This window comes from Coenobita brevimanus, chromosome 3 (assembly GCF_032717465.1).
Source record: "Coenobita brevimanus isolate Jiangsu-jjx chromosome 3, ASM3271746v2, whole genome shotgun sequence".
In the NCBI taxonomy this organism is placed as follows: Eukaryota; Metazoa; Arthropoda; class Malacostraca; order Decapoda; family Coenobitidae; genus Coenobita; species Coenobita brevimanus.
The window spans coordinates 8977570-9049658 of record NC_136956.1 but is presented as its reverse complement, the minus strand read 5'-3'; the positions used below and the strand labels follow the sequence as shown (position 1 = coordinate 9049658).

Genomic DNA, 72089 nt, shown 5'->3' with positions numbered 1-72089 from the left:
CCAAAGATAAGTCAATGGCCGAAAAGTTACCAGTACGATCATCTACACGAGTCGCTCTACCATCGTTCAGAAGACAGAGGTTGGACAGTAGTATTAGGTCGGCTACTTGCTCCCCACGACCATCAATCCTCAAGCTACCCCATTGATAGTGATGGGCGTTAAAGTCGTCCAGCACTAACTTATTTCCAGGTAGATGTTCAACTAGTGAATTTAAAGTATCACTATCAATGGGGCCGTGTGGAGGACAGTACAGAGAGCAAATAGACAGATACGTGTTATTAAATTTTACTCTGCACGCGACAGCTTCCAGAGTAGAATTTAGAATCACTTCCGTTTGTGGGTGTGATTTGTGTGTGTATATGGCAACTCTGTGACCTTCATATTTTCTATACGAGTGATAGTGTTTGAACTGTGGAGGATCAGGATGATCCTCCAGGCGCGTCTCCTGTAAACAAACAATGTCTGGCCTGTGTATTGACAGCAAGATTGCTATATTGTGTAACTTATTCCCCGACACCTCTAAAATTCCACTGTAATAGAGTGAATGCGGCAGTTTAAGATTTTCGAGGGTGGCCAGTGTGCTTAGTTTTTTTATGCTCCCAAGGCCCAGGCGAGTGGCTACCAGGGACCTTTCCAGTTCTACTCATGGAAACCTCCATATTCTCATCAATTACAAGGCTCCCAGACTCCACCAAGGAAGAGTGATTCTTTCTCTCCTCGCCGGACCAGAAGAGGAAGGACATGAGGACGTGACTGTTTAGTGAGGGTGGGAAAGGTCAAATTAATTTTGTCAGACTTGTCAGGCCTTCGTTTTAGGTTCTCACGATGGAAGTGGCAGGACAGCCTGAGAGTAAGTTGATGCCTTAGGGAATGTACAGAGGGCAGGAGGTGGGTGGACTTGGTAGGAGAGGTAGAGGGGCCAAGCACATCAGTCTGGGTCTGAGGACATCTGGGAGACAGGAAGCTGGACAGTGGTGTTGGGGAGCAACTCCTTCACGGGAGTTAGCTTCGTAATAGGAAATGCCCTCAGGTGGTGTGAGTTCATCGAGACTTCCTTCTCCTCCTTCCACTTGGGACAATCCCTAGAGGAAGTGGAGTGATTACAGTGAAAGCAACAGACCGTCTCAGAGTGCTGTGAAGAGTATCCGCATCGACGGAGCTATGGCTTGCACACTTGCCACACTGGATGGTGAAGCAGACAAGTTCTTCGAACCATGCCCATACTAAACTGTGCATTTCAAACAACAGGGATGTGGTGAATCTCCATGGATTTATAACCAACTTTGACTTGACTAGGAAGAAATTGTGGCAAATGTCAAGATAATAGTTGCAGTGGATGTCCTTATGGCCTTCCGAATGAATGAGTTATGAATTTAGCTTCAATTACATCTGTTGCTGTTTGTACGATTTCGTCTCGCTCATCACCATGAGATCCTGCAAGATGACATACACCCTTGCAAGAATTCATTGGTGAATGGGATTTGGCTTCGACAGTGTGTAACAGTGGAATCTGCAAAGTGAATTAACAGTTTTTACCAGGAGATCTCCGTTAGCAAGTTTTTTCACTTGTTCGACTTCTCCTGCACAGTGGTCAAGTCACCTTCTTGATGCACAGTGAGGGATTGAGATTGTGACAGGATATGGAGACATGTGAGTGCATTCAAGTACTTGAACGTGGTAGTTGATGAACAGGACGTCAAGTGGGGCAATGAAGTTCTTGAAAGAGTAGTCTGGGAAGTGGTTGTCGGTCGTTACATTGAAAGCAGTGATAAGACCACCTCCCCTGAAGGAGGGATGGAGGTTAAGAAATCACTGCATGATAGCATTGTGACCTACTTCCCCTCACGGGGGACAGTGGGAAGAGAGGGAAAAACAAGTCAAAGGGAGAACTAGTGGACACACCTAGTCTGAGGAGGATGTCCTCTCAAACCACATCTGGAGGGACGCGCCCGTTGTAACTCACACCTGAGCGATCAGTGGGGGGAACTCCAGTGGGGTAGGAAAGTGGAATCTCAGGAAAAATATAGACACTTACTATATCTCTAAGGGACATGTGGGAGGAAAATGAGGTCTAGCTAACCTGAGAGGATGTGTGTATTGAAAACGCCCTAGTGGAGGGAGAGGAGGGGTAGACCGAGGATGAGGTGGAGGCAATGGAGTTGAGAGGTATATGAGGGCTGGGGGGAGGGCAGTCAAATGGTGGGTGACAGAGACTTGGAGGCGTTTGTCTGCGGCCACCCTTTGCGGGATGGAGAGCCTCGGGCTTATATAGACGTAGACTTAGTGAGGCAAGAAGTGAAACTCAGTGAAGTACATACAGAGGCCGAATTATGACTTGATGCTAACAGGTTTCAAATCTTCGAAACAACACCAGACACCAAACTCTTAGGATACAGCACAACGAGCAGACTCGACTTGCTACCCTGGTGTACCGTAGACTTCATGATGATTGGTTACCTCCTCCATGCCACCGCTCTCTAAATTTATCATAGTTTATCTCTGGTTAAAGGCAGAGGACGTAGAGACTGTTGGAATTTATTAACAGTTTTAATAAGCCGAAACTACGTTCTGCACATTAATAATTCTTGTTATTGATAAATGTAAATGCTGACTGCATTTAACCCCGTGGACAACTATGCATTGTAAATACATGTAATTATGTGGTATTTTCCACTGACCTAAGCTGCGTCTGCGCGATAGGTGACGTGGCAAAAGCAGGGAATGATTCCACTGTCATACATGCCGTTGTGATTGAGATATTTAGCCATAGTTAAAATACACTGCTTCATAACTCTCCATTTGTGGAACTAAGATTAATCTGGTTTGCCCTGTACATATCATGATGTAATTTGAATGTATTTAGTCCACCGTACCACACATTTGCCAGTATTAAAGTTGGCAACCTACCATTCTATGAGGGAGGTAGAATTAAGTCCACCGTACCACTCTGTTCCTAGTCACTCTCAGCTAGGTTGTACATCCACTGCCAACCTGACTCCATCTCACTACACTATTAAGCACCGTACCACACATCAGTATTACTCCACTGCCAACTGACTCCAGCTTACCACACTATTAAGTAACCTGGTACCACATTGCCAGTATTACTCCACTGCCAACCTGATCATCTTAAGACTATTAAGTCCACCGTACCACATTTACGTATTACTAACTCTGAGACTTGTTTGATTTACTTAGACAACTATTAAGTCCACCGTACCACGAGTTTGCCAGAAAATTACTCCACTCCCAACCTGACTCCGTCAGGGATACCAACTTAAGTCCATTACCAACATTTGCTCACATTTTGCCCAAGACTCCATCTCACCACAATTTTTTACTTCAGAACTAATTTGCAACATTAATTTCACATTTGTGGTGCCCCCACCACAACCTAATGATCACGATGTCCTCTGTAACTCAACTCCACCTCACTACACACTTCAATCCCTTGGGACATATAACAATCCCTTAAACCCACTCCACCTCACCACAATCCCTTGTAAATCCTCAGTAGCCACAAACCCTCCTCGAGCCAAGGAACCTGCCACATGGCTGTCCAGTTTGTTATGGAACACTCCACCTCAAATCCCTGTAACACCACTCCACCTCACCACAAGTAAGAGAAGGGATTCACCTACATTTCAATGCCAAGCCTTCCAAGCAATGTTGAAATCTGATGGTAATACATAACCTCACCACAATGGTAGGGAAGCGGTTCTGCAGAAATTTATAACCTCCATTATGTAGAACACTAAGAAAGGAGAGTTCTATGCTGTACAAGCTATGGGTGGGCCTATGGAGTATTGAGGCTCCAATAAATTCTGAGCTCAGGGAATATGGTGTTCTACATTGAGTGTGGGATGAAATAAAACCCTTGATTTAATAACCCTGGGGAATCTGTGTATCTGTTTGCAACACCTTAACCAACCACACATCCTCACCACGGCATTATACATTAGCTGAGCTAACACTGAAATTGGAGGTGTAATTTGCACAATCAGTGACTTAATACCCTCTATCAAAATATCTTGATATCCAAAAGGAATCTGAAAAAAGTAAAAATCATTATGGTAACTACTAACTAATCTGTGTATGAACGTTTTTTTGTTGAAAATAGTAAATAAGGAATCTAAGAATTCAACTGTTTGTTCATAGTCGTTCTCTCTCTCTCTCTCTCTCTCTCTCTAAATAGTCCCCTCCTAAATATTCTGAAAGATCGATGGAGTAAGAATGAAGAGAGTTACTTAACTTTAGAAGCGGCTATAGTAAAGGCTGAGAATAAGGAACTCTTAGAGTCAGAAACTACGAAGTCTGAAGACAAATTAGAAGAATACTTAACTGTAGTAAAGGACACTAGCGTCTTCCCCTCCAGACACTGCCGCGGAAACACCACAGTTGTGGCACACAGAGTAGAGCTGTGTTACCACAAATAACCTTCCGGAATTTGATGGAGAGCAAAACTGGAAATCTTTCTGGGATCAGTTCAAATATTTGGTACACGATAGAACAGATCTCCCTAAAGTCACTTACTTATTTGTTAGGACAGGTCAAGGGAACTACTCCATATCAACTGATAAAAAATTACCAGTAGAGAAATAAAAACTGGCTTTGACCATCCTTAGACAAAATTACGAAGACAGGGAACAAATTATAAATCAATTATTGCAGGCTCTAATAGAATTCCCCCTAGGCTTTTTAGTTTTTGCAAAAATTTAGAATTGACAATAAGTTGTAAATTACACTAGGTACTTACAAAGATATTAAAACATCAGATTGGATGCTTTCAGAATTTCATCGATATACTCCACCAGCTACTCCGAAAACCAAGGATGCTCTCAGTATGGTCCCAGGTAGCCAGATTCAGACAACGGATAATTCTCCTGTGAAGCCCAGATCAGAGGAAGGCTTGATGCAACTCTGTAAACATTTGCAAGGAACATTAAATACACCAGCAACCCTACCTGAATCCTGTCTAATAGGAAAAAGCCCACTAACCACACTGACTGGGAAAGTTAAGTCAGAAGACATATGTGCCTAAAGAAAATAGGTACTTTCCTTAGCTCCACAAAAGGCCGCCCCAGGATAAAGTATCCCCCTCCCCGATAAGGAATAGACATGCTGCCCCAGGATATTAAGGAAATAAAACCTTCCATGGTAAATCATTGCCCCGCCTCACCCACATCCTTGTGTCCTTTGTGAGCAACATTCCAGTGTATTTTGTCACCCACAGTACCCTGATTTGCTTCTAGAGTACCCAGCTTCAGGAACTGGGGTGTTGTATAATCTGTATGAACTCCAGAACATGCTGCCGCGGACTGTAAGACTAAATTAAATCTTTGCTTTAAATGCAAAAGGATCATCATACACCTAGTGCTTTATGCCCTAGGATGAAAATTGAGTTCTAAACCTGCAAGCGTCAATATGACAATTGCAAAGGGAATGCTCCATTAGTAATGCAGCCATACCAGTACCAATAGCAAATGTGAAGTATTGTTTGAGAATAGAAACCAATTAGTATGTACCCTGTTTGTACGGGTGCTCAGAAAACTTTCATTTCTATGCCAGACATTGTGTCGAAAATTTAAGGTAACCAGTTATCGGCAACGTAAATCTAGCCAAATTCCAACAGGATTCTTAACAACTAGGAAGGCTCAGTCTTTTGATTTAGTTGCAGACCTGTAATACAATTAGGCAGATATAAAAGCCGTATAACAGCAACTTGTGCAGTGCTGATACTGTGGAGACAAGTATATACATAAAGTGATTGAAGGAAACCTCTGATCATCTACAAAGCTCAGGGATAAAGTTGGCTAAACAGAGTGTGGAATCAGATACTGTGGGTCCCATAAAAATGAAAATTGGTTCTGATTATTGTGGAAGATTCCTACATACGGACTTTCAAAAGGAATAAGGTACAGTTGTTCAGAGTCCAGGAGGTTACCCGTATCCCGCCAGAAAATATACTTATTTATAGCATGTCATGATTATGGTAAAGTTTTAAAAATTATATCATAAGTAGACTCAGTTATTATAAATTAAACGGATTTCATTGAGTGGTAGTTTTGAGTCACGAACCATGCAGAATTAGAACCTACTCAGATATAATGACTTGTTGGATGAAAACATTAATAGCTGTCCCACAAACTGTGGGACCTAGACAGTGAGGTATATCATTCTAGGAACCAGCCTACCTGAAGATAGATAACTTTGGATCTGTATAATCAGTCTGTGGAATTTAAGGATGGACAGTATTGGGTAGGATTACCATGGAAACTAAACCACTCAGAGGTGTTACCAACAAATTACCAAGCAGCTAAAGCTCAGTTAAATTCTCTTCTAAGAAAGTTGAGAGATAAACCGGTGGAACATCTGACCCTATATGATAATATTAGTAAAGGATCAATTGAAGAATAAATTTATAGAGGAGTAGAATACCCTGTTTAACCACAGAAGAAACGTTACTTACCACATCATGCTGTAAGCAAGGATTCAGTAACTACTCCCATAAGGATAGTATTCAACTGTAGTAGTAAAGCGTCCAAGGGATCATTTGTTAACGATTGCTATACTCTGGACCTACAGTTCGTAACAGAAGTTAGGGAATGTGTTACTAAGATTTAGAGAAACCTTACGCTTACACAGTATGACATCAGTAAGGCTAATTTCTCAGAATAGGACTGAGAGATGATAGAGTTTTCCGAAATTTACAAAATTCCTCTGGCCTCTATGATCCTCAAAATGAGGATAGTCCATTGAAAACTTACTGTTTCCGATCGGTGCTCTTTGGCTCTTACGTGCTAGTCCTTTCCTACTGTATGCAACACGTGTTTGGCATTTTGAAAATGCCAAATGTTTACGTAGCCTGTTATTTATTAGTTATAATTTAGTGTTGCTGATACATGAGCAAGCTGTCGAAGGCCCTAAGCCTTCCTTCACAAATCCTGGGAAGGCAAATCCTCGCGCTGTTACAAAATGGTGGAATACAAAGTTCACCTTTGAGGAATACAAATATCCAGTCTGACATGTGCATAGCATCAAATTTGCCATGAGTAACAGAAATCGCTTGTATTAAATGCAAAACACATTATATCTGAGTGTTTTTGGATGTAACAACCAAGTAGCGTTCACATTGTATGCAATTGACAGGTCTTAAAGATAAATACGAGGACTATTGCCCTGTTTGGAAAGCAACTATTTGAGCCACACATCTCAGCGGTGTTAGTCCAATATGGGGCTGCCGTCCTGGTTGAGTAACGGTGTATGTTGCAATTTTAAGGAGGACTGGTGAGAAATGTCGTTGATGACATGGAACACTGAATTAGGTGAGACATGTGTGGAACAATGGGAACTGATTAAGATTGAAACCAGTGAATGCACGCAGTGTCAGGGGAAGAGATGCTTCTCAAAGGGCCTATGGAGCAGTAGCTATGCGCAACAGGAGAGGAATAGTAAGATTACAATGTCCGCCATACCACAGTTTACTCTATTAGTATGAGGTTGCGCCAATTAAAGATCATGTAATACAGCTATAAGCACACACACCACAAAGCCAGCCAGGAGAAGTAGAGCATTGGCCAGGTATATAACCACTACTCTTGATACTATTTGAGGATCAGCCTATACCCCACTAACCTGGACTGACAGTGTATGGCCCGGCCTACTGATAGGTGCGGGAAGAACGAAGACGAGCTGATAAAATTCCTTTCGTCCGTAATAGAGTGAACCCATCTATTAAAGAGCTGTCTTCCAAATTTAAATTCATGCATGTGTCCTCCAAACTGAATCAGCTGATCTTGCTCTCGAGAGGTTCGACCGTTTGTGAGCATGATAAGATTCCTTTCCCCGCTTGCTTTAAAGGTCCTAAATGGTTACTCACTAAGGATTGGCCTGAACAGAAACAGTACAGTACTGACAATTAGGTGTGACTTGTTAGCTACCTGAGCCAGGTAGCATCAGCCAAGTTTTCATCAGAAGTACGCTCTCGTAATACCAAGCACGGTTGTTGAATTTGAATAAGAAGGTGGGGTTTCAGAAATTAGATCCCTAGAATACTGGCTGAAAAGAGTACAAGAAACATTACGGGGAAATATATAAACTATTGAGGGTTTGAGAATGAGCCACTGGGGAGTTGATAAAGAATCTTAGACTGTTCTTAGACGGAAAAAGGATGCTGGCAGATGTAACGTGCCAAAAGTACATAACGTTTAACTGCCCATCCAAACCAAACATCAACTTTATTACCTAAGAGTGGGTGCTTTGTCACAACGTATCATTTATAAAGGAAGCCCATGATTCCACTCTCCATGGACAGTGTACCACAGACCTTAGCCCAAATTCGGGAAAGGTACTGGAGTCCCCCTCCCTACCAGCCCCCTCCCACAGGTTATTAAAAATATCTCAAAAACTGCATCATCCTCCTGTAGGAGGTATGAGCAGCGACCTTATATCTACCTCCTGTGGACCACCAGCCCTACCGAAGGATAAGGGTGGATTACATAGAAGTCGGCCCTTCCATATAACAGGAGTGGACTACACAGGGGTCACGATAACTGTGAATACGGGTGCGGGAATACATAAGTTTACATTTGTTTGTTTACTTGTGCCTACACAAGGGCAGGCCATCTAGAAGTTTAGCGGAAGACCTAAGCTCAGAGACGTTAGTGTTTAATGTGATTAAAATGCAATATTTGCCGCTAGAAGGTCTTGTCTGGCAAGCTAATCACAAAACGATGTTACGTATAACTCTATCTATCTATCTATATATCTATATACTCTAGGCTGCTTCCCCAACAGAAAGGGAGGTAGCCGAGACAGGACGACTCACTCTTCATTTACTCATCCATTCAAACACATTCATTCGCATTCCTTTTAGGCTTCTCCCAAAGGGGAGAACGGACAGATCCTCACCGCGTGATCACACACCGCACAAGGGTCAACTGCGCAATGCAAGCAGTGACACCACAGCAGGGCCCGACAGCAGAACTGAGCCACCCCTCGCCACATCAGTGAACAGACCTATCCCCTTACTCGCACTCTGACCTGACTAGCTGATCAGACCAAAAGCGGGAGAATATCCCCTCAGGGCTGCGCTATCATCACTTATTCATTCACAATTTCTCTCCATTTATTTCTGTCACGCACAGCCACCTCTTCCTTGCTCAACAGACATCCCTCTCGCATCCAGCGCTCTCTTCACACTGTCCATCCATCCACTATTCGTGGTCTTCCTCTCAGTCTTACACCTCTCACATCAGATCTAGTTATCTTTTTCACCAATCGCTCATTATCCATTTCTCCTCCATATGCCCAAACCATTGCAACACCCTCTGAAGCTCAACTTTCCTACCAGCCATCTCCGAACAACTCCAGTTCTCCTTCGCACTTCACTTCATTTCTGCACTCGATCCATACGCGCTACCACACACATACTCTCTCAGACATCTCATCTCCATTACATTCAAACTTTTCCTCTCTCTTGCTACACCCATATTCCATGTTTCAGCCCCATATAACGCAGTCGGTACCACAACAACACCCTCATACAGCCTTCTCTTTACATCCATTCTAAGCAAACGACATTTACAACACTTTTTTTCTATTCCTCCCAGCACCTTTCCTACTTCATTTATCTCTAAACTTCACTTCTGCATCTATTCTTCCATCCACAGCAACATGTGACCCTAGATATTTAAAACAATCTACCTCCTCAAGCAACTCACCATTCAAAACTATATTCATTCCCCTACCATCTATCAACCTCGTACACTTCATCACTTTACTCTTATTCTCATTTACTTTCAATTTCCTCCTTTCACACACCCTTCCAAACTCCTCTACCAACTGTCTCAATCTCTCCTCTGAATCAGTCACCAGTGCAGTATCATCTGCAAACAGCAGCTGCTTCAGATTCCACTCTCCTCCATCAACATTTACCAGACTCAGACCACCTAAAACTCTTGCATTCACCTCCCTTACAACACCATCCATGTAAATATTAAACAACCAAGGCGACATCACACATCCCTGTCGCAGCCCCACTCTCACGGGAAACCAATCACTCACAGCATTTCCCACTCTTACACACGCTCTACTATTTACATAAAAACTTTTCACCCCTTTTAGTAACCTACCATCAAGTCCATACAATCTTAAAACAGTCCACAAAGCCTCCCTATCAATTCTATCATACGCTTTCTCTAAATCCATAAATGCCCAAAACACATCCTTGCCTTTCGCTAAATACTTTTCACACACTTGTCTCTCAGCAAACACCTGATCAACGCATCCCCTCCCTCTCCTAAAGCCACACTGCTCATCACTAATCACTCCTCTGTACCCTCTCTAACTCTCATAATTAACACTCTACCATACACTTTACCTACAACACTCAACAGACTTATACCCCTAAAGCTAGTACATTCATACTTATCACCCTTGCCTTTATACAATGGGACCACACAAGCATTTGCCCAGTCAATTGGCACCATACCTTTCTCAAAGCACACATTCAATAATCTTACTAACCAGTCAACAATAGTCACTCCAATTCACCCTTCAGGCATTCCACAGCACACCCATCCATACCTGCAGCTTTCCCTGTTTTCATCTCCTTTACTGCCTTCTCCACTTCCTCCTTCGTGATCAAAGAATCATTCAACTCTCCCAACACATTTATTCCTTGCACCCTTCTATCTGCCACAATCTCAGCCACCCTTTCCTCCTCTACATTTAACAATCTTTCAAAATACTCTGCCCATCTCTTCCTTACTGCATCCATCTCAATTAACATCCTTCCATCCTCTGCTTTTACTCGTTCTTCCTTCCCAGACTCTCCCTTTCGCACCCTTTTCACCTCCTTCCAAAACATTTTCTGATTCTGTTGAAAATTCTCTGTCAGCCGCCTACCCCACCTCTCATCTGCTGCCACTTTAGCATCACGCACAGCCCTTCTCGCTCTATTCCTTTTTTCCTTATACCTTTCATATGACATCTCATCCTTCCTCTGCAGCCACACTTCATATGCACGTCTCTTCTCAGCCACAGCCATACTTACTTCCTCGCACCACCGTTCACTTCCTTTTCTTACACCACCACCCACACGTCTCACACTACACACCTCTTCTGCATGCCCCACCACAGCACCCTTAAAGAACTGCCATTCCTCCTCCACACTGCCATTTTCCCGATCTTTCACTGCGTTCCACTCATCTTTCAATTTCTCCTGATACTCTATCTTTTTCTCTCTTTTATCCAACTCACTCACTTTCAAAACCTCCCTGCCACACCTAACCCTCCTAGCTCTCACCCATCTCTTACCTACTCTTAACTTTCCCTCCACCAGGTAGTGGTCAGACATACCTCCACCCTCCCCTCTCAGAACTCTCACATCCAACAATCTTCCTATTACATTCCTAGACACAACCACATAGTCCATCAAAGCTCTATCAACAACCCTTCCACCCTCCTGTCTCACCCATGTATACTTATAAATATCTTTCTTCTCAAACAGCGTATTCCCAATCACCATCTCTCGCTCAACACACATCGCTATCATTCGTTCCCCATTTTCATTTTCTTCCAGGCACACCATGCATACCAACTACGCCTTCAACTGCTACATTTCCCACTCTAGCATTCAGATCTCCCATCATTACCACATTCACATTCGCTCCAAAACTCTGCAGACACTCATCAACATCATTCCAGAAAGACTCCCTCTCTTGTTCATCCCTTTCACTACCAGGCCCATATGCACTCACAAACACCCACAACTCACGTTCAAATTTCACTTTCACCCACATCAGTCTCGATGACACCTCCTTCCATTCAATCACACACTGCTGTACTTCCGGACTCACTAACAAGGCCACACCTTCTCTTGCCCTTCCTCTATCAACACCTGACAATCTTCCATTCACACTTCCAAACATAGATTCCCCCGTCCCTTTCATCTTCGTTTCACTCAAAGCTAACACATCCAACTTTCTTCTCACAAACATTCTCCCAATCTCCTCCCTTTTAGCCTCAATTGTACTACATCCACGCACATTCATAGACCCAATCTTCAGGGTACGGGGATAACTCCATCCCCCGTCCCTTCCTCTGGCCTGTCTCTTTTTAGGAACTAAAAACAGAGGAGGGGGTCCCTAGTCCCCTCACCCCGCCCCTTTTAGTCGCCTTTTACGACACGCAGGGAATACGGTGGCAGTATTCTTCCTAACACAACCCGGCCGCAGAGTAGTAGCACCACCCCATAGTGCGGCCAGGTTGTGTCCCCCCCGCCACAGGGGAAAAAAAAAAATTTTGAGAGGGACTATGTGGAACATGCATGCCCACACATACTACCAGATATACAAACATCAGGAAAAGAAATACAGGAGGAGCTAAGTAAATTAGACAAGGGAAAAGCAAATGGTCCTGATTAAATTTCATGTAGGGTGCTACGTGAATGTGCAAAGGAGTTAAGTAAACCATTATTTTTAATTTTTAAGAAATCCTTGAGTCAAGGTAAACTACCTGATATTTGAAAGAAAGGAAACATTGTTCCCTTATTCAAGAAAGGGAATAGACAAAATCCACTTAACTACCGACCAGTATCACTAACCTGTGTCGTAAGCAAGGTATTTGAAAAACTTATAAGAAAAGCTTGGGTAAACCTAGAAGAACACAATATGATAACAGAGACAGTTTGGTTTCAAAAAAGGAAAATCATGTGTTACTAATTTGTTGAGCTACTATGACAGAGTAACAGATACATTACAGGAAAGAGAAGGATGGGTGGACAGTATCAATTTAGATTTCAAGAAAGCATTTGACACAGTACCACACCAAAGACTTTTATGGAAACTGTACCATCAAGGAGGAATTCGAGGCAAACAATATTGTTGGATGCAAGATTTTCTCATGAAAAAAGAAATGAGAACAGTACTAAAGGGAAATTACTCATCATGGAAAAAAGGGACTAGTGGAGTACCACAGGGCTCAGTGCTGGCACCAATCATGTTTTTAGTGTATATAAATGATATAGACAGTATCACTGGAAATGAAAGCTATCTAAATATGTTTGCAGATGATGCAAAATCTCTTTATATCTATCTATATACCTAGGCTGCTTCCCCCAAGGAAAGGGAGGTGGCCGAGACAGGACGACACACTCCCCATTTACTCATCCATTCAAACACATTCATTCGCATCTTAGCCCCAAAGGGGAGAACGGACAGATCCTCACCGCACCACACTGCACAAGGGTCAACTGCGCAATGCAATCAGTAACATCCGCAGCAGGGCCCGACAGCAGAACTGGTTTACCCCTGCCACATCATATCAGACCCATCCCCTTACCCGCACCTGACCTGACTAGCTGATCAGACCAAATGCGGGAGAATATCCCCTCAGGGATATTTCTGTCACGCACAGCCACTCTTCCTTGCTCAACAGACATCCCTCTCGCATCCAACGCTCTCTTCACACTGTCCATCCATCCTATTCGTGGTCTTCCTCTCAGCCTTACACCTCTCACATCAGATCTAGTTATCTTTTTCACCAATCGCTCATTATCCATTCTCTCCATATGCCCAAACCATCGCAACACCCTCTGCTCAACTCTACCAGCCATCTTCCGAACAACTCCAGTTCTCCTTCTCACTTCATCATTTCGCACCCGATCCATACGCGTCACTCCACACATACTCCTCAGACACCTCATCTCCATTACATTCAAACTTTTCCTCTCTGTTACACCCATATTCCATGTTTCAGCCCCATATAACGCAGTTGGTACCACAACACCCTCATACAGCCTTCTCTTTACATCCATTCTATACGAACATTTAAACACTTTTTTCATTCCTCCCAGCACCTTTCCTACTTCACTTATTCTAAACTTCATTTCTGCATCTATTCTTCCATCCACAGCAACATGTGACCCTAGATATTTAAAACAATCTACCTCCTCAAGCAACTCACCATTCAAAACTATATTCATTCCCCTACCATCTATCAACCTCGTACACTTCATCACTTTACTCTTATTCTCATTTACTTTCAATTTCCTCCTTTCACACACCCTTCCAAACTCCTCTACCAACTGTCTCAATCTCTCCTCTGAATCAGTCACCAGTGCAGTATCATCTGCAAACAGCAGCTGCTTCAGATTCCACTCTCCACCATCAACATTCACCAGACTCAGACCTCCACCTAAAACTCTTGCATTCACCTCCCTTACAACACCATCCATGTAAATAATAAACAACCAAGGCAACATCACACATCCCTGTCGCAGCCCCACTCTCACGGGAAACCAATCACTCACAGCATTTCCCACTCTTACACACGCTCTACTATATACGTAAAACCTTTTCACCCCTTTTAGTAACCTACCATCAAGTCCATACAATCATAAAGCAGTCCACAAAGCCTCCCTATCAATTCTATCATACGCTTTCTCTAAATCCATAAATGCCCAGAACACATCCTTGCCTTTCGCTAAATACTTTTCACACACTTGTCTCACAGCAAACACCTGATCAACGCATCCCCCCCCTCTCCTAAAGCCACACTGCTCATCACCAATCACTCCATCTGTACCCTCTCTAACTCTCATAATTAACACTCTACCATACACCTTACCTACAACACTCAACAGACTTATACCCATAAAGCTATTACATTCATACTTATCACCCTTGCCTTTATACAACGGGACCACACAAGCACTTGCCCAGTCAATTGGCACCATACCTTTCACAAAGCACACATTCAACAATCTTGCTAACCAGTCAACAATAGTCACTCCACCACCCTTCAGGCATTCCACAGCACACCCATCCATACCTGCAGCTTTCCTTGTTTTCATCTCCTTTACTGCCTTCTCCACTTCCTCCTTCGTGATCAAAGAATCATTCAACTCTCCCAACACATTTATTCCTTGCACCCTTCCATCCGCCACAATCTCAGCCACCCTTTCCTTCTCTACATTTAACAATCTTTCAAAATACTCTGCCCATCTTTTCCTTACTGCATCCATTTCAATTAACATCCTTCCATCCTCTGATTTTACTCGTTCTTCCTTCCCAGACAAAGGAAAATTACTAACACAGACTCTTGTAAAGAGCTACAAGAAGACTTAAACTTCATGAATGGAGTAATACATGGCAAATGGAATTCAATGTGGACAAGTGTCATGTAATCAAGTTTGGTAAAAGTGGAAAAAGACCTGATTGGGATTATACATTAGGAAATAAAACCCTACACAAATCAGAAAGAGAGAAGGACCTAGGTCTGATTATCAATAACAGACTATCTCCGGCTGACCACATCAGTGAGAAAGTACGGAACATGTATACACTGCTTGCTAATATGAGAATAGCATTCACATACATAAATGAAGACATGCTAAGAAGGATAATAACATCATTCATCAGACCAACCCTGGAGTATGCATCAGTAGTCTGGAGTCCTCATCTCAAAAAACACATAGACAAGATTGAAAAAGTTCAAAGACCCGCTACAAGATGGGTACCAAGCTTAATGGATCTAAGCTACGAAGAAAGACTAAATAAACTGAATCTACCAACACTACAGGAGAGAAGGAAAAGAGGTGACATGATTATGCTATATAAATGCATATCAGGGAAGGAGAAAATAGACATAAATGATTACTTAACTTATGGGGAAGCTTCAGCAAGAGGACACTGCAAAAAACTGGACAAGAAGAGAGGTGATAAAGACGTAAGGAAATTTAGTTTCCCAAATAGAGCAATTGATCAGTTGAATCCGAATGAAACAGTGTGTGCCAAAACAATTCACAAATTTAAGGATATGTACGATAAATATGGTTTAAGACACGGGACAGTACGAGCTTGGCTCATTCCTTTACAGATACAATTAGGTAAGAACACACACACACACACACACACACACACACACACACACACACACACACATTATATATATATATATATATATATATAGTATAGTGACTGTTTTCGAGTCACTGCAAAATATGAATATGTTTTAGCGTTACGAATATCTCCTTGGGAAACGTCTTATATCAAAGCCGAGAGGGAATGAAGGCATTCAAACCTCTGTTCGAACCCAGTAAACTTTCATAACATTCCTGACAACACTAACTCTACAGACATCAACGTAATTTTTAAAATAAAATGCTAGCATCATATGGACATCTATCCTTACTAAATTAACTCAAACACACCGTCCAAGTCATACACTGCAGACTTACATGTGATTCCCAACCTATCATCAAACCCTCCTTTGCCTCCAGTCCCCCGCCACCCCCTCCATCACACTCATAGTTACCAGACACATGAGGTCTGGCTGCAGCTTCGCATTCACCCGTCTCACACCAGTGCTTCGAGAGGTGGGTAATGCGGAACTTTCCCTGACTGTACATATGTGACAACAAATCTGATCTCTTAAGTTTCAAATTTCAAATGAAATTTGTTTCAAAACTCAAATGATATTCAATATTCTATAATAAACTATAGCCCCAGATTAATGCATATTGATACATAAACCTTTTGTTATCATTAGTGTCACTGTTTATTAAATAAAACAAATTTTCTAAAAACGTAGGCTATTCCTGGTAAGCCAGTAAGTCCCTGTAATAAGCTGTAAACATCAGTCTTGCAACTTCGTACAGGTATACAATATATCTTTGCTGGCCCTCGAGACGGTAACTACATTAATAATTGGCTCTCGAAAGGTTTTGAGTTTGACACCCCTGCTTTAGACCAATACTCCTGACTTTTTCCACTATATTTAACAACAACAACAATAATAATAATAATAATAATAATAATAAATATTAGTAATAATAGTGTAGTAGTAGTAGTAGTAGTAGTACTTTGTGGTCGGTGCGGGTGCTCACCATCCATTCACTCGATGTAGTGCTGCTGTCGGGTGTCTGCCCTTTCCTCTCCTCTATCCTTCTTTCCTTCCATCCTCTTCTGTCTTCCTTTCCTTCATTCTTTCCATGTCCTGCCTACGGGTAACTTTACACTCCCTCTTCTGTCTTTCTTTCCTTCATTCTTTCCTCTTCCTTCTGCCTGTGGGTGACTACTCTGAGTGACAAGCTAAATGGTTTCCTTTACACCAGGAAACCATTTACTACACTGGGTGGTAACCATGTAACCAAATTTTGGCGCCTGGTGGTTTAGTGGGTAATTATTGTGCTCCAATCAGAATGAGCCCGTAAAGGTTTATATCCAAGGGATGGTTGGGGTTGTTTGCTCATGTAATGTCACTCAGTGATGAGTGAGGCTGGTCATTCTATTAAATGTTGGGACCAACTGCCTAGCCCCGGGCTCCTAAGCTCCCCATGGGGGCAATGTAGGATTGGATGGTGGATGGATGGATGGATTATTATTATTATTAAGAAGCGAGATTTGCCAGTTAGGTAGCCAAGATGTTTCTCAATGTTTCCCAAAGTTTACCATAGGTTCTGGTTCGAGTCAAGAGTTGCCAGGTTGCCTGCTGTTTGTGAGTGCAGTTATTTCGTAAGTTATGCATTAATTTTTCTGCTCTTTTTATAATGTTTTATGTGACTGCTTGTAAAATTATGTAATTCAGTTTAAGTTTGTATGGTAAATAATTTACTGTTATGTAAGAAAACTCTTTCATGTTTTGGTTGTCTCCGAGTTGGTAACTGTTCCCTGTCTCTAGAATACACGAGAACTGTGGAGAAGTAGATGGTTTTCGAACAATCCAAGCTTATATAAGGATAGAGAAGAGACTATTTCGAATTCAGTTGGTTTTCAGTTCAGTTTCAGTGTAGTTCTGTGTCAGGTGCTTGTGGAAATAGTGAAGTGTTGTTGGTGTTGTTGGGAAGCTTTAAATATCAGTGCAGTGCAGTTTGTATATTTTTGGTAATTGTGAAAACAGTGAAGTGTTGTCAAGCATTAGGTGTAATTGCAGTTATTAAAGTTTGTATAGCTCTAGTGTTTGTGAGAATAGTGAGGTGAAGTCAGAAAGCATTAAGTGGAATTATTTGGAATATAAAGACAGTTAACTTTAAGAAGCTAGTGTTTATTTTCGCCTCAGCTGAACTTGTGTTCTGTACACCGAAAGGCTGACCATAGGAGGTACAACTCACTGGGCAATGTCCTTCCTGTACTGAACTACTGCTGTTGGAGACTGTGGTAGTGTGGAGTGGGGACATAACATTGGTGTCAGGAGCGGGATTATTCAGGGCTGCAGTGAGGCTAAACTTCGACATGGAAGCAGGAGTGTGTAGACAAGGTCTCGAGCTGGGCAGGAGGAGGAAATGTTCCTGGCGACAATTGTGAAGCTATTACAGGTACAGAAGAAAGAACTCAAAGAACAATTACAAGCACAAAGTGCCCAACTACAAGCTCAGAGTGAAGACAGAAAAAGCTCAGAAACGAACTCAAAGGACAACTACAGGCACAAAAGAAAGAACTTAAAAAGTTACAGGCACAAAATGTACACCTGCAGGCACAGAATGATGGACAGAAAAAACTCAAAAAAGAACAATTACAGACACAGAATGAAGAACAGAAAGCATGGTATGAACAGCCTCAGGAAGAATTACAGGAGCAACAGAGGGAATTACAATTGAGGATGCAAGGACAGATGGAAGCTTTCAAGGGGGAAGGGAAGAACAGCATCAGTTGAAGGAGGAACTATATGCTGAGCTACAGCAGCAGAAGTGCGAGATAAGCAATAATGTGATGGAGTTCAGACAGCATCTAGAGTACCATGTGAAGCAAATAGACAACCAGCTGAAGATTAGCATGGGAATAGTGAGAGTGCGGACAGCATGTAGACAATCAACTAAACATTAGTGAGGGAATTGTGATGGAGTGCAGACAGCATGTAGATAGCCAGCTTAAGCATGTAGTCGACCATATGAAGATAATTAGTGAGAAAATTGAGGCTGTAGAGAAATACTGCACTGTTGAGCCTCAGGTTAGTGTAAAGGGAGCATATGAAAGGAATGGACAGTGTATGGAGAATCTTGATGGATCCCAGGCATCTAAAGATAGCATTACAGGGCTGAATAATCAGAAGGCAGAAATTTTAGGTCCTGGCCTTAATTATGATGCACCAGTTTTTAGGCCCCAAACCAGTGAAGTGCATGGCTATAATGGGGATCCAATTAAAAAGAAACCTCAAGAATTTGCTGGCAGAGTATCTTGGGATGCTTACCGTGCACAGTTTTAGTTACTTGCGAATCAGAATGGTTGGGATGATAGGCAGAGGGCAGTGCAGCTTGCTATTAGCATTAAGGGTGCCACAATGGAAATTCTGGGCCAGATGTCAGTGATGGAGAGGAACAGTTATCAGTCCCTAGTAGAAGTGTTGGAGTGCAGATATGGAACCACATACCAGAGTGAGGTTTAACCAGCCATTTCCCAACGACGTATGGATACATCACCACGTTTTGTCACACAGACACCCAACGACGTATCCATATGATTTGCATTTGCGAGGTCCGTCATTTGCACATTTTTCAAGTTTCACGGGTGATTTTTCGTAAGCATATGTGGGAGACCATCCTCTTCCCAACGCCAGGCGAGGATAATGCATGGCCCCACCTGGCCCCCCCTCCTTCCACATGCCATTTTTCGGCAGCTCACCTGTTAGCAGTGACCTGGCCAGTAAAGACATGTTGCACCATGGTCTCTCCAATGACGAAATTCAAGGTGAAAGTGATTCCTGAGGTCGAGGACAAAGGAAGAAATAAGCCAGAGGAAAAAACAAGCAGAAGTGATGAGGCAGTAATGTCATAAGAGAAGGTGCCATATGTTGATGTTTTTGGTAAGTGAACAACGCATATATCGCCTATATTATTTTCTGAAGACCAATATACTCTTGTACTACATATAATTCATACCAAATAAATAAATATTTACTTAAAATGAGTGGTTTGAAATTGTTACCCCTCCCAAGACATCGTTTACTCTGAAGCCTGGCATGAGGGAACATGGTACCAAGGTGGGGGTACTGTACCTGTATTTGGTATTTCTAAACTCAACTGAGCACTTTCTGAATTTCCGATGTTTCTCATTAAAAGCGGAGGTTTTAGCCAAAAAAAAAAAACACTTTTCTAAAATCTGCTGGGATTGGGGGGGGTCACTGGTGGTAAATCGGCCGGGATGAGGTGGGTTAAAGAGCAAGATTCCGGAGCCACATACAAACTTGAGGAGAATCCCTACAGCAGCTTGCTCATGACATGGAGAGTATGGCATACAAGGCATACCCTGGAGCAGCATCTGACCTACTGGCTATTCTACTGAGGGACTGGTTCATCAATGCTCTTGATAGTGCAGAATTGAAGGTGCAAGTGAAGCAGGCACAACCAAGAAGCATGGAAGAAATACTAGCCAGGGCTCTAGAATTTGAGTTCTATGTCTGGTCCAGTACATCCACCTTTCAGACAGGTCGTAATGCAGGATTCAAGGCAAGAAAGGGGCAGGTATGTAAAAAGGAAAAATTTGAGGGAAGTTGCTGGTACTGTGAAAAGCCAGGACACAGAAAAGAGGACTGCTACAAGTGGAAGAGGGAACAGGGGAAGACTGGAGAGGCTGCTGGTTCTGCGGGAAGTCGAGGCACAAGGAGGATTGTCATATATGGAAGAAGGAGCAAGAACAGAGCAGAGTAAGGAAATCTTCACTTGTAACAAAAGCGTGTTGGACATGTAATGAGGTGGGACGCTTCAGTTCCGAGTGTCCAAAGAAGAAAAAGGATGATATGAAGAAAGTTGCAGAAGACCAGAAAGTAGCAGAAAACTAGCGGAGGCTGGTGTGAGGGGGCAACCACCAGCAAGCTTTTCCCAAGTAGCCCCACCACCGAGAAAATGCAAGAGGACGGCAATCGACAATGTGTGAATAGACGGAAGGATAGACGGAAGGAAGTGTTCCCTGATGATTGATTCAGCCTAGAGCAGACTTTCGTGAGGCCTGATGTGTTACATGATTGGTATCTGCTCGAGTCATCAGAACAACTGTGTGGCATAACTGGGCACCATGCAGAACTGAGGGAACCCCTGGATGTCCAAATTGAAGTGGCAGGGCAAGAGGCTACTCTTTCAGTCTACGTGGCTGACATGGAGGATCCTTGTCTTCTGGGTCTGGACTATCTGATGTCCATGGGATGTGAGCTGGATTTTTCCTCCATGAAGCTGAAGGTTTGAGGAAGGTCGGTTCCCATCATGGCAGTGAAATGTACCAGTTCTGGTGGTGAGTTGAGGGTGCTCCACACTACAGTGATAACCCCAAAATCAGAACTGTTGCTTCAGTCAGGTAAGTGGCTCTTTTGACAGCTGTATAGGGGTAGTGGAGCATGATGCACGGTGCAAGATGAAGGCCTTCATGATGGTGGGGAGAATGCTGGAGGAAACAAGTGCAGATGAAGTGCTGGTTGTGGTGGCCAGTATCTCCCATGAGCACAGAAGATCAATGAGGGAGAAACTGTGGGACTATGCCAGGCGGTGGACCCTGATTGGTACCAGAGGAAGGCTCGTAAAAGGAACGTAATCAAAGGAGAGTATCTGCCACAGCACCTACAAGACCCTTTCTCATGGAGTTGCCAATGCCTGGCTGGCTCCTGTCTTCTCCACTGGAGACCTAGACCTGGGTTGCACTGATCTGGTGGAGCATAGCATAGACACCAGGGATCACTGCCCGATTAACAGCCAGTGCAGAGGATGGCGCCAGCCTAATGGCAAGAAATGGAGAAGGTGATGGAGAATCTCCAAAGTCAAGGAGTAGCCTAACAGAAAAGTCAAGCAGTCCTTGGGCATCAGCAGTGGTTCTAGAAAGGAAAAAGGATGGTTCAGTAAGGTGCTGTATAGATTATTGAGCCCTGAATGAAGTCACAGTGAAGGATGCATACCCCTTGCCAAGAACTGATGACACCCTCGATGCTCTGTCAGGTGCTAAGTGGTTCTCCACCCTAGACATGAAGGCAGGATACCACCAGGTCAAGGTTGCAAAGAAGGACAAAGAAAAGACAGCCTTCATATGGGAGAAGTTTAAGGTAGTTTAAAGTGATGCCATTTGGCCTATGCAATGCCCCAGCTACTTTTGAGTGCCTCATGGACTGCATACTTGAAGGCCTGCACAGGCAGACAGCTCTCATCTATCTGGTCGATGTAATTGTGTTTGGACGGACTTTCGACCAGGAATTGGAGAGGCTGTCGGAGGTGTTGAACAGGATCCATGCAGCACACCTCAAGCTGAACCCCAAGAAATGCTACTTGTTTCAGAAGGAAGTAAAGTACCTGGGACATACTGTAGGCGAGAGCGGCGTCCGTACTGACCCAGAGAAGGTGGCAGCTGTAGAAAACTGGCCAGTTCCAACTTGTGTGAGAGAGCTACAGAGTTTTCTGGGCTTGTGCACCTACTATCAGAGTTTTGTTAAAGACTTTGCAATGATAGCTGCACCTCTTTATAAGCTGTTGGGGAAAAGGCAGACGTTTGCATGGACAACAGAGACTCAGACAGCCTTCGACGAACTCAAGTATGCATTGGCAAGCTCTCCAGTATTGCCGTATGCAGACCAGAATCAGCTATTTATCTTGGACTGTGACACAAGTGACCATAGTATTGGTGGAGTCCTGTCACAGAAGAAGGATGACAAGGAGTATGTGGTGGCATATTACAGCACGAAACTCGCCCCACCAGAGCAGAACTATTGTGTGACCCATAAGGAGCTCTTGGCAGTAATGAACAGCCTTGTTTTCTTCTATCCCTACTTGTATGGGTCGTACTTCATCATCAGGACAGACCATGCAGCACTCAAGTGGCTGAAAACACTAAAGAATCTAGAAGGACAACTGGCACGCTGGCTCAGGAAGCTAGGCCAGCAAAATCATGAGGTGCAGCACCATCCTGAGGGGGTACATGGCAATGCTGACAGCCTTAGTCGTTGGCCTTGTGATCCAGAGTGCTGGCAGTGTAGTAAAAAGGAAGATAATAGTAAGAAATGCAGCTGTATTGCAGTGATAGGGCCAGCGTCAGATGAAGACCTGAAAAGGAAGCAGATGGAGGATGCAGATTTACAACCAGTGCTAGAGTGGCTGCAATGGAGTACAGTGCAACCATCATGGGAAGATATTTCCAGGTTAAGCCCTACGATCAAGAGTTGCTAAAGTCAGTAAGACCTTCATTTGAACAACAGACTATTGGAGCATCAGTGGGAGACAGCCGATAGCCTCAGCAAGTATTGGCAACTGGTGCTTCTGAAGAAGATGAGGTCTGAGATCTTCGATGAGTCCCATAACCAGATCATTAGTGGGCACCTGAGAGTGAAGAAAACTCTAAGCTGGCTGTGACAGAGGTTCTACTGGATTGGAATGCGTCAGGATGTTGAAGAGTCGTGTCGAGCCTGAGATGTATGCTGTGCCAAGAAAGGACCAAAGAAACATGGTTGCACCCCACTTCAGTTGTACCAAGTGGGTGCACCGATGGAGTCACGGTGGACATTGTTGGACCTCTGCCACTAACTGAAAGAGGAAACTGGTATACATGTGGTGCCTTGGACTACTTCACAATGTGCCAGAAGCCTATTCCATCCCCGATCAAGAGGCTGCGACTGTTGCTCGGGTTTTGGTTGACCAGGTTTTCTGTCATTTTGGGATGCCACAAGAGCTATATTCAGAACAGGGTAGAAACTTTGAGTCTGCTGTGTTCCATGAATGCTGCAAGTTATTAGGGATCAAGAAGACCAGGACGACCCCACTAAGGCCACAGTCAGGTGGGATGATGGAGAAATTCAATTGGACCTTGGGACAAGAACTGGCCAAGTACTGCATAGAAGGACAAACAGAATGGGACCAGAAATTACCTGCGTTGTTGATGGCATATCATTCTGCATCCCATGAGTCTACCAGCTACACACATGCAAAGCTGTTGTTGGGCCTTGAGTTAACACTTACCTCTTGACTTGTTAGTGGGAAAACCACCTGGTGAAGAGCTGCCTACAGACATCTCCAGCTATGTGAAGAATCCTCAGGAAAGGCTGGCTGAGGTACATCATCAAGTGAGAGGAGCCCTTCAGTTTTCAGTGGAGGTGATGAATTGCAAGTATGATGCCAAGGCAAGTGAGGTGAACTTCAAGGATGGTGTCCAAGTTTGGTTATACAATCCTCAGCGAAAGCAGGGACAGTCACTGAAGCTGCAAAGCCCATGGGACGGGCCTTACACTGTGTTGGATCGCCTATTAGATGTAACGTATTGGATTCGGGGAGGCAGGAAGTCTTGTCCAAAAGTGATACACATGAATAGTCTGTGGCAATACCACGGGACAGAACAGTACAGCTGAGGCATCTCCAAGGCATCGTGCTCTCCAGCAGTCGAGGATGTTGAAGAGGACCAAGGAGCTGAAGTGCAAGAGGATGGTGACCCTTTCCCAAGAGAAGAAGTGAGTCAGGAAGAGGACCAAGACCTTCCAGGAGGAGTGGACTGTGTGGAGGAGCAAGGACGTCGACGGAAGTGGCATAGAAGAAGACCTGATAAGTTAGATGTGTCATTAGGATTAAGGTTTATGTTTGTATAGACTGTGTAGTTTTGTTGGGACGACAAAGATCTAGGGTGGGGGTAGTGCTAAGAAGCGAGATTTGCCAGTTAGGTAGCCGAGATGTTTCTCGATGTTTCCCGAAGTTTACCATAGGTTCTGGTACGAGTCAGAGTTGCCAGGTTGCCTGCTGTTTGTGAGTAGTTATTTTATAATTTATGCATTAATTTTTCTGCTCTTTCTATAAGGTTTTAATTGATTGCTTGTAAAATTGTGTAATTCAGTTTAAGTTTGTATGGTAAATAATTTAGTGTTATGTAAGCAAACTCTTCCCTGTTTTGGTTATTACCGAGTTGGTAACTGTGCTCTCTCTCTCTAGAATACACCACGACTGTGGAGTAGATCATTCTCGAACAATGCAAGCTTATATAAGGATGGAGAAGAGATTATTTCGAGTTCAAATGATTTTCAATTCAGTTTGAGTGTAGCTGTGTGTCAGTGCAGTGCTTGTGGAAATAGTGAAGTGTTGTTGGCAAGCATTAAGTGTTAGTGCAGTGAATTTGTATATTTTCGGTACTTGTGATAACAGTGAAATGTTGTCAAGCATGAAGTGTAATTGCAGTTATTAAAGTTTGTATAGCTCTAGTGTTTGTGAGACTAGTAAGGTGAAGATGGAAAGCATTAAGTGGAATTATTTGGAAAATAAAGAAAGTGAACTCTAAGAGGCCAGTGTTTATTTCCACCTCAGCTGAACTTGTGTGCTCTACATTGAAAGGCTGACCGTAGGACGAACATCTCACCTGGCAACGTCCTTCCTGTACCGAACAACTGCTGTTGGAGCCTGTGCCAGTTTGGGGACGTAACATTATTTTCATAATTATAAGGAAGGAGTTTCTTTGTGGATGAATGAGGTGTGACAGAGTGGAATGAGACTACAAATGTATCAGCACGAGATACATGTATGTCATGTTAAAGTTTCAGAGGGTGAAAGTGGCGGTCATTGTAGTGTATGCACCGTGTCAGGACAGAAGTGAGAGAAAGACAGGTATTGGGATAAGCTGGATGTAGCAGTGGGAGAAATGCCCAGGAGCTCCAGAATGATCGTAATGGGTGATATGAATGGAAGAGTAGGCACTGGTCCTGAGGATAACATAATGGATTGCAATGGAGTACCATCAGAAAATGATAATGGGAAGTGACTAAAGGATATATGTCAGGAAAGGAGGTTGTGCATTTGTAACTCTTATCTCAAACACAATGTTGCACATAAAAATACATGGTTTATAGGGATGGGGATCGTGTTCAAAGGAGCCTGATTTATTGTGTGCTCATAGAGAGGTCGATGCTGGGAATGGTTGCTGATACGAGAGCCGTAAGAGGACAACGTGGAGGTGTGTCAGGTCATATGATTGTGGTACGCAAGATCAAAGTGAGAGGAGTGAGGTGGATCAAGAGAGAGCAGCAGCAGTCAGGGAGAAAGACTGAAAGTTGAGAAGCTGAGGATCAAAGAAATGGCAGATGATTACAGGACCAAAGTAGAGGAGGAGTTAGAATCAATGAATTGAAATGAAATGGATCTGGACAGCCTATGGAATGCACATAGGGATTGCTTAGTTAGGAATGCTAAAGCGGTGTGTGGTGTGGCAAGAGTAACAACAAAGAAGAAAGGTACGGTATAGTGGGACGATGAGGTTAAGAGAGTGGTGGAGGAAAAGAGGAAGAAGTGGCTAAAATGGTTACAGGACAGTGGTTCAGTTGAAATAAGAACTGAATATATTGAGAGCAAGAAGCACGTAAAGAGACTAGTGAAGAGGAAAAGGGAGGAGGTAAATGATGATCTATGAAGAAAAATGAATGCAAACTACTCTGAAAAAAGGAAGTTATTCTGGACAGAGGTGCGGAAATGTAAAAGTGGAAAGAAATGTGATGGTGTGAAGGATGTAGGCGGTAGATTATTAACCCATGGGGATGAAGTAAGGACCAGATGGAAAGAATATTTTGAAAGCCTGATGAGTGGGAATAGAGAGAGCAGAGCGGCCGTAAACATGATTGGTTTTGGGGGTGTGGAGAGAAGGAATGCAGTGCCAGAAGACGTGACACTTGCACAGGTGAAGAGTGCTGTGAAGCGGCTGAGAAATGGGAAAGCATCTGGGGTTGATGAGGTGTATACGGAGATGATTAAGTGTTGTGGAGCAAGCGGAATGAAGTGCTTGTTGGAGACAAGCAAGAAGGCATGGAAGAGTGAAACGGTGCCAGCAGCATGGAAAAAGGCTGTGATCAGTGCAAGAATTATCGTGCCATAAGTTTACTGAGTGTGGTAGGGAAAGTATATGAAGGTATATGGAAGAATTACAGTATTATAAAGTCGGAGAGATATCAGAATTTCTAGTGAGTGATGAACATGGTGGATTTAGGAGTGGCAGAGTATATGCGGATCAAATATTGGCAGTGAGACAGACAGCAGAGAAGGCTTGTGAGAAGGACCATAAGGTGTTTGTGGCACTCATGGATCTGGAAAAAGCATACGACAAAGTGGACAGAGAAGAATTGTGGAAAGTTTTGCTCATGTACAATGTAGATGGTAAGCTGCTAGATACCGTCATGGGTTTTTATGATGGTAGTGAATCATGTGTAAGGGTTAATGGGCATCTAAGTGAATGGTTTATGATGGGTGTGGGCGTGCAACAAGGTTGTGTGATGTCCTCATGGTTGTTCAGTATATACATGGATGGGGTGATGAGAGAAGTAAATACACGAGTAGTGGAGAGAGCAGTGGCGTTAGTAATGAATGGAGATGAATGGAATATTTCAAATTTGTTGTAGGCTGATGATGCAGTAATGCTTGCAAATACCGGACAAGAACTTGGTAGGCTAGTGCAGTGTTTTGCTGATGTCTGTGAGCGTCGTGCCTTGAGAGTAAATGTAGAAAAGAGTAAAGTGATGGTTATTGAGAGAGAGAGAGAAGGTGACTCGCAGTGCGATGTTACAGTGAATGGAGAGAGAGTGGAATTGAGGAGAGAGTTCAAATACCTGGGTACAGTGAATGAAAAGAGTGGAAAATGTGCAAAAGAAGTTGAAAGTAGAGTGACACAAGGTAGAAAACTACCTGGTGCAATGAAGGCCTTGATATGAAACAGAGGCTTGAATGTTGCAGCTGCACGAGGCTTACATGAAGGAGTGTTAGTGCCAACTTTAACATCCGGATGTGAGACTATGGTGTGGCATGAAAATGAAAAGTCAAGAGCAAGAGCAGTGGGGATGAGACTACTGAGGAATGTATGTGGAGTACAGAGGGTGGATAGCATACGAAATAATGTGATTCGTGAAAGATGTGGTGTGAGGAAGTCGGTGGATACCAGAATCGATGAGAGTGTACTGAAATGATATGGTTATGTGGAGAGAATGAATAACAATGGTTCATTGCAGTGAGTGGCCCTGCCATCTGGTGGGAGTCTGTGAACTTCTCCCAGATACGAGTTCTGTGGATGTGAGGGTTACAGCTACCAATATTTGATGTTATTCTACCCAAAGCCAGCTAAAACTGAGTGTTGTTATGTTGAACATTAAGTTTACACCAACAAAACTAAGGTTTCTACAGTATTCATGGCCTTATAAAGGTGATTTGGGAAAAAAATAGTATTCAAAAGTATGTTGTACTCCTATCAGGTGCATTCTATGGATGTGTTTTGTGGAAACATTGCCTTCATGCATATATAAAGATGGTAAATAATTCGAATGTACGTAAAAGAATTTCGATTTCTTAAAAATAATGATGCAAGATATGGATAAATTCGCCATGCGACATTTCCATTCGGTACTCGGCTCTGTCACACGTACGACTGTAAACAAATACGAGACTGGCGCGGTGCATCAGTGATGGGATGACTTGGTTGCGTGACATTGACAATAAGAACAGTTAGCGCTGTGGCTGACTGCAAATCAAATTCGGCTTTTAACGCAGACCAGCCCCCATTCATGAAACAAGTGAAAGGACGGGCCAGGTTTCCATCAAAGATCGACGCCAAATGTCGTAGGCTGCGGCAGGCGCGATGCGGAAGAGGTGTTGAGTGGAGAGCAACCAGGAAAACATGTCATACATTGCTCTGGCAGCAAATTTTAAAATATGACAAAATTTGTGCATCAAAGCATTTCTCCAAATATTTGCCACGTTATAGTCTTACACCAATTAAATGGGATGTTTACTGAATAGTAAAATGTATGTAGAAGTTGATTCCATGGAGATGATGGTTCCTGTTTTATGAGTTTTCTTTTTTTTCTCTCTCTCTCTTCTAATGCCACTTACACACCAATAGCATGATTGTCAAAGGCATTTGAAAATTTTGTGGTTTCAGGAAACTACATGAAAGCACATAAAAATATTTATCTTTGAAACCCGCAGAACATTTTTCTGGGAGAAGTTCACGGACTCCAACCAGATGGCAGGACCACTCAGTACACTGGCCCATGGAGTGGTGAAAAAGGTATATCTGAGTGAATTTAAAGAGGAAGGAGGCGAAGTAAGCCAAGGAGAAGATGGAGAGATATGGTGGATGAGTGTGTGAAGAAGAGAGGTTTGGAAGCGGTAAGGCTCCGGAACTGACAAGAAATCGAGCTGGCTGGATGAATGTAGTGAGGAGTAGTGCATGATCAGGGATTTGGGATCCCTTTTTAGCCTGGCAGCATCCAGATTGACTCTATCAGACACTTTTATGTGATGCTGCAAAACGTGGCGAATGTTTTTGATGTATCTGATAGAGCCAGGATTCCGAGGGCTTGAATGATAAGTGAATGGAAGCGTGGCCGATTAGATTGCACAAATTTGGGCTGTCTGGACATTGCTACGCCTCGCCCTGTCCTAGAGTTGGAAAGGAGGTCCGGATAATGATGATGATGATGATGATGATGATAATGATGATGATAATGATGATGATGATTATGATGATGATTATGATGATGATGATAATGATGATGATAATGATGATGATAATGATGACGATTATTATTATTACTACTTAAAAATCCTACTACAACTATAACTACTACTACTACTACCACTACTACTACTACTAATCTACTACCACTACTACTACTACTAGTAGCAACAATATGCAGTACCGTAAGACGCCACGTTATTTTTCGACCGTTTCTGCATCTGCAGAAATCAACTGTAGAATGAACGCCCCTATCTCTGTAGTAGAAAATGAGGTACTTTAGGATTTTGAACGGGGGCTCTAATTTAATTCTTATCGGCTAGACCACATGAGGAATGATCTATCGTAAGCTATCTATCTATCTATCTATAGACGGATGCCTCAGTCTAAGTCTAGTGTAAGCAGTTAGTCATTTCTATTTTGTCTTTTTTTCATACCCCATTTTCTTAGTTTTTTTTTTTTTTTCCTGACGGAGCCTTTAGGTCAAAACTCCTAGATTTCCTCCACAATAATAATAATAATAATAATAATAATAATAATAATAATAATACCTCAATATAATAATAATAATAATAATAATAATAATAATACCTCAATATAATAATAATAATAATAATAATAATGCAATATAATAATAATAATAATAATAATAATAATAATAATAATAATGCAATGTAATAATAATAATAATAATAATAACAACACTACTGAAGCTACTACTACTACTACTGCCACTTCTTATAATACTAACAGTAACAACATGCAGGACCATAAGTAAGATTGAGCAATATCTTAAAACACAATCTACACCCGTAACAACAGACAGTATAAGAAAGAATATTGAATTCAGTAAGAAATACTAAGAAACACTACATCAAACTAAGGTAAGCAGTCCACTCCCTTACCTCTGTCAATTCATCCAGGCGATCCTCTCCAAAGTGGCGTCCCCCAAGGTAGTGTGAGAAGATCCTAGTGGCGAGGGTGAAGGGATCCGTCTCATCCTGCAGCTCCAGCGACACCTCCTGAATCTCCCTCTTCGTCAGTAGCTGGGCCATGGACGCGTTGGCAGACATCTCTGGGGAGGGTCGACACTTTCTTCTAAATGTTGTCAATGTCGGTGTATTCTTTATGACAACACTAGATTATAATGTTATCTCTGGGGAGGGTCAACACTTTCTCCCAGATGTTGTCAGTGTTATCCCTGAGGAGGGACAACACTTTCTCCTAGATGTTGTCAATGTTATCTCTGGGTAGGGCCAACACTTTCTCCTAAGTGCTGTCAATCTTCAATGTATTCCTTAATACATCACTCGATTATAATATTATTTCAGGGGAGGGACAACACTTTCTTCTAGATGTTTTCAGTGTTATCTCTGGGGAAGGTCAACACTTTCTTCTAAATGTTGTCAATTTTAGTGTATTTTTTATGTCACCACCACACGATTATGATAAATCATTTATTCCCAGGGCTGCTTCTCTTTGGAACTCGCATCCCCTGTTTAGTTCCTCCCCCCCCCCCCTAAACTTCAACCTACAACAGTTACAGATTTTTTAAATGAATGGGGGACAACTGTATTTTGGTGCATGACTTTTTTTTTATTTGTTTTTTTTTCTTCCTCCATTCATCTTCTGAAGGAAAAAAAAACTTCTGAAAAGATTAGGGAAGAATGTTTGTATATTTTTTTCACTCTAATATGACCTCAAATTATTGTCTCCATCTTGGATTTTGAGTTGTAACAATAGATTAACACTGATGTTAGTCACGAATAACTGTTATAGCGTAGATGTAGAGTCTGGAATTAATTCATTCTGCTACTGTGGTACGTGATATAAACTGCAAAAAGAACAGAAATCTGGGTCAAGTTTATTTGAAATTAGCTGAGCTCCTTTTAACCAAGAGGTCTCCATAAGCAAAATAGTCACATCACAGTACCAAGAATTTAGTAGAAAGGATGGCACTGGAAAGGCTTTTTAATCATCTTAGAAAATGTTAAGCTTCGATGATGTTGGCTGTTTCTAGGCACTTAACACACACACACACACACACACACACTAGTGAACTACATGACAGAGCAGACGTGTGTCACCGCGCTCTGCACTCGGCTCAGCTGCAGAATACCTAATTATATCTGAAAATGAGCCAAGCTCGGTACTAAATTACAGACGACTGAAGATCAAGTAGAAGCGAAAAAATGGTGTCCAAAGAAAGCATATCAAATAATCAGAACTCTAAAGGAATTTACGGCTTTAGCAGATGACAGGCGCTGCGTCAGGTGAACAGACGAGCGCTGGGTAAATTCCAGCACTGACAACGGAGATGCTAAACTGTAAGTAAAAAGTATATTTCTATTAGACGGTGTACTTTCAAGAAATGCAACAAGGTAAGAGGAAGGGAAACAGTAAAAGAATTAAATTATGACTACACAGACCTGGTGGAACTGGTTACATTTAATAGATTAGCAGAGAAAGTAAATAAACTGGAGGAGACTTTCAAACTGGAATTGGATGAAATAAAGAAGGGACTGTAGTAACAAAAAGAAAAACATGACGAACTGGTAAAGGAATTAATCAGAATAGATGCAACAATAGGTGAGCTACAAGCTGAGGTAGACATTCTTAGGAAGCAAATGAGCGAAATGGGAAGTACAATAGCCAACCATGAGAGAGTTTTGAAGTACAGTAATGGTAAAGACATAATTAGACAAGCGGGTAATCTGACAGAACTAAGTAGAAACTGATGAGAAAATAACTCAGGCAAATGAAATGATGTGATATTGCACAGAGGAAGTACAAAACACATGGGCAGAAGTAGCCAAAACAAGTCAAGATCTAAAAAAACGAAGCTGAAGCAAAAAACATGACAAGAGAGGTGAAAGACATCATAAGGAAGAACCCAAGGCTGATAAAGGAAACAGCTGGGATTAACAAATCTATAGTTATCGCTGGTAAAGTTGAAGAAGAAATAAAAGAATAGAACAACCAGAGATAAGATGATAAATATAATGAACACATTGAAAGCAGTATCCTAGGAAATCTGTGAGAAAGATGTAGTGGAATTAAAGAGATTACGAAATATGAGAGAAACAAGTTAAGACTACTGAAAGTAACCTTCCAAAGCGTGAACACTGTAGAAGACGTATTAAAAAATGCAAACAAACATATAGAATCAAAGAAGTACAAAGAAGTGTAGATAAAATGGTGCCTAACTCAGGAGGAATGGGGACTACTAATGGAAAAGAGAGAGGAAGCAAAAAGAAAGAATGATGAAGAATCAGATGAAGAGAGAAGCAATTTTTTTTTTTTAAGTAGTAGGATTACAAGTAAAAAATGACACAAACAGCAGGGATTAAATAAAAAGCAAGATAGTAGACTCAACCAATGTCAAATATGTGAGCAATACGGCTAAGTTGATGTACTCAAATGTAGGTGGAATGGTATACAAATTATTAGAGATAAAAGACTATATCACAGAAGATCAGCCTCATATTATTAGTCTAACAGTAACAGAATTAACCCAAAGGATATCAAACGACTCTTTAAATTTGAATGAATACAATACTTGGCGAAGAGATAAATTTAGAAAACGAAGGAATTATGATAAAAACAGAGAAAAGACTCCAAGTAAAAAAGATAGAAACAGACATACCCTCACAAGCAGAATTAGTTACAGTAGAGATTAGTACATCAGAGGGGATATTAATTATGGCAAATCTATATATATGCCACCCAAGACAAACACATGGGATAGAGGTGAATATGAAGACATGGCAGAAGAGAATGGAAGAAAAATCTGAAAAAATTACACTACCGTAATGGAAGATTTTAACACAAATATACACTAAAATACTCTAGATGTAAAAAGTCATGAAAGTTGTTGAGATCAAAAGCTCTTGGATCTTATACAGGATTTTTTTTTCTAACACAACATGTGAAGAACACAGGAAAATGAGGACCAGAAGACCCCTCATTATTAGATCTCATAATCTGTCTCCCCCCATTCGGCAAAAGTGAACATGAAGTACTAGATTACAATTTCAGGATAACATAAGATATAGTTAGAGGTAATGGGAATTACAAAAAGGGTCTAAACTATAAAAAGGGCAGCTATAATGATCTAAAGAAGTACACTGAGGATATAGATTGGGAAAAGGAGCCAAGATGACAAAATTTAAATGTTATATATAAAAAAGGATCTGTGAATTTAACGAAACAGGCATCCATAATTACGTCCCAATGCACAAAGACATGGAAAAAAGAAATTTAATGAGACAGGAGTCCATAATTGTCCCATTGTACAAAGACACAGAAATGAGGATTAAGAACTGGTTTAATACTGATTGTAAAAATCCAAAAGAGAAAAAAGATTTGCTATGGATCAGATACAGATGACATAAAAGTGAGAGAGCATATAACAACTACAAGTGGGCAAGAAATGATCATACAAAGATAAGGATAGAAGCTCAAATGCAGTTTGAGGAAGACATTATAAATAAAAGTACTCATCAACCAAAGTTGTTTTATAGCTACATATTAAGCAAAACAAAAGTTAAAATACAATCCATCATATATAAGGAGAAATTCTGCATCAATGAAAAAGATATTTGTGAAGTAATAAACTAATTTCCTGTCAGTTCTTACTAAAGAAAGTAGATTTGTGAGAGAAGAAAACAAACAAGCATACCCAGCAGTGATGGGCATTAACCCGCCCCGTGCCAGTGTCATTTTAAAATGGCGTTATGCAACTGCACGCTCAGTGCCAGTGCCATTTTAAAACATCATTTTTTTCCAAAAATCATGGAGAGCGCAATTTTCAAACTAGGAGCGCAAAAATTGGTGATGATGTACGTCAACTCTTCCACCACCTTGCCTCAGGCGCTCAGGCCTATACACCCACATGCTGAGTCATTGCCCTCTCTCAGCCTCACACTTCTTGTAACACTCATACTGTACAGTCATGTCTCGTCGTGGTCTCTCTGACAAGGAGATTCAGGAGCTCCTGAAGTACCCTACACTGGTGAAAGCGACATTTGCGACGACATGCACGATAAGGATTATGTGCAACCAGAAGATGAAAGTACTAGTGAGGAGGAAATACCCACACCAAGGAAATCCAGGTATGATGGGTATGTTAGTACCCGAGGGATGAGGCCATCAGCACGTCATCGCCTAGCCCTAGTGACGAAGAGAAGGATTCAGAGGAGGAAGGTGAGGCTTCTAGTATTCCTAGGTGGCTGGGGAAGCAGAGAATTTCCCCACGTTGGGTTGGAAGTGTTAGGAGGAAGAGAAGGAGATTTGGGAATATTCCACTGTCTGGGGACGTGGGTGAGTCATCTCGCCCGTGCTATCCCTCAGACCCACGTGACCCAGCCCGCCCTAGCACCTCGGGACAAAGTGATCCCCCATTCCCCGCGCTCAGCACATCCACAGGAAGTGTTCCCCAATTCCCCACACCCAGTACATCTCGTGACAGTGTTCCTCCTTTTGCTACATTTCCCAGCACATCCAGGGAAGGTGTTCCCCTATCCCCCACACTTCCCAGCACCTCCAGTGTGACATTTCCTCCTTCCCTACACTTCCCCATGCTTCCCCACGGCCCTTGGATGAGGGAGGTGATGAAGTAATGTTATCATAAGTGTAAGACGATGTAATCACAGTGAGACACTCAGAAATACTCTTACAGTGTCTGTGCATACTGAAGGCATGTTGTAAATAATTTACCATAAGTGTAAGTGCAGTACATAGTGAAGTAAAATTGTACATAAGTTACCGTAAATGTAAGACGAAGGATGCACAGTGAGAGATTCGTGACAGGTGTTGCAGTACTAAGTGATTTATATGGGAAAAAAAGATGTTTTCTGTATGAGATCAAGTGATAAAAAAAGTATGCATATGAAGTGAACTGAAAAGTGTAAAAAAAAAAATTCCTAGACCTTCCGAGAGTAACGTTGGCTAGAATACCTGAGTTTACCTTCATAGAAAACGAGGTTTTCTCTCACCTTCACTGTAGTTCCTGGGAAACCACACCTGAGTGGTGGACCGGGGACTTCCAGAAAACTCACTTCTAGCCTCCGGTGAGTCTTTTAATGGTCATATTTTTTTTTTTTGTTTTTCACGTCAAAATCTATCATTTTATCTATCTATCTATATACCTAGGCTGCTTCCCCCACGGAAAGGGAGGTAGCCGAGACAGGACGACACACTCCCCATTTACTCATCCATTCAAACATTCATTCGCATCTTAGCCCCAAAGGGGATAAGGGACAGATCCTCACCACATCACACTGCTCAAGATTCAACCGCGCAGTGCAATCAGTGACATCCGCAGCAGGGCCCGAGAGCAGAGCTGGTTTACTCCTGCCACATCATAATAGACCCATCCCCTTACCTGCATGTGACCTGACTAGCTGATCAGACCACATGCGTGAAAATATCCCCTCAGGGCTGCGTCATCATTTATTCATTCACAATTTCTCTCCATTTATTTCTGTCATGCAGAGCCACTCTTCCTTGCTCAACAGACATCCCTCTCGCATCCAGCGCTCTCTTCACACTGTCCATCCATCCTATTTGTGGTCTCCCTCTCAGCCTTACACCTCTCACATCAGATCTAGTTATCTTTTTCACCAGTCGCTTATTATCCACTCTCTCCATATGCCCAAACCATCGCAATACCCTCTGCTCAACTCTACCAGGCTTCTCCTGAACAAATCCAGTTCTCCTTCGCACTTCATCATTTCACACTCGATCCACATGCGTCACTCCTCAGACACCTCATCTCCATTACATTCAAACTTTTCTTCTCTGCTACACCCATATTCCATGTCAGTACCACAACACTCTCATACAGCCTTCTCTTTACATCCATTCTAAGCGAACGACATCTAAACACTTTTTTCATTCCTCCCAGCACCTTACCTACTTCATTCATTCTAAACTTCACTTCTGCATCTATTCTTCCATCCACAGCAACATGTGTCCCTAAATATTTAAAACACTCTACCTCCTCAAGCAACTCACCCTTCAAAACTATATTCATCCCCCTACCATCTACCAATCTCGTACACTTCATCACTGTATTGTTATTCTCATTTCCTTTCAATTTCCTCCTTTCACACATCCTTCCAAACTCCTCAACCAACCGTCTCAGTCTCTCCTCTGAATCAGCCACCAGTGCAGTATCATCTGCAAACAGCAGCTGCTTCAGATTCCACTCTCCACCATCAACATTCAACAGACTCAGACTTGCACCTAACACTCTTGCATTCACCTCCCTTACGACACCATCCATATAAATATTAAACAACCAAGGCGACATTACATATCCCTGTCGCAGCCCCACTCTCATGGGAAACCAATCACTCACAGCATTTCCCACTCTTACACAAGCTCTACTATTTACATAAAAACTTTTCACCCCTTTTAGTAACCTACCATCAAGTCCATACAATCTTAAAACAGTCCACAAAGCCTCCCTATCAGTTCTATCATACACTTTCTCTAAATCGATGAATGCCCAAAACACATCCTTGCCTTTCGCTAAATACTTTTCACACACTTGTCTCACAGCGAACACCTGATCCATGCATCCCCTCCCTCTTCTAAAGCCACACTGCTCATCACCAATCACTCCATCTGTACCCTCTCTAACTCTCATAATTAACACTACCATACACCTTACCTACAACACTCAGCAGACTTATACCCCTAAAGATAGTACAGTCACACTTATCACCCTTGCCTTTATACAACGGGACCACACAAGCACTTGCCCAGTCAATTGGCACCATTCCTTTCACAAAGCACACATTCAACAATCTCACTAACAAGTCAACAATAGTCACTCCACCACCCTTCAGGCATTCCACAGCACACCCATCCATATCTGCAGCTTTTCCTGTTTTCATCTTCTTTACTGCCTTCTCCACTTCCTCCTTCGTGATCAAAGTATTATTCAACTCTCCCAACACATTTATTCCTTGCACCCTTCCATCCGTCACAATCTCAGCCACCCTTTCCTCCTCTACATTTAACAATCTTTTAAAATAATCTGCCCATCTCTTCCTTACTGCATCCATCTCAATTAACATCCTTCCATCCTCTGCTTTTACTCGCTCTTCCTTCCCAGACTCTCCCTTTCACAACCTTTTACCTCCTTCCAGAACATTTTCTTATTCTGTTGAAAATTCTCAGTCAGTCGCTTACTCCACCTTTCATCTGCTGCCACTTTAGCATCACGCATAGCCCTTCTCGCCCTATTCCTCTTTTCCTTATACCACCCATATGACACCTCATCCTTCCTCTGCAGCCACACTTCATATGCACGTCTCTTCTCTGCCACAGCCATACTTACTTCCTCGCACCATCATTCACTTCCTTTTCTTACACCACCACCCACACGTCTCACACCACACACCTCTTCTGCATGCCCCACCAGAGCATTCTTAAACAACTGCCACTCCTCCTCCACACTGCCATTTTCCTGATCTTTCACTGCGTTCCACTCATCTTTCAATTTCTCCTGATAGTCTATCATTTTCTCTCTTTTATCCAACTCACTCACTTTCAAAACCTCTCTGCCACACCTAATCCTCCTAGTTCTCACCCCATCTCTTACCTACTCTTAACTTTTCCTTCACCAGGTATTGGTCAGACATACCTCCACCCTCCCCTCTCAGAACTCTCACATCCAACAATCTTCCTATTACATTCCTGGACACAACCACATAGTCCATCAATGTTTTATCCACAACCATTCCACCCTCCTGTCTCACCCATGTATACTTATAAATATCTTTCTTCTCGAACAGCGTATTTCCAATCACCATCTCTCGCTCAACACACATCCCTATCATTTCGTTCCCCATTTTCATTTCTTCCTGACATACCATGCATACCAACTACACCTTCAACTGCTACATTTCCCACTCTAGCATTCAGATCTCCCATCATTACCATAGTCACATTTGCTCCAAAACTCTGCAGACACTCATCAACATCATTCCAGAAAGACTCCCTCTCTTCTTCATCCCTTTCACTACCAGGCCCATATGCACTCACAAACACCCACAACTCGCATTAAAATTTTGCTTTCACCCACATCAGTCTCGATGACACTTCCTTCCATTCAACCACACACTGCTGTACTTCCGGACTCACTAACAAGGCCACACCTTCTCTTGCCCTTCCTCTATCAGCACCTGACAATCTTCCATTCACTCTTCCAAACATAGACTCCCCCATCCCTTTCATCTTCGTTTCACTCAAAGCTAACACATCCAACTTTCTTCTCACAAACATTCTCCCAATCTCCTCGCTTTTAGCCTCAATCGTACTACATCCAAGCACATTCATAGACCCAATCTTGAGAGTACGGGGATAACTCAATCCCCCATCCCTTTCTCTGGCCTGTCTCTTTTTAGGAACTAAAAAACAGAGGAGGGGGTCCCTAGTCCCCTCACCCCACCCCTTTTAGTCGCCTTTTACGACACGCAGGGAATACGGTGGCAGTATTCTTCCTAACACAACCTATCATTTTAGCCAAAAAAAAAGAAAAAAAAATCGAAAATTGGCCGGCACTGGCGTGCCATTTTATGTCTAAGGGTGTCTGGCACACAGAGGGTTAACGTGTTAATTGTTAATCCATTATTAACGGAGCTATATTTTATTAATGCGTTAATCCGTTTTTTTTTTTTTTTGTTAACTTCGGTTAGAATTTCCATTGATTTCCGTGAAACCGTTATTTATTTTCTGTTACAGGTAGCTTTAGGTCAGATGTGTTTTAAATCTTCATTTCATTGTTCGGGAGATGGCTGGCAGAGTTGAGCAGAGGGTGTTGCGATGGTTTGGGCATAAAGATAACTAGATCTGATGTGAGATGTGTAAGGCTGAGAGGAAGACGACAAATAGGATGGATGGACAGTGTGAAGAGAGCGCTGGATGCGAGAGGGATGTCTGTTGAGCAAGGAAGAGTGGCGTGCGTGACAGAAATAAATGGAGAGAAATTGTGAATGAATAAGTGATGACACAGCCCTGAGGGGATATTCTCCCGCATTTGATCTGATCAGCTAGTCAGGTCAGGTGCGGGTAAGGGGATGGGTCTGTTATGATGTGGCAGGGGTAAACCAGCTCTGCTGTCGGGCCCTGCTGCGGATGTCACTGATTGCATTGCGCAGTTGACACTTGTGCGGTGTGGTGCGGTGAGGATCTGTCTGTTCTCCCCTTTGGGGCTAAGATGCGAATGAATGTGTTTGAATGGATGAGTAAATGGGGAGTGTGTCGTCCTGTCTCGGCTACCTCCCTTTCCTTGGGGGAAGCAGCCTAGGTATATAGATAGAGATTTACATCATGAAATTGATAGTGTCACAGTGACTCTAAGCCAACAGAACTTTCGACTGTGGAGTGATCATAGACTCATAATGATGGCATCGCAGTCAAGTATATAGCAAGATTCTATCCCCTTGTCTCGTCCCTCTGTAAGTGAGACTGAAGTCGGCAAGGACAGACTGCACAATCAGGAAACTGTTGTGGCTAGTGAGGGTGATGTCGGTGAGGCCGAGGTGGCCAATGACTCTGGGCTGGCTGAGAACTGTTATTTTTTAAATATTTTGGGGTATTAATAAAATTCTCTGGTTTTAAAAGTGTCTTTTATAAAGGAAACCCAAGTTTCATATGTAAAAAGCAAAAATTAGCAAGTAGCAGATTAGCGGACTATCAAATTAGTGATTAGCCAAGTTAACTTTTTAAAAACTAGCGGATTAAGGGTTTAACGGTTAATTTCCGTTAATTAACGACGGAATTAGCGGATTAACTCTAACGGAGCTACTTGACGGATTAATGGATTAACGGCTAACGAAGCTAACGTTTTTCATTAACTTGCACACCACTGATGCCCAGACATATTAACAAATAAACATAACGAAACGCGAGGTCGAGGAAGAGATGAGGAAATCAGACACTGGAAAAGCCAATGGCCATGACGAAATTTCCTATTGGGTATTACAAGATTGTGCAAAAGAGCTGAGCAGTTCATTATATTTAATATTCAATCCTTAAGACAAGGAAAACTACCTGATATTTGGAAGAAAGCAAACATTGTGCCCCATTTCAAGAAAGGAAATACACAAATTCCACTTCTACCGACCAATATCACTGACCAGCGTCGTAAGCAAGATGTTAGAAAAAGTGATACGAAGAATTTGGATAAATCACCTGGAAAAATAAAATATGATAACAGAATGACAACCTGGTTTTAGAAAGGAAAAATCATGTATTACTAACCTATTAACCCGTCACGTCCTGACCACTTTTGCACTCCGACATCCCCCAGTCCCGTCCATTTTTGGAAAAATTTTTCTTGTCTAAAACCTCCGCTTTTGGTGAGAAACATCGAAAATTCATAGAGAAATCGCTCACCTGAGGTTTAACGGGTAGGAGTACCTCCTTACCTTACAGGGTTTTCTATCAGGCTGGCTGCAAAAAAAACGAGTTCAATGGGAGGATAACTATTCCACACCACTCCTAAATGGTATTTATTTATTTATTTGGAACGAATTTATATGTAGTACGAGAGTATATTGGTTTTCAAACAGTATTATAGGCATTATAAGCATTGTTTCACTCACTAACTCATCACCATTCCTGACCTTCTTTTGCCACATTACCTGATCATCATTTCTGACTGTTTCTTCCTCTAATGCTATGTAAACTTTGTCCTCCACATTGTCATCGATTGGGGAATCACTCTGGCCCTGAATGTCTTTATTGGCCAGGTCACTGGTAACTGGTGAATTGCAGAGACAATGGCATGCGGGGGGGGGGAGGTTATGCGGTGTAAGGCATTGTCCCTGCTTGGCATCTTGTAGAGGAATAAATGAAGGTGTCCCGTGTATACGTACGAAAAATCACGAGCGAAAATTGAAAATTGTGCAAATTAGGGACCTTGCAATTGCAAAACATACCAGTACATCGACAGGACTGGCAAATGCAAAATGTTGCAATGTACCCATACGTCGACAGGACGTCTCGGGTTAAGTTATTGTGTTAGAGCTGCAGAAATAAACAAGAAAGAAAGAAAGGAGATGGCTGGATTGACAGCATATTTTTCGAATTCAAGAAGGTATTTAACAAGTTACCACACAAGACTTTTATGGAAACTGTACAATCAAGGAGGAATCTAAGGTAATCTGTACGATTGGATGCAAGATTTTCTCAGTAAAAGGGAAATGAGAACTGTGCTAAGGGGAAATTACTCATCATGGAGAGAAGTGACAAGTGGAATTCCACAGGGTTCGGTGCTGGCACCAATTATGTTTTTAGTATATATAAATGACACAGAGAGTAACATTGGAAATGGAAGCTACCTAATTATGTTTGCTGATGGTGAAAAAATACAAAGGGAAATTACAACACAGACTCTTGCATAGAACTAGAAAAGGAATTAAATAAGCTTCATGAATGGAGCAATAGATGGTAAATGGAATTCAAAGTGGACAAATGTCACATAATAAAATTTGGTAAAATTGAAAAAAGACCAGACGGGGACTATACGTTAGGAAGTTCAACCCTACACACAACAGAAAGAGAAAAGGATTTAGGAGTGATTATCAATAACAGACTGTCACCCGCTGACCACATAAATGAAAGTAGTAAGGAACATGTAGGCTACACACTGTTTGCTAATATGAGGGTAGCATTCACATATGTAAATGAAGATGTGCTGAGAAAGATAATAACATCATTCATCAGACTAACTCTGGGGTATGCATCAGCAGTCTGGAATCCACATAGATAAGACTGAAAAGGTACAAAGGGCCGCTACAAGATGGGCACCAAGTTTAAGGGACCTAAGCTATGAAGAAAGACTAGAAAAAATAAACTTACCAACATTACAGGAGAGAAGGAAAAGAGGAGACATGATTCTGTTATAAAAATGCACCACAGGAAGAGAAAATAAACGTAAATGAGTATATAATCGACCGGGAAGCCACATTAAGAGGGCACTGAAGAAAACTGTACATAAACAGGTGATAAAGACGTATGGAAATTCAGATTCCCAAATAGAGCAGTAGATCAGTGGAATGCACTACTGAATGAAATAGTGTGCCAAAACAATTCACAAATTTAAAGATATGTATGATAGAAATGGCTCAAAACATAGGAGAGTACGAGCATGACTCATTCCTGTGAAGATACGATTAGGTAAGAACAATTAGGTAAGAACACACACACAGACACACACACACACACAGACACACACACACACAGACACACACACACACACAGACACACACACACACACACACACACACACACACACACACACGCACACACAGACACACACACACACACACACACACACACACACACACACACACACACACACACACACACACACACACACACACACACACACACACACACACACACACACACACACACTTTCCTGAATATCATATAATAATTAGCATTACTTGCCAGCTCCATGCTGCCCTTATTGTTAGCCGCATTTTCTTTCTCTCCTGTATTTTTTCTTACTATTTTGTTTAATTGTGGCAGACACTACTACCCTTCAGAAGTAACCGATCCCGGCCAAACCTGGACACAATGACCAGCCTATGACCTAGTTGTATCTGTAAGGTTTTGGTTGCTAGGCAACTACCCGTTGCTTAGCAACTACCTGTTTGGCACCTACGTGGCTGTAAGTTCAGAAATAGTCCGGACCCAGTGGCCATCCCCAGCACCATTTTTTTTTTTCAGATTTCGAAAATCGAACTATTTTCCGACTATATTGATGAGAAACGTCTGGCGAACCTGGCAATGCAATCTTTTGTTTCCTAAACCCATCCTGTGCTTAACAGTGAAACGCAAAAAAATTCGCAAAATGACTGCATAGATGCAGGTGAAAACAAATGAGAGGAGCCTGCGGTCCATTGAGTTGACAATACAGTTGAACCTGGGGCTGCAACTCCTCCTCCTGCTCCTACAACAACAACAACATCAACAACAACTACTACTACTAACGAGCAGTGTTGAGGGCGCCTTCGTGAGCCGTGATGCCAGTGATGAGGGGTACGTGGTGGTGCCGTCCGTCCCTCAGAAGGACAGCCGGTTCCTCAGGCAAATACACCCCATCCACCCGAGGCGCCATCAAAACAGGGTCTATCCCGAACATCTGTAAAGGTGGAGCAGCAGAATCATCATCAACAGTATCACCATTAACAGCAGAGACAATAGTAGAGACAAGCACTTAACAACCCGGTCTTCACCCTCGATTTTAACATAGCATGAACCTGCTCTGTCATACCGGGCATCTCCATGTGAAATTTCTGCTCATTCCACCCAACACTATGACCTGTAGAGGGTTCCCAATGTCTGTTGAAAAATTGGACATGAAAATGCGTGTGACTGGCGAACAGCTGACCGCACGCAATTACAGTATAATTTACACCATCGTTGTCAGCTAGTCGTTCCGCGTCTTTTAACGCTAAGTCTACTGATACCAAGTCGGTTCACTTTCCATCAGGGCGCAGGGAGGCGTGGCTTGTGTGTGACATTAGTTGGCTTAAGTGACAGAAATTTTATAAAACTGGAGACTCAAAATAAACATTTATAACAAAGGAAAACGAAGCAAGGGAAGAAGCGCTTCCCTCACACCCTTACACCTTCCATCACACCCCCACATCTTCCCTCACACATTTCAGTCCCTTCCCTCACTTCACCGAACAGAAAAAAAAAAAAAAAAAAAAAAAAAAAAGTCATGATCTGAGTAGTGGAGCGAACTTCCACCCTCCATCATAGCCAGGAGTCAACAGAGCAGAGCAGAGCTGGTGTTTCGTGCCAGAGCCAGTCGACGTCACTCCGATGCTCCGCCCCCTGCACGAGCTTGGAGCCGTTTTAGAAGGAAATTAACCGACTTGGTTTTAGTAGACTTAGTTTTAAAGTATGGCACATCGAAATCCGAGGGGGTTCAAATGTGGGCACACACACACACACACACACACACACACACACACACACAAACAACGCTTATTTGTACTGTCACTGATACAATTACTATCGTTGCTGTTGCGGTAAATGTTAGCAACGTTCTCCTCCACCTCTTCCTCCTCCTTCTCCTCCTCCTCCTCATCATCATGATCATTATCATCATCATCATCATCATCATCATTTCTCCTCCTCTTCCTCCTCCTTCTCCTCCTCCTCATGGTGATGATGATCATCATCATCATTCTTCTCCTCCTCCTCATCATCATCATCATTTCTCCTCTTCTTCCATATCACCCTCATCATTATCACCATTTGCTACTATCATCCTCACTGATGTAGCTATGGTCATCATTTCATCATTGTTGTCATCATTGTTTCCATCACTGATGTCACTGCCATCAGTCATCTCTATAAGTATCGTCATGAACTGCTGGCAAATTTAGCTTCTTTGATCCCAGACTAACATAAATGTTGCAACCTATCCCTCAACTAAACGTGTACAGTAGTGGACTACTCCGCTGTAGTGCGTGTACAATTAATCTTTTATATATCATTCAGCTATTCAACAATTTAAAAAGGGAAAGGGGGCTTGATGTTGTTCTTGGCCTTGCACGGTTTGCAGTACTGTGTGTCCCTGAACATTGATCAAAAAGTGCAAGAAAGAAATAGTAAAACAAAAACAAGAGGCAAATGAATCCATCATGCCAGTGCATAATAAAACTCTTGAAATCGCCCAAAAGCTGGATAAAATCGCCTCGTGGCAACAAGAGTAGCGTTCATCACCCTGATGTCATGGACGTAAGCTGCCAGGTCATGTGCAGGGGCTTTCTGGAGGCAGGTCAGGAGGGCGGGGCTGTGGGTGGTGTCAGGACAGCTCAGGTCACGTCCAATTCTCTCCGCCATTTGCCTGAAGGAACCACCGCGCGCCCAGGGGTTGAGGGAGGACCCAGACTGCGCTATGGCTCGGGAGAACAGACCTGGCGATGATTGGGAAAGCTGTAGTCAATTCTGCTCCTAATAAGTGGTATAGTGAGACCTGGGCAGTGGAGGAAAAGGACATTCGTAGGCTTAAACATACATAAATTACAATGATTTGATGGATGTGCAGTGCGTCATTGAACACGAGACCTGGGGGGAGGGGGGGGAAGAGGCCTAGGACTATGGTTGGAGAGTTGTGAGGAAAGGTGGGACTTGAATGTATTGGTGCTGAGATGAGGGGGGGTAGACTGAGATGGGCTGGTGGTATCGCTGCGAGAGGCAGACCGAAGACCTCAGGGATAAGGGACTGAAAAGAGAGGCTGTCAGAGATCGAGCAGCGGGGAGAGCGGCCATTAGGTGACAAAGGCCGACACATACAAGTATGTTGGAGCCTTTATAAATGATCCGATCCAATATGAACTGCGGTTGGATGAATATGGAAGGAGTGCAGAGTTTTCCTTGTTCCCAGTACACAATGCAGTAAGAAAATATCGCCGTTTATATCAAAAGAAAAATAATTGTAATTCATATTATCTCAGTCGTGGGTGATGCATGTGGCTGGTCTGATTTGGCAGAAATCGGCCAGAGAAGAATAGAAAAGAAAGTAAATAATTGTATAACAGCTCTTACATAACCACCGGTGTATTCTTGATCCGTATCAGGGGATGTAGGTCAGTTAACATTGGTGTATAGCACAACAACTGCATCACTCACACTGTATGGAAAGATGACTACTGTATCAATTCCCAACATCAGCCTTCGTACAAACCCCTCAGTGGTCCTACTTAACCATAAATCCCACAGTCGACTACCGTAGGTGCTTTGCTCTGGCTGAACAAACAGTTTTAGTCTACCTTAACGCACCAACCTGGAATTTTCATTATCTATTTGAGGCTTCTATCAAGTCAACAAGATCTCTAGCAGAGATTAAAATAAAATAACCAGGTTAAACGTACTCTTCCAAACGGTTACATATTTTCTTCGTAAGCTAAAAAAAAGAAAAAAAAAAAAAAAGGGGGCCTTCAAGGGGGAGGGGGGATTGGACAACCAAAGACAATTCTTGCTTGACGGGATACAACAGACAGTTATAAAAAGCATCATGTACCTTTGGTGAGTGGTGACAGGAGGTGGTAGCTGACAGAGGCCCCACCAGCACTCTCCCCGAAGATGGTGACTGCAGAAGCGTCACCCCCGAAGTGGTGAATGTTGTCCTGCACCCACCGTAGCCCTGCCACCTGATCCAGCATTCCCATGTTCCCTGGCAGTACATCGTCCTCGGTCGATAGGAACCCTGGTTTGAAGAGTAACCTTTGCAGTACCACATAGCTATTAAAATATCTCCTGGGTGAAAGAATACAATATAAAAGAAAAATTTCATGAGGATTTTTACGAGTAATGCTGATATACTAATGCAATTTTTCCATTTGTACCCTCTTCTTCCTTGTGTGTCTACCCTCTATGCCTCTCGCCCCACACTCTTGTCGCATATCTCACTCACTTTGTCTGTCCACTTATCCCTCACACATCACAATTATTTCCCAAAGTCTCCCCCACCCCACATCTTACTGTACTCTCCCATCCCCTTTGGTATCTCAGTTTCCTCTCACACCACATCTCCAACCCCACTCTCCTGACTCCTTATTCACCTTTCAATGTCCTATTTACCTCTCATGCCAAAATCTCTCATTCACTCCTGACACCTTGGCCCGATTCTCTTCCGTTGAAGAAGCTCCCTAACACTTTTTCTGAAGCGATTTGTTTTGCTTATTACATCTTACTAACATATTCTTTGTTACATAAATTCTTCAAACATCGCCATTCACTGCCTAAATGACGTAAAAAAGAATAGTAACCACCCATATAAAAAAAAACAAGTAGCTAAGGAAGAGTGATAGGAAGCTTCCTTAACCGAGGAGAATACGAGCCTTGGGAGTACAGAGGAAAGTAGACAGCAAGACCTATAACTCCTATCAAAGCTGTTTCTTCCCCTCTATCTCTCACTCCAACACCTCATCCCTCTTCTTACTCGCCTCCTCCCCTCTCTCCCTCACGTCAAGCCTTTCACCCCTCTTCATGATCGTCCTACTTTTTCACACACTCACCCATCACCCCCACACGGTACTGCAACACCACCAGGACGATATCATGGTCGAGAAGGACTGCAGGACCGTACATTGAGGCACTCCCGCCGAAGAAAGCACCGCCGTGGATAAACACCATCACTGGCAGTTTTATGGCTCTGTCCTTGGCACCCTGGAATGTTTTTAATAGAAGTACTTTAATCTCAAATAAAGGAATGAAACGGACAGACATACAGACAAATGAGGAAGTAAAAGAGCATCAAAGGGGAGTTCAGTGGAAAGAGTGATAAACAATTGAGGAAGTAAAGAAGCACTGTGGTATTGATGTGGTAACAAAGCGTTCAGAGAAATGATCTGAGATGGTTTGGCCATGTGAGGAGGATGGAGATTTGAGAGACTGACTAGAAGAGTGTATATGGGGGAGGATGGAGATGGAGATCGAGAAAGTAAATAGAGGAGTGCATATAAGTGAGATGGAGGGGGAGAGAGGAAGGATGAGAATTAATGAAGTGAAGAAATATATGAGAGAGGGGAATGTGAGGAGGAGGGAGGACAGACAAATGACAGAGGACAGTGTGACATGAAGGAGAGTTGTTTGTGGCCACCCCTCATGGGATTAAGGTGTTTGGTTGTAAATGATAGATAGATTTTTGTCATAGCTTATTTGGCGTCAGTTTGACCTCTTCACCAAAATGATGTCTTACTTAGTTGATTCTTGAAATCTCTAGACAAGTTTATTTAGCTTGGGAAATCTTACTCTAGTAGCAATGAAGTTAATTAAGGCGATATCCATCTCTTCCAGTTCGAATAATATCCTCTAACTTAGAACAAAAGCGTCTTGAAGTTAATGAAAGAGTTATAAAACAGAAGCGTGTATGTCAATCTTTAACCCAATGAAAACTCTCGGGATAAAATAAGAAACCACAACGAAAATAAAGATAATACATGGGAGACAAATAAATCAGTAGAGGTACCACACTTCTGATTTTAAAACGCACCACAGGAGTGAAGACGTTGAGGTAAAGACAGTCTTCCGAGCCCATTGTCTTTGGTAATGTGCCGGTCTGGTCAAAGAAGGTAGCTTGGATGCACATTTCAGGGTCTTTGGCGCCATCCCTCACTCCCTGCCACCCCTGACTGGCAACAGGGGGCTGGAAGCAGAATGAATAAGTACATTACCATTATCATCATTGTTATCATCATCGTCATTATCACCCATCATCATCAATCAATTTTATCATCAATCATTGTCATGGGGGGGATGTTAATTTAAGAATAACGAATGCTAAATATTGCTCGAAAGTAAGGACAAGGAATTGACTTGTGAAAATCAAGTGAGTTTTACTTTATGTGGCTTACTACTCCGATTCTCTAAGAACGAGAATTTATAAACTTTCTCAAAATACACAGCAGAGACTAATTACTCATGAGCGCTGATTGTTAGTACTGTTAGCCTTTTGAGAATGTGACTCCACCCCTGACAGTCAATAACTAATACTAATGATAATGGACAGGTTCTTGCCGGTGCTTAACTCCTGGCTGGCACAACTAATTTAAGTTTAAATATGGAAGAACTGGCTTAAATACCAATCGTGAATAATGCAAGGAGTTTGTGCAAACTAAGAGTGCAAACTAAAGTAAGTTTACTATGGAGAAAATAAAATACGATTCTAATTACATTAAGCTCAAACTAAAGTAAGTTTACTATGGAGAAAATAAAATACTATTCTAATTACATTAAGCTCAGAGAAAAGAACTGTAAATTTATTGATTACAATACAATAAATTTACGTTATAAGAGTCTCAAAATGAATTCAAAAGGGAATTCACGGTCAAAGAGCGACTCATGAATTCAAATATCAAAGGAAATACACTCACTCGCTCATTCAAAAGCTAATCAGACAAGCCTAGACAAAAACGAACTGAAATACTGGTCAGTGAAGGGAATGGAGCTGCTGCGAAAGACTGGGCGTCTGCATGATGAACACCATGCGCTGCTATTCACTGCAAGCCCACTTCACCGATCACCATCTAGGTGGAGATCCAGGAAATCGCTGTACAGTGGAGACGCTGCTCTACGCTGGGCACAAATGATCCTATCCTCGAGACAAACCAAAGCTGATTAAGTTCAAACTGGGAGAGAGGTAAGAGCTGATCGTGTTTGCCGGAAGTAGGCGTGGCCTAACTTCAACGATCAACGGATCGGCGTGGTCTAACTTCAACGGTCAATGGAGAGAGGGTGAACGAGAAACACACGCAATAAAATCGCTCAGTGAAAGCACTAATGTCGTGCATAAGAATGGTCACTAATGAAACAGTGGCAAATGTTCTGAAAACCATCCAGATCGAAGTGAATACGAGGACGGTTGAACTGAATGATGCCCAGTGGGAATTCCATTCGAGTTCGTGGTTCTCTCACCAGTACAATGTCACGAATTTGTATAAATACACAATCGCGCAAATTCGTGACTTTACGCCTCATCAAAATCAAATTTTTCTTCAGAAAAATTTTACGATATATACATACAAGGTGGACCATGAGATGTGCTGAGAGTCTTAACCACGACATATGTGTGTGTTGAAGAATAGTAGCTATTTGACATAAATGAGGAATCATATATATATATATATATATATATATATATATATATATATATATATATATATATATATATATATATATATATATATATATATATATATATATATATATATATATATATATATATATATATATATATACAGCAAACTTCCATAAGTTTCCTAACAACACTAACTATGCAGATGTCTACGATTTTTTTTTTTTTCATCATATTGTCATCTATCCTTACTGAATTAACTGAAACACACCGTCCATATCATACACTGCAGACGTACATGTGATTCCCAACCTATCACCAAAACCCTCCTCTGCCCCCGGTCCCCCGCCTCCCCCTCCTTCACACTCACAGTTATCAGACATGACGAGGTCTGGCTGCCGCTTCACATTCACCCGTCTCACACCAGTGCTTCGAGAGATGGGTAATGCGGAACTTTCCCTGACTGTTCCTCTAGATTTTTCTTACTTCGTTTAATGAATTTTTTGACTTTCCATCGAACTGCATCATTTTGCTTTTATCCCATTACTCCTTCTGGTTTTAAAATTTTCGTGTGCAAGATTTTTTGTTGACAATGTTTAATATAAGTTCCACTACAGTATTTGAGTTTAGAATTTTTGGCAGGCCTTCTGTTTTGCATTGGAATACATAACTTGACTGCACTGATGAGAGTTTCAGTTAAAAATTTCCATGCATCATTGATATCTAACGTTTCAACAATGGTATGCCAATCACTGGCACCTACATTGCCTCTTATTTATTAAAATTAATCCTATTATAGATGGACACTTTCTCAATACTGGCCTTGATATTGACTTCACTGAATTTAATGTTAAATGTAACCATACGATGATCGCTTGTACTAGATTCTTCTACAGTAACGTTACTGAATTTTCTGATGTGGCTAAGACAAGATCTAGGTTGTTAGCGCCACGTGTTGGATAATGACTAACCCTGTGTGCGAGGATAAGGCTTCTCATTTTGGGACTGGCAAATTAAAATTGCCAAATATTTCAGTGCTTTGCATACAAGAGGTTTCAACGATTTGACTATAGATTTCGTTGCTGATTTTGAGTGACTGTCCGGGTGGACGATTAATTAACCCATGTGTGTTTTATGACAAGACTCATTTCTAAGCTGAAGGTAAATACTTTCAATGTTTTCAGTAGATGGCTTAGTTAGTATGACTAGATGGAATCCTGATTTAATATATAACAACACACCGTCCCCTGCTCTATCCTTCCATTCACTACTGAAAATGTGATAGCCAGGTAAAATAAGCTCCACTAGAAAATCTCTGTGCTCAGTATTTAGCCACGATTCTGTAATACCAATTACAGCATAACTATCAGTAAAGACATGAGCCTCTACTTCAGAAAATTTATTACAGAAACTATGTGCATTTACAAGGGGAGCTTAAACATAATTTCCTTTCTGATGTGGGAAGTTTATGTTACCTATAGTGTTATCAGATCGTATAATATCTAAATCGGCCTCCAGTTGTTTTTCTCCATTAAAAATAAAAAAGATTTGCATCACTAAGCAAGCGACCGAAACGGACAGAACCAACGACATTCAAGTGTATTCCCCCATTCGAAAATAGAGTTCGTTGGGCATAAATTTGGTTCCATTTACCAATGAACTCCAAGCTTTCCTGCAAAGTGACTTGATCCTGTTATTTATCAATGAACTCCACACTTTCCTGCAAACAAAGTGGCTTGACCCTGTTATTAATACTCAGCGCTTTGCTGAAGAAGACATTCCCTGCATCAATCCTTGGGACTCTGAAATTAAAATGTTGTCAGTTTTCTCCTTGTAGCACCGGATCATCTTTCCATATTTCTCCATCAGTTCCTCTGGTCGGGTTTGTATGACATCGTTGGTACCTGTGTAGTGCCATAATTTTAAGTATTAATATAAGCTAGTATTGTAAGTATAATCTTAGGTAATATTATAAATAAAGTCTGTACAGTTCATTATCTAACCGTTAAGTTCTATATTTAAGTTTAGACTTAGTTGATATTCATAATGTGAACATGATTCTGATATTGATAGTACTAAGTCAAGTATTAATGTGAATAATGAACCAGCTGCTTGCCAACAATGACATGTAACCGCGAAATGTAGCAGAGATCAGAAATCGCGAATATCTTCCTTTTATATTCTAATCTAGAGATTTACATGCCAAAGTCAATAGTAGTCTTCTTTTGAACTATGCAGTGGCGATTGAGAGCTGTCTGAAGTAAGGTTGGTGATGATAATCGTTAGTGAAGCGTTAAATTCATGTTATCGGAGTCTTGTTTACAGTCACATAGGCATATGTAACCGACACGGGTAATAAAACTGTTCGAATTCCTAATTGATTTGGCTTCATTATGATTAAAGTTCCTGTATGCTTATTACAAAAATTTTGAACATCGTAAGTCATTTATCTATGTATGTTGAGTGCAAACGTATATCTCGTATTCGTTGGAGATCTAGTAGGAACAAAATATTACAAAGTAATCAGTGAAAGTTTTAGCCGATTCCTGAACACTGTGTTGATGCATGTTAAAAGGCAGGGTGCAGCGACAACCACCAGATTGCCGTTTCTCTCCATCATTGCAGGTCAGTGTCGAACTCTCATCGCTTCGCCCCCTCCTTTTCTCCCTCGTGTAATGTAAGTCATCATATATGTTCGTGAGTTAATTTAGTCATAGTTTCCCTTGGTCCCTCTTGTACTAATTAATGAGACCGCCATTTCTCTCCATCATTGCAGAAATCGTCCATTCAAGCCACTGTCAAAAAGCCTCACACAATCACACACACACCCTTTTTTCTATAGTTCATGTAGCCTAAGTAACGAATATAACGGCTGGTCCATTTGATCACTTAATATAATTACTGTAACTTTACTGTATATGATTTATGAGTATACGAGTTTAAACTTAAGAGAATATCTTGGTGGTAATCAGTATTCTTTGAATCTTCCCGAGCGTCCAACTGTAACAACAGGATTAACATATTCATGTGTATCAGTATTCTTTGAATTTTCCTGAGAGTCCAACTGTGACCACGGGATTATTTTATTCTTGTGTATCTGTATTCTTTGAATCTTTCCGAGAATCCAGCTGTGACAACGGGATTCATATATCCATCTGTAGCAGTATTCTTTGAATCTTCCCGAAAGTCCAACTGTGACCACGGGGTTACGATATCTCTGTGTATCAATATTCTTTCATTATTAATTTAGCTCATAAAGTTTCTTATTTCTAGTGATGTAGATTCTCATTATTTCGTTTGGGTTCATTCACAGTTTGAAGAGTAATCTGTCTCAGTTCTTAATGCTTAGTAAATCTTACGTTAAGTTACTTCGAGTTCGAGTTTTGCTATTTTTTAACCCCATAACCATGGGCTTGTTTTGCTCTGTCTTGCGTGTCCTGCGTGCATATTCGGGCTCCAACAGACTCTCAAAAAATATTTGCCAAAAATCAGTTATTAGTCCTAGAATATTAAAATTACATATGCATATGACACATACCTTCAGCTTTCTCCTGGGATGTTTGTTGAGCCTTCGTCGAGTATCGTAGGACTTGTGGAGACCTCTGAAGTTGGGTAACGAAGTCTCCACTTTACACTTCCCAACAACCCATAATATGATTATTACAGCCTGATATTATCACTAGAAACACTATTCTATGATTCTCAAATAGTTTGGAATCCATATTCCAAAAAAAAAAAAAAAACACTGTGAAAGCAATGAAAATTATGAGGGCGTAAGACCTTTACACTTGACATCGTTCACCGGTGGTGCTCCGTCATTTATTATTCATAAAAACACTCACAGTTTATAGTTCTATTACTATATAACACTTATATATATCTACAGGCTTTATCCATAAGTTTCCTTCAGTAATAGTAGTTTATTGTCACTGTAGGGATTCAATTTCTCTTTCAGTAAAATACGTAGCATTCACTTTCTCGTCCTGTATACTAGCGTTGAGAGTGAATCTGTCACTTTCACCTTCACTCTCATAACTCATAGTATTCATACATGCTAGAGTGAAACTATCACTTTCATTACTCTAGTATATATACTCGTATTCTTATAATACTACTCATTTTACATTTCTATTTACGTTCTCTATTTTATTTACATTATTTACATTTCTATTTTATTTACACTGTGTTATGCACTGTCACTTGAAGTAACTTATAAAACTATTTTGCACTGTTCACTTATATTTACATTCATTGCTTTCACTTGCTGTTTACACATTATTTACACATTATTTACAATTCCACTTGCGCTGTTTTACTCACCAGAAAGATCGTAGTCACTCTCTATCAATTGTCAGCCCTTTACCTCTTTCCACACGAGGTTTAGTAGGGGGTAGAGGTCACAGGGCCCTTTGCATGGGGCTAAAAAGCGGTGGAAGTTAGCAGCAGCGAATCTGACGTACTTTCACCTTGAAAGACGACAGTAAACTGATACTGGTAGCCGGGGTGGCCTACCTACTACCTAGGGAGAATGCATTATTGCCAACGTCAGCCTCGTGAGAGCTGCTAATATATAGCTATGATATGATTGGCAGGAAATCTAGACAATACATTATAAATTAGGAAGTTCCATGTGAATGTAAATATCACTTAGGCTTCTCCCTCCCCTCCTTATATATATTTTTATTACGAGAATAGATTATATGGCATATTTCAAGGGGAAATAAACAGCAAAAATTAGCGAACGAGTGCATGTGAGGTGTTGTCAGGTGATAATTAGCCAATTCCAGGTGTATGGAACTATCATTTACCTTATTTCTTTTTTGTATATATTATTTGGTATAAGAATAGAGCATAGGGCTTATTTCAATGGATGAAATCAGTGGAATATTCCAGGGAAGATTTACTTAGCATAGAAAACAGTGTGGTGGCCTGCAATAATTAGGTAGTTCCAGGTGAATGTATATATCACTTAGGCTTCTCCCTTCCTTTCTTATATATATTTTTATTATGAGAATAGATTATACGGCATATTTCAAGGGGAAATAAACAGCGAAAATTAGCGAACGAGTGCACGTGAGGTGTTGTCAGGTGATGATTAGCCAGTGCCAGGTGTATGGCACTCTCACTTACCTTATTTCTTTTTTGTATATATTATTTGGTATAAGAATAGGGCATAGGACTTATTTCAATGGATGAAATCAGTGGAAAATTCCAGGGAAGATTTACTTAGCGTAGCATGGCCGGGCAGGCGAGAGGAGAGGGTAATGGAGGGGAGGTAGGGAGGGGAGTCAAGAATGGGGAAAAATGGCTAAATTGTCAACAATGGATGGGAGTACAGATGAGATTAGGAGTGCTGACTAGTGTTGGACATTGTCAGTACTGATAGATGATGCAAGCCACCACTTGAAAGCCCGGGCGAATTCAAAATAACACAGAATCACAAAAGTGATGCCCCGCGGTATGATCCCTTGCTCCCAAGCATCAAGAAAGTGACACCCCGCGGTTAAGGGGTTAAGGAGTGGTACAGACGAGACTGAGTGGCCCGCAAGGTGTGCTAATATCTAACTACTGACAACCTCTCAAACAAGATCATGCTACCATATTTCCCATAAACCCTCTAATAAGATCACACTACCACATTTCCATAAACCCTCTAATAAGATCACGCTACCACATTTCCCATAAACTCTAATAAGATCACGCTGCCTCATTTCCCATAAATTCTCAAATAAGATCACGGTACTCCATTTCTCTTAATCTCTAAAATTCTCAAATAAGATCACGCTACCCCATTTTCCATAATCTCTAAAGTTCCCAGCATTACACTGGTGGCATTAGGGGTGGTATAAAAAATTCTGTCGTTACATATTCATAGAGGCATTGTCTAGGTATATACAGATGGCTTGAAGTTGGACACTGGAGTCGGATTTGGGGTCATGTTCCCAAATTTTATGAGGGAAGGAAGTCTTCCTCTTGATGCCTCTGTTCTTACTGCAGTAATGATTGCTGTTGTTTTTGCACTTAAACAGATTTTAGCACAAGAAGACGCTTCTTTTACGATTTTCAGTGACTCTCAAAATGCCTTGTTGGCTCTTCAGTGTACTCATTCACCTCATCAGCTGGTCCTCGTCGTCCTTGAGTGGCTTTTCCTAATTCAGCAGTGAGGTATGCTAGTCCAATTTTGTTAGGTTTCTGCACTTGTTGGTGTAGAGGGCAATGAGAGGTCTGATACATTAGCTAAAGTCGCGCCTTTTTGACGACCCCCTGCCAACTACCCACTTCTTGTTACTAATGTGACATTTTCCTTGAAGTCTGTGATTCGAACCTGTTGGCAAAGGCACGGGGATGCTGTTGTTGATAAAAAATTAAAGGAAATTATTGAGAGGGTTGGTGTACAGACGGTTCTTCCTTCCATGCCTTGGCGACAGGAAGTGGTTGTTGTCCGGCTTCACGTGGGGCACTCACGGCTTTCTCATGGATTCCTGATGTGTGTGGGACTCAGCCGTATTGCGATGAGTACATTGTTCCCCTTAGTGTCCGTCACTTGCTGGTCGAGAGTCAGAGTGTGGGGGTCCTGCATCAGAGTTGTTTGTTTGTTTGTTTTTTTTTCAAAGATATAAGGGAGCTGATTATGTGTACCGTCTGTCTTCCAAGCTTAGAGGAACCTCTGGCTATCCGACTGACATTTTTCTATTTGTAAAGTGGGTCTCCTCCACATGTTATAGTTAACAGAGTTTTTCGATTTTTTAAATTTTGTCCTTGGAATTAGACATTACTTTTGTTTTAGCATGTAGGTTATAACTTTTTTCTAGCTCCATATGACCGAGTTGTTGCGGAGCTAATATCTCAATTCAGTAACCTAACCATATCCAGTTTTGTTTTGCCTTACCGAATCAAATCTAGCATAACCATATGAAACCTTACCTCACCCAACCTAATCAAACATAACCCTATCTAACTGTACCTTCCCTAACCTAACCCAACCATTTCTTTCCTTACCTCTCCATAGCTAACACTATCTATCTATATACCTAGGCTGCTTCCCCCATGGAAAGGGAGGTAGCCGAGACAGGACGACACACTCCCCATTTACTCATCCATTCAAACACAGTCATTCGCATCTTAGCCCCAAAGGCCAGAAGGGACAGATCCTTACCGCACCACACCACACAAGGGTCAACTGCGCAGCGCAATCAGTGACATCCGCAGCAGGGCCTGACAGCAGAGCTGGTTTACCCCTGCCACATCATAATAGACCATCCCCTTACTTGCACCTGACCTGACTAGCTAATCAACCATAGCTAACACAACCATATTTATCCCCTGACCTAACCTAACCTAACCATATTCAACCTCACTTTCAGGTAACAGTAGGCTACCTAATATTACGACTATTGAGGGTTGAAAAAATAAAATATGTTACTTACCCGATTTCTGGGTTACTGAGACAGGCTTAGTGAAGAGTATGGCACGATATATTAAGTAATGTCAGCTTAGTCTTAGTGAATTAAGTTAGGTAAGATTAGATTAAGTAAACCATGGGCTCTGAGTAGCTATTGAATCATTAGCTTAGATAGGGTAGTGTAAATCTGACAGAGAGGTGGGATTATGTCAGGTTGGTTTAAGTGAAGCTAGGTTAGGTTATGGATGTTATTGGTTTGGTTAGTTTGGTTATTTCAAGTACAAGATCAGTATAAGTTATACTAAATGAAGCAGCTTGGGCAGGTACCTTAACATCTATTGTTTTTTTATTCATTCCTTTTTTTCTTCCACTGTTCATCTAAAAAAAAATAAAAAAAAAAAATCAACCTCACTAACCTTAAACCTTAAGCTACCGACAGGAGGCTGGGCGAAGGGAATGGCACGATAGGACCAGAAGGGAGCGTCTTTCACGGTTCTTTGCACCACGCCCTTTACCAGCCCTCCCTCAGTCTTCACCACAGGGGCCTCTTCCACCTCACTCTGCACCACCACCACCATCACCACCACCACCACCACCATCATAATCGTCAGCAAGATTCGCATTTTGTATTCTTACATTCTGTCAGAGAGAGGAGAAAGGGACTATTATTGAGTGTCATTATCAATTATACCACCTCTTCCTATCACAGCCAATCACTAATTAATATCATCACTAGGACTCTCATCTTGATTTCGTATCAAAGAAAAAATCAGAGGAAGGTATCAGTTATCAACACATTTTACTGTAATCACACTCATCATTCTCCAAAATTATCATTCTCACATTCATCACTGTTATTGTTATGCTGCAGTTTGCCTGTCAGAATTAAGAATGCTATGTGGTGGCGCAAATCTGACTGTCTTGGAATCAGGTCAGTCTGTTTATGTTATCAACGATATGGATCGCCTCCTTATGGATCACCTCCTTATGACATGTCTCTATTTTTTTGTTTATTTTGGTGTATGGCTGTTAGTATGACCCCCTTGCACACATTATGAACAAACTAGTGCTTGCCCACTAAAATTTGCGCGACCAACTAATAGCCTTTCCATTGCTTAATGTTTGCAAATACCATTATATTTGTTTCCATTTCGTTATTGAGACCACATTGACCAATTGTAACCAACAATTCGAAAAAATAATTTTCATAATCATTTGCGTGTCGCGATTACCAACATTTTCGCGCCGTTGTGTCGCGCCAATTGCCAAAATATTTGTTTCGTATTTTTCAGACACTCATTGCATTTACCCCGACCTAATGCGGAAAGAATTAGCTCCCTATCGATTACCGTTTTCCTGAAAGAAGCGAACAAACACACACACACACACACACACACACACACACACACACACGCACGCACGCACGCACGCACGCACGCACGCGCGCAGCTTTACTTTATTCCTGAAATTCTGCCTCACAAACGGAATTACGTTATGATTTAATAATTCCTGCTCTGAGACTTGTCTGTAGGTTTTTCGTGTTTTTATTTGACTGTAACTTCCTTGTCGGTGTAGCAGCACGTACCTTGACTGTATGTGTGGCCTGTTTATTTATATATATATATATTTATTTTTGTCTCATTGGTCGTTGTTCTCATTGTTTTTTTTGTCATCCTGAGGCCTGGGAGCTTCGTCAACTGTGATTATAGATTTTCAGTTATTTACTTCTGTCTTGCGACATCTGAGTTCCACCTCATCGAACGAGTTAGTAAGATTCTTTCCTAGTAAATTTGAGGGTGTTTTCACTATCTTTAATGTTTTCTCTTGTAATATACACTTTTATCTTTTTTTTTTTTTTGTCTGCCTTCCTTTCTTCCTATTCCTCCTATTTTTCCTGTCACTGTTTATTACTCTTCATTCTTTATCGTGTGGCTTCACATTGAGTGACAAGCCTAATTGTTTCCTGTAAGCTAGGAAACCATTTAAAACGCTGGGTGGTAACCATATAACCAACCCATACGTGTACCCTACGTGTCAGAATGTGGGCTGGCGGAGGGTTAGTGTCCCTCCCAGTAAAACAACTAAAAGACAAACGGCCACTCCTTGCCGGATTATGGCGTCTGTCTATAGATAAGGCAGGAAAAGAATTAATTATATCCAGTACCTTTATGGATGTTATGTCCGTTGTCATTTACAAAATCTAACTCTTCCGTACTACTGTACTTAAAATATAATGCTGGACACATCATCAGTTATGTCCCCAGACTTATTGTTTGCATGATGAAGCCTACAAATTTAGCCTACACACGTCTGGTACTAGGCCTGCTAGCTTGTTTGAACTTCCACTAAACTATCTTGATTTTTTTTGTGTATTAACATGTATGGGCTATTGTAAGTAAAAAAAAAACTTTTGAGTAGTTCACCAGCCGAACGTTCTTCCTTATTTCTTAAAAAAAAAAAAAAAAAAAAAAAGGTATTTTCCAAACTTCCTGACTCATGGCTACAGAGGTTTGTATATACAGTATATTTCATTTTCATAATTGCCGTTGTATAAACCGTGAGTTATTATTATTATTATTATTATTATTAGTAGTAGTAGTAGTAGTAGCAGTAGTAGTATTTGTTAGGATAATAATGATGATGATGATGATGATAATAATAATAATGATAATAATAATAATAATAATAATAACGATGGTGATGATGATGATGATGATGATGATGATGATGATGATAATATGATGATGGTGATGATATCAATAATGATGATGATGTCAATAAAAATGATGATTATGACAACATTAATGATGATAACAATAATGATGATGAGGATGATAATAATGATAATGATGATGATGACTGATGACAGTAATGATGATGATGATGATGATCTATCTATCTATCTATCTATAGCCCGACGCCCTAATCCCGCAAAGGGTGGCCGCAGACAAAACGCCTCCAAGTCGCTCTGTCATCCACCATTTGACTACCCTCCCCCCAACTCACCCCCCCCTCTCTCATATACCTTTCAACTCCATCCCTCCACCTCATCCTCGGTCTACCTCTCCCTCTCCCTCCCTCCACCTCACCTACATACACCCTCTTAGTTCAGTCTTTCATTTTCCATTCTCTTCACATGTCCAAACCACCTCAGTGTATTTCTCCTAATCTTCTCAACCACATCCACATCCATCCCACAGCGTTCCTTCATTTCTTCATTCGTCAACCTGTCCCTCCACGTCACTCCACATGCTCCTCTCAAATAACTCATCTCCACTACTCTCACTCTTGACTTGTTCCACTCTTGCAAGGCCCAAGCCTCGCTTCCATACGTCAGGGTAGGGATCACAATACTATCATGCAGTGACTTCTTAACTTCCATACTCACCTCCCTATTTCTCATCACTGCTTTCAGTGTACCAACAACCTTCCTTCCCTGCTGTACCCTTTCACGCACTTCATACCCCAAAGTTCCATCCTCACTCATCACACTACCCAAGTACTTGAATGCACTCACATTCTCCATATCCTCACCATCCAACCTCACTGCACACTCTGTGACTTCATTCCTCTCAGACACCATAACTTTACTTTTGTTTACATTAGCTTTCAGATTCCTCCTCCTACACACTGTCCCAAATTCATTCACCAAACCTTGCAACTCCCATTCATCTTCACTCAACAATACTATATCATCAGCAAACAGCAACACCGGAAGCTTCCAAATCTCACCCTTATTCATTAAAGCCACCCCCACATCCACTGCCCTACCCTGCACCTCCTTTACAACCCCATCCATTTATATATTAAACAGCCATGGAGACATCACACAACCCTGTTTCAGTCCCACATTGAGATCAAAGAACTCACTCAGCTCACCATCCACTCGCACCGTAGCCCTAGCTCCCTCGTACATACTCTTCACAGCATTCAACAATTTCCCCTCCACTCCATATATTCTTAATGCCTTCCACATACCTTGCCTATCTATTCTGTCATAAGCTTTCTCCAAGTCAATGAAGGCAGCATACACTTTCCTTCCCTTCTCTAGATACTTCTCCACTAAACATCTTAGAACAACTATCTGATCTACACACCCTTTTCCCTTCCTAAATCCCCCTTGTTCTTCTCCAACTAGCTCCTCTGTCATATGCCTAACCCTATCAATGAGTATTCTACCATATATTTTACCAGTCACACTAAGTAGGCAAATACCCCTATGGTTACCACATACTTCTCTCTCCCCTTTTCCTTTGCATAAAGGAACAATTATACCTGATTTCCAGTCCTCTGGAACCCTTCCCTCTTCCCAAGCCAATCTACACAACTTCCATATCCACTCCACAACAATCTCACCCCCATACCTAAGCATTTCACCACACACTCCATCAATTCCTGGGGCCTTTCCCAACTTAATCTTCTTCATCGCTTCTACTACTTCCGCCCTACTGATCTCTTCCTCCCTCCTCTCATCTCTTCTTCTCCCAGCCATTCCCCAGCCACTTATACTCGCACTGCTCTCACTCTCTACATTCAACATATCCTCAAAGCGCTCCCTCCATCTCCTCAGTTTCTCTCTCTTCTCCACCAACAATCTATTATTCCTATCTTTCACTTCCCTACTATTTCCCCTTTCACACTGCCTTACTTTCTTTACTTCCTTCCAAAACAATTTCTTACTCTCTCTCCATTTCACACTCAGATTCCTCCCAAACTCTTCATCCACTTTCTTTTTACTCTCCTTCACCAGTCTCTTAACCTCCCTTCTCCTGCTCACATATACCTCTCTCTTCTCTCTCTCATCTTCTCCCCTAACTCTACTCGCTAACCATTCACTATATGCCTTCTTCTTTTGTTCCACAGCTCGTTTCACCTCATCATTCCACCATGCTGTCCCTTGCACACCCTTGCATCTCCTCCTCACTCCACAAACCGCCTCACATGCTGCGCCTATCTCTTCCGTGAATATCTTACATACGTCTTCCACCCCTTCCATCTGCTCTAGCTCATACCTTCCCAACCTTTCTTCCACTATGCTCTTATACTCTGTCATTTTCTCATTATCTTGCAATTTCTCCACTCTTCTCACAGGAGTTGCTTCCTCCTGTCTTCCCCTTCGTCTCCTCAACCACTTTCTTTGCAGCTCTACCTTGGCCATCACTAAGTGATGGTCCGAGACTCCATTCCCCCACCCTCTCCACACTCTTGCATCCAACACTTGCCTTCTCATTCGCTCATCCACACACACGTAGTCTATCATTGCCTCTCGTTCAACAAGTTCACCATCCATCCTCCTCATTACTCTCCATGTATACCGGTGGATCATCTTATGCCGAAAGTAGGTGTTGGCTATTGCCAACCCCTTACAAGCACAGATGTCCACCAAAGCACTTCCATTCCCATCTACGTCAGCTGGCACACCACACTGACCAACCACTCCATCCACTCGTACATTCCCAACTTTGCCATTCATGTCTCCAATCAAAAGCACTCTCTTGCTCCTCTCAAACTTGTCCATACACGCTTCTACACTCGCCCAAAACTCATCTTTCACTCTTGCCACTCGATCCTCTGTCAGGGCATACACACATACAATCGCCCACGCTTGTATACCTACTTTCATCCTCACCCATACAGTCCTTGCACCCACTGTTCCATACTCTCTTATATTCTCCTTCCACTTCTTGCTTATCATCAGACATACTCCCTCTCTTGCCCTCTCATTTTCATTGACTCCCGCACATATACCTAAACCATATTCCCATTCTCTCACCCATTCACCTACCCATTTAGTTTCAGTCAATCCACATATATCCACTTTTGCATCCTCAAGCACTCTTTCACTTCATCATTCACTCCTCTCACATTCCACGTTCCCACCCTAAGAATGTCTTTCGTCCTTTCCTTAGTCGTCAATGTATGGTCCGTCCGGGTCCGAGGCGCTTTATTCTCTTTTTTAGTTGCTTCTTTTTACGGGGTGGGGCACTAACCCACTACCAACTATTTTAGTTGCCTCGTACGACAAGCAGGGATACTGGGGGAGTATTCTTGAAACCCCTACTGATAATGATTATGATAATAATGACGATAATAACAGTAATGATGATGATGACTGAAAACAAAAATGATGATAATGATGATGATGATGATTGATAACAATGATGATTATGATGATGATTGATAACAATGATAATGATGATGATGATGATAATAATAATAATAGTTATAATTATCATTATTATTATTATTATTACTAAGATTATTATTGTTGTTATTATTATTAATTCTATTATTATTGTTGTTATGATGATGATGATGATGATTTTTATTTTTATTATTATTACTGTCTTCATCATCATCATCATCGCCGTTATCATAATCATTATTATTGTTACAATCATCATCATCACCATCGTCATCATAATTGTTATCATCATTATTGTTATCATCATCATCATCATCATCACCATTATCATTATCATTATCATCATTATCATTATCATCATGATCATCAATATCATCATCATCATTATCATTATCATCATGATCATCAATATCATCATCATCATCATTATCATCATGATCATCAATATCATCATCATCATCATCATCATCATCATTATCATCATGATCATGAATATCATCATCATCATCATCATCATCATTATTGTTTTCATCATCATCATCATCATCATTATTGTTTTCATCATCATTATTATCACCATCATCATCATCATCATCATCAGTATTCTTATCATCATCATTATTGGTATCATCATCAGTGTTATCGTCACCATCATCATTATCATCATCATCGTCGTCATCATTGTTGGTATCATCATCGTCATCATTATTATCATCATCGTCGTCATCATTGTTGGTATCATCATCGTCATCATTATCATCATCATCGTCGTCATTATTGTCATCATCATCATTGTCATCATTACTGTTATCATCATCGTCATCATTACTGTTATCATCATTGTCATCATTACTGTTATCATCATTGTCATCATTACTGTTATCATCATTGTCATCACTACTGTTATCATCATTGTCATCATTACTGTTATCATCATTGTCATCATTACTGTTATCATCATTGTCATCATTACTGTTATCATCATTGTCATCATCATTGTCATCATTACTCTTATCATCATCGTCATCATCACTGTTATCATTGTCATCATTACTGTTATCATCATTGTCATCATTACTGTTATCATCATTGTCATCATTACTGTTATCATTGTCATCATTACTGTTATCATCATTGTCATCATTACTGTTATCATCATTGTCATCATTACTGTTATCATCATCGTCATCATTACTGTTATCATCATCGTCATCATTACTGTTATCATCATCGTCATCATTACTGTTATCATCATTGTCATCATTACTGTTATCATCGTCGTCATCATTACTGTTATCATCATTGTCATCACTATTGTTATCATCATTATCATCACTATTGTTATCATCATCGTCATCATGATTATCGTTATCATCGTTGTCAACAATATTGTTATCACCATCATCATCATCCTTTTTGTTATCTACTTCGTCGTCAATATTATTATCATCATCGTCGTCAATATTATTGTTTTCATCATCGGCGTCATATTATCATCATCGTCGTCCTCTGTCGTCGTTGTCGTCAGTCGTCGTCAGTTGTCCTCCATCGTCAGTCGTCCTTGTCGTCATTCGTCGGCAGTCGTCATCAGTCATCGTCAGTCGTCGTCGTCAGTCATCGTCAGTCATTGTCAGTTATCATCATTGTCAGTCATCGTCAATCACTGTCAGTCATCGTCAGTCATTGTCAGTTATCATCACTGTCAGTCGTCGTCAGTCGCCATCATTCGTCGTCGCCATCCTCGCCATCGTTGTTATCCTCATCATCATTCTATGTATCTATCTATTGCCAGATGTCTTAATCCTGTAAGGGGTGGCCATAAACAAATCGCCTTCAAGTCGCCCAGTCCCCAGCCAATTCACTCTCCTGTTACCAGCTCACACACCCCTCTCTCAAATACCTCGCCACTCCATCCCTCCATCTCCTCCTTGGCCTCCCCCTCCCTCTCCCCCCCTCCTCCTCACTCAGATACACTCTCCTCGTTAGTCTCTCCCCCTCCATCCTCTCCACATGGCCAACCACCTCTTCTCCTAACACTTTCTAACACATCCACAGCACACGACAGCACTCCTTCACTTCCTCATTTGTCAGTTTGCCTCTCCGTGTATCTACACGTTCCTCTCAAATAAATAATTTTCACTGCTCCCACACTTGAATTGTGTCCTTCAAGCAAGGTCCAAGCTTCACTTTCATACGTTAGAGCTGGTATCACAATACTGTCATGCAGCGACTTTTTTACTTCCATGCCACTTCACTGTATCTTATCACCGCTTTTACAGAGCCAGCAACCTTTCATCACTTATCATTAATTATTATTATTATTATTATTATTATTATTACTATTATTATTACACTTCTGCTAACTATTATCCTCATGGTAAAGAAAAAAGGTAAATAAAAATGAATTTTGGTGCTTTGTGAGGTGCCATTCTCTGACGAGTTCCAGCAGTCGTCTTTAAGGGCACGGATATTTGATCTTGTTACCAGCCTTGATAACGAAGCTGGCATTGTTTTCAGTTTGTCTGTGTGTCTGTTAGCAAGATAACTTCGCAACCACTCAAGATATCATCACAAAATTTTGCATGTGTGTAGCAGGGATGAAAATCTACAAGTTCGTAATTGGTGAAAGTAGGTCAAAGGCTAGGTCATACTCCAAGTCACGCTAGATATGTATGGCTTGCTGCTGGTGTGGTTCCTCTCTTGGGGGGGCCCCTATTTTTTTTTTTCTGTATCTTTAGTTGTTCTGATGGTACTGGAGCCTAAATGTATAGAAGACCACCTATCAGTCTCTGAGTATACAACATGAGTACTTGTATTATTAAAAGCACTCTGCACCTCACACAACACTTTACCCAAAGGACTGCCAGTCAGCAATTCTAAGGAAGAGACTCTGTTACACCCCTACAGCTTCATGATTCACTTCCTAACTGTTCACCTCGTCTGACAGTCAGTAGCAGCAACTAATCTTTTCGTTTTCGTTTTTGAAGGCTGCAACATGCTTGCATGCATCGGCCTTGGTCACCTAATGGTGGCTTTCCATGCAGCTCGATATCTGGCAGCTTCCCTATTTAGTCCCTTAACCCTGAGGTCACACTCAGTGACCTCGCCCCAGGTCTTTTTTGGTTTACCTTTCACCACCCTACCCCCAGTATTAACACTTATCACTTTCTGCACCCAATTATCATCCCCACTCCACTCCACATGCCCAGACCACCTCAATCTACCTCTCATCACACCTATACACTCCAGTCCCATCCCACCTCTCAACTCTTCCATCGTAAACCCAGTCCCCCCAGGCCTTGCACTGTACATCCACCTAATTGTTGTCATTTCCGTACGTTTGAGCCTGAGAATATCCTCTTCATTTGGTGCCCAGGTCTCACAACCATACAGCATTACATTCCTGACACATGCCACATACAAAGATCCCTTAGCACGGAAGGAGAGCCCATCAAATACTTTATTGATATTTTTTTAAATCTTATACTGAAAAAATAACAACGAATGTCATTATGTCAATCACATTGTTGTTACGACAACGACTGTGGCATAAATCCTCCCACCTATGGACATGGAAGCATGAATGGTTAACGATTCTGATCCCTCTCTTGTCTTCATTTGTCTTGCTGTTATGCAAGAAAGATGGCACTATTTATTTCAGTGTTGGGAATATAGACTGGAACATGCAACATTCAAAGATGCATGACCATTCGCTTGTACTGGTGATTCCCTTCTGTCACTACAAGGCTCCTCCTTTTACACTAGATCTGTTTACAGGTACGAGTAACAGGTACGACCTCATCCACAACACAAATACAAGACGGCTTTCTCCACCAGCAAAAGAAAACTGAATCCGTTAAAAGTATTAGCCTTTGGCAGTTTTAATACTCCTACCATCTACACGTGGCTGTTGGACACGCCTATTCTATCTAACACAGCGTTCCTACATAATGTTACCTAAACTAAGTCATGGACTTTGCATCATCTTGGCAACAGCTCTTACCACACAAGCACATGACGGAAGTCTTTATTTAAATACTAGTTATAAGGCTTCTACATAACTCTACCAAGTGCCTCCTGGCAAGATATTTCGTCCACTAATGGAATACCACTTTAAAAAACGAAATTAATCCCGACTCTGACAAAACATATGCAGCTATCTTATGTCGAAAAAAAGTATAATTTCTGGTGCTGGTTTCCCACTACCATTTTGCCGATATTGCTACATGGTTTCATAACCTACCATAGAGGCACATCAGTTTATCTGATGTGCCAAGTGCCAGAGAGAATCACCCATTGTAAAGACATCCATTACGCCATCCCCTGTGTTTGCTTACCGCTAGTTTTCAAAAGTATTCAACTATCGTCGTATACAGGATGCTATATATGGAACCACGACCGTCTTATCTCAGAAAGGAGCACATAATAGCTTGTGTAAACCAGATTTTTACAAAGTCGAGACAGCACTACAGCACCACTTAGAATGTTTCAAGTTTTCTGGGCATTGCAGCAGTTCAGTCATACATCAAAGGATCCCATTTCAAAGTTATTAGTGCCTACTTCGTCCTAAAACTATCATGGAAATCAGAAGTGGCAAGCCCTTTCTCAGTCAAGTGGAGTGAAACTCTAGACGAGTTTATTTCCAACTTCATCCACCGCCCAAGCAAGCATTTTAACATTAACCCTCCCCTTGTACCCACTACCCACTACATTCGACAACTCCACTTTCGACCACCACCTTGACCAAACCATGCAATTTTAGAGGAACTGAAAGGCTTACTATAATCAACAGAAGTAGGTCATGATCCAACTTGGTTGCAAAATCACAAAAGAGAGAAAACAGTGGTAGTGGGTGACAGACGACACTAACCGGCATTATGTCTTATATTTTTGCTTATCCACAGAGTCCGCTTGTCACTGATCATCAGTGTCTAATACCATGACCTTTCTCGATTTGAATCTATGTCACCTATGCTGATGGAGTGCGTAAACATTTTGCCAACACATCCATTCATTCACAGTACCTGAGGACAGTTTACTCTTTCGAATTAGATCGTTGATTCCAGAGTATCCCGTGAGAGGATTATCATATCTATTACTTAACTGACAGCACATGTGCATTTTTCCTGCATTCCTAATCCAAATCGTTGATCACAGAGTATCCCGTGCGAGGATTTTATTTAACTGAGTGGGCGCGTGCATTTCTTCTTGCATTCCTAATCCAACTACAGATTTCATGCTCATAATACCTGTTACGAGTCGAGCGTCATTTTTAAGTCAGGCTTGTTGGGACCGAGGGCGATTTGACTAGCTTGTTTTGCTAGAATATCATTGATTTTATTTGTCTTTAGTTTCCAGGAGTTGATAAACAGCAATATTATGCTGTCTACACACTTTGTTCACTCCCTGATATCCTTCCTTTAATGGTTGTTGCAGCTTCGTACCCTCACCACAGAATGATTGGTATGAACCACTAAAAGCCTCGTCATACATTCCAACACCCTCAGAAATCAGAACACTGTCTACAAACTCATTAACTTACAAAATGATTATCAAGAATGCTTTAAATTGTGCATTGGCCGTGTGAGATGTCTGAATCAGAAGATCCCTCTGAGGACCTCAAGCAGTGTATGAGAAGAGACGGTTAATATAAAATGAGTAACATAATGAGTAACTTTGCCTTCCCAGTTGAAATAAAACACACTAATGGATTTGAGAGCCAGAACGATGCAGCAGTCAAATGTATAAGGCTTAGATGATGAAGTGTAGTACCCACTGAGAGTCACTAAGCACTGAAAGGGATAAACAAGTGAATCTCCTTCTCATATCAATTCATGAAAAAGGTTACTATATTCTTATACAGGTTTGAGCTCATTCATCAATAAATGCCATAAACAAAGAACTTACCCTTGCCCCTACTGCCTTTACAGTGTCTACAAGCAAAGGTGATTGAGAAGCACAAACCGAACCCCAGAGTTTGCTGTGGGTCTGGTAATATTTCAAACCAATGTACACAGCTTCATATATTAGTTATTTATAGTGACTTGGAAGTACCCTGGAAAAAAAAAAAAAGTCACTCAGTCCAGCCTGATCCAAAGAAGTCCTACACCATGGACGTGAAAGTGAATCAACCGAATAACTGATGTTGCTATAGAACATGCAGTGGAAGTGGTGCACATCCCAAACTAGAGACCTTGCAGGAAATGCATGCCTTCAAAACATTCTTCGACTTCCTTACCAGAGAGAGCTGGAGGATCAATGAATGAACACACCAATGGCTTTAACCGAATGTTCTAGTCATAGGTAGAAGTTAACATATGCATTAAAGAGGGTAAAGATAACCACCCAAAACTCTCTTGCATTACTGAAAAAGCTTACGGACTGGTAGCAAGACAGCAACTGACAACATTCACTTGTACAGATACGAACTCAGGTATGGTTACGCAAAGAAAAGCCAACATAAGCAGACGAGACACGTAACGTCAAGAGCATAAACATATTTCGCGCACACAAATAGAGGGCAGCACACACACGTACTAACTCGCTATAACACACACACACACACACACACACACATTAGACAGAGAGATAGGTATAGAACGGAGGGAGAGCGCATGACCATGAGCACCGGCTGCTGAGGGAGGCGCGGCTCTAAAAAGGTTGAGAACCACTATTCAAGTGTGTTAAAGAGATAAACATTACAGAGCATATTCCCGATGGCTCGAGAAAGTGTTATATCATAGAGGTTGACCTAGAGTATCCGAAGAACCTACATGACCACCATAACGGCTATCCTCTAACAGCGTAGACGAACGAGGCAGAGAAAGTAACAAGTTCGTGCCAAATCTATGTGACAAGAAGACCTATGTACCGTACATAATTATCGAGGTTTCAAGCAATGCCGAGTGTGAGGAGTTCGATCAGAGTCCGGAGATGAAGACCTACATCGGGTTAAATGCACAAAAACGAAAATCTATCAGTGTATTGGAAAAAAAGATTTTTATAAGCTCATGAACAACTAGGTATTTGCTCGTTAGCAAACTCAGCTTTAGCGACTTAATTAAATCTTTACAGACCTGATAGCCATCCATATGAAAAAAAACGAAGCAGATGTTCAACAGACCGATTTACACGTATGTTGGTATGTCCATCTTAGAGCTGAAAAAGACCTTGATGTATGATTTCCACCATTGGTATATGAAAAACGTTCATGAAGAAGGGACACAGTTCTTATCCAAGGACACAGATTCCCTATGCTGCCACGTACTGTCCAAACGGCTAACTTGTACTAGGCCATGATAAAGGGAATACACATATGTCGCTCACAATCATCGCTACCCACACCACCAAAATCTTACGTGAGAGTAGTACGACAAACTGGGAGATGAGCTTGCCCTCTTGTTCCCTGCTACTATCATCTACCGTTATCACCATCCACTGTAGCCTACTCTTAATCTGTGACCATCATTATTATCATCATCACTACTATCACCAACACCATCAGCATTATCAACATCATACTAATACTACTAAGAACAACATCATCACTATCACATAACCCCTCAACACAGACCCATTCCTCCGTCACCACCCCATCATCATCACTATCACCACCACATAATACAGTTGCTTCTATTATCACCACCACCACAGACAATACTATCACCACCATCCAACCTGCATCAATATCACCACCACAATCACCACCTCTCCGTCTCTCTCTCTCTCTCTCTCTCTCTCTCTCTCTCTCTCTCTCTCTCTCTCTCTCTCTCTCTCTCTCACCATTATCACTACTATTAATAACCAAAATCTCTCCATCCACCATCAGTATCACCATCACCACATTCATAATCACCATCATCACCACGTTTATTTGTATTCATCTCTAGTACAGCACTTATCATCATCATCACCAACAACATCACTGTCCTCACCACACAGCATAGCTGCTTCCCTGTCACCACTTCCACCATCATTAAAACGGACTGGTTGACGGTCGATTTTTTTTTTTAAATTTAAGCAGTTTATTTGGGTGATAAATGTGCTGAATTATCCTATGATATAGTTAACTTGACAATCCAAAGTAAAAATTTAGATATATAATCCTTCAAAGTTACACAATAAGCCAAGAGGCAAAAGTTGTGTGATCGTGGTTTTGGTGATTAGCCAAGCTTTGCATCGTCATGGCCAAGTCAGCAAATAACCACCATTGGTGCTTTGTTCCACTGTGCAAGAACATAAGTAGAACCACACCAGAAAAAACATTCATCTCTTCCAAGAGACAAGAAAAGCGTCGGGAACACCCCGCCACTGAGGGCAACTCCTACTGCTGTGAAGCCGTGCGAGAAAATACCAAATCAGCGGTCATTTACCGAATCGACACTCTTAAATGAAAATATTATAATTTTTATCGCCATGTAGGTTCATGCACGCTGAAATCCGGTCAAAAATCTGTGCCTAATATGATTATTAATAAAAAATCAGGTG

At 41.6% G+C, this 72089-nt stretch overlaps 1 protein-coding gene across 1 annotated transcript; it reads right to left on the bottom strand.

Moving 5' to 3' along the window:
• Positions 1-23528: 23528 nt before the first annotated feature.
• Positions 23529-58080, bottom strand: LOC145393020 (juvenile hormone esterase-like). The gene is made up of 8 exons (XM_080267347.1): positions 57874-58080; positions 48475-48627; positions 47498-47648; positions 46501-46686; positions 45201-45394; positions 43452-43602; positions 30338-30507; positions 23529-23636 (listed from the first exon to the last, which is right to left on the bottom strand). The coding sequence occupies exons 1-8, from the start codon at positions 58078-58080 to the stop codon at positions 23529-23531; spliced, it is 1320 nt and encodes a 439-aa protein (XP_080123473.1).
• Between the last annotated feature and the right edge of the window lie 14009 nt (positions 58081-72089).

Bases quoted from the DNA above. Each gene is read 5' to 3' on its own strand.
- LOC145393020 (XM_080267347.1), bottom strand. From the start codon at position 58,080: ATGCGAATCTTGCTGACGATTATGATGGTGGTGGTGGTGGTGGTGATG. The intron at 48,628-57,873 runs GTTAGTGAGGTT...TTCTGCTTCCAG, and splicing joins TCGGTAGCTTAAGGTTTAAG to CCCCCTGTTGCCAGTCAGGG. The intron at 23,637-30,337 runs GTAAGGGAGTGG...TTCTGAATATAG, and splicing joins GCCTGGATGAATTGACAGAG to CTCTTGTGGCATCCCAAAAT.